The 72,089-nt window shown below is 29.3% G+C and overlaps 3 protein-coding genes across 3 annotated transcripts; 2 read left to right on the top strand and 1 right to left on the bottom strand.

The window, feature by feature from the left end:
* The first annotated feature begins 35,530 nt into the window (after window positions 1-35,530).
* Window positions 35,531-36,498, top strand: LOC127276905 (uncharacterized). Its single transcript, XM_051297604.1, has one exon. It carries the CDS (start codon window positions 35,531-35,533, stop codon window positions 36,491-36,493), a length of 963 nt encoding a protein of 320 aa, XP_051153561.1. The 3' UTR covers window positions 36,494-36,498.
* A 2,123-nt stretch (window positions 36,499-38,621) lies between these two features.
* Window positions 38,622-45,143, top strand: LOC127276877 (kinesin-related protein 4-like). The gene is made up of 9 exons (XM_051297569.1): window positions 38,622-38,986; window positions 42,565-42,785; window positions 43,016-43,411; window positions 43,938-43,982; window positions 44,057-44,101; window positions 44,174-44,400; window positions 44,475-44,640; window positions 44,715-44,823; window positions 44,981-45,143. Exons 1-9 carry the CDS (start codon window positions 38,928-38,930, stop codon window positions 45,048-45,050), a joined length of 1,338 nt encoding a protein of 445 aa, XP_051153526.1. The 5' UTR covers window positions 38,622-38,927; the 3' UTR covers window positions 45,051-45,143.
* Window positions 45,144-48,795: 3,652 nt separating this feature from the next.
* On the bottom strand, window positions 48,796-58,344 carry LOC127276917 (uncharacterized; the record flags this gene model as incomplete). Its single annotated transcript, XM_051297633.1, has 7 exons — window positions 48,796-48,958; window positions 49,116-49,224; window positions 49,299-49,464; window positions 49,539-49,765; window positions 49,838-49,882; window positions 49,957-50,001; window positions 58,017-58,344. Coding segments are annotated over 7 exons (990 nt in total), but the record flags the coding sequence as incomplete, so codon positions are not given.
* Between the last annotated feature and the right edge of the window lie 13,745 nt (window positions 58,345-72,089).

Genomic DNA, 72,089 nt, shown 5'->3' on the forward strand with positions numbered 1-72,089 from the left:
TTTTTTCACAATTTGCATAGTTCGCAAATACTTTTGAAAGCTCAAAAATTCTTCGTACAATTCAATTAGTGAATTGGTTTCAAAGTTAGTCGATTTGTGTAATTTTTTTTTATTTTAGCTAGCTGGTCGGGTATAAAAACTCGTCTAATTTTGAAACCAATTGACCAATTGAATTGTACAAAGGATTCTTGAGCTCTCAAAAGTATTTGCAAAGCCAGAAAATTGTGGAAAAAATTTTGTTTGCAAAACTTTCTAGGTTAAGGAATAATTGCACCTTGTATTCGGTCAACGTTCGACCAGTTAGCTAAACAAAATAATTTAAATTAATTAATTAGAGTGATTAGCCATCTTTGGACGGCCTCTGGGGGTCAGATATTTTTTATTTTTCTACCTGAACAGAATGCAAAAGGTCCGATTCGATTCCATCAAGATGGTAAAAAATTTTTTTCAATCGGTGCCCTCCGAGCCATCGGAGCTCTAATCCCACTGATATGACTGGCAATGATAGGAAGCACCGATTGAAAAATTTTTTTACCATCTTGATGGAATCGAATCGGACCTTTTGCATTCACGGTTTCCATACAGGGAAGAATTTGAACATGAATTGTTTAAAATATTTCGAATTATATAACAAAATATTATTCAAATGGTCCTAAGAATGTTAAAAAATATTAATTTTTTACAGAGAAATTAAGAAATAGTATATACATTAAAAGTTGAGTTTCTCTTAGATATCTACTTAAAAAATTAACATATTCTTTTTGTCATCGTTTTATTTTATTCAGAATTTTATTTGCTTTTAGAAAATAAAAAGGAAAAAATTTTAGTTTTAATATTACACGGTGGGTCGGAACCAACTTCAACCCAAAGGTCGGCGCACTTCCAATTTTTTTGTGGATTTCTTTTCTACTATGTCTCCTGAGTAATTTAAGACCAAAAAGAAAAAAATCGTTAGACTAGTTTTTGAGAAAATCGATTTTTTGTATCTTTAATCCATGAAATACTGCTTCTCAGATACAACTTCAACAAAAAGTTCTGAGAACTTCAAATTTTCTTGTAAATTTTATTTCTACATTATTTGTAGTAATTTTAGATAAGAAAGAGAAAGATTAGTTAACTAAATTTAAAGGATATAATCGATTTTTTACATTAGTTTTTGCTGAAAATTCTATTTTTTAAATGAATTTGTATTCGATCGTAATTTAATTTTTTTAACTATCATTAATTTTTACATAAAGTAAATATACAAATCAAATTTGATTTAAAAAAAAAAAAAATTTATTAACAAAATAACAAAATTTATTATTAACAAAATTTATTAAAAACTTTGCAAAGTTTTTAATACTTCGTTTTAAAAATAATAATTTTTGTTTCGTTGAATCAAAGAAATTAATGGAAAATTTTAACTAATAATTAAAGAAACCATTGAAAAGAATCGTTGACTTTTCAGATATGAAGACTGTTATATTCACATATAGCACGCAGTAATTTTGAAGAATATTCTGGATGACCACGTGATAGTTTATATTTTTGCCAAACACTATTAAAATCGAAGTGGACAGACTCCATCGCTTGTTCACTGTAAACTCCAAGCCCCATTTGTGTTCGGTCGCAAAAATCTTCTACGTGGAAAAACACAGCATGCACTTTTGGTGTAATGGATACGTTTAAACCAATGTAACTTTCTTTGAAGCTTGCAATTTTCTCCTTATAATCTGGACATAGTTGGTTTCCAAAACACGACGTAACAACTGCTTTAAAATCATCAAACACTTTAACGAATTTCAAGCAAGGCAAAGAACACTTTCCGCGTAGAATATCTAGTTTATCAAGCAGAATCTTGCAAGCATTGCCTTTAAATGCTGGACTACCGTGCGTGATTTCCCGCTGAACATTGCAACTTTTTGCCCATTCCAAAGCTTCGATTTCATGTTCAGAAAGGAGGTGATTAAAAGTGCAATTCACGACACCCAACATTAAGTGCAATTCCGGCGGTGGTATGATGTCCAGAATCAGTTTATCAGAAAGAGTAGAAAAAATTGGTGAATTAATGCAACATTTGTAATTCTTCGCTTGTTTTTTTTGAGCTCCAGCATTTTTCCAATCTTCGTAATTTTTTAAAATATTTTCGATTGTTCTGAAACTTCCCCGTTTACCAAGATTGATTTTATCGATATCGCACCAGGTACACGGAAAAGAGCTGCTATGCGTCATTAGACCAGCTAAAATATTCGCAAGTTTCAAATCGGTAGCTATTGTTCCACCAAAATCGTTGACCTTGACTGTCGACCACAACTGACTAACATTTTCATGATTTTCCTGCGTACATTGTGATATTGCTAATATGAACAACTTCTTCACTCCTGAATCTTTAAACTTTTTTTTGCAAATCTTACTGGTTTCCACATCATTAGCGACGCCTTGAATGGAAAGGCATAATTTTAAAAATTTTCCACCACCATCTATACCGAATTTCAATCTCACATCGTCAACCTCACGTATCTCCTTGACATGATTAATAAAACCTTCTAAATTATTGCAATATATAACAGCTTCTTGAGAGTTTGTAGTTTTATCTGCTTTAATGTTAACAAAGTCAAAAACCTGTGAAGTAAAATAATCGTCGATTGAATGAATTTGATCTGACATTTTCTGTTTTAAATTTGGTTCAATAATCTTCTTGTTGTTAGTACACGAACGAATCATTGAAGCAATACCACAGGTAGTATTTTGACTGAGATTGAAACTAGTCTGTATTTGTATCAAGTTTTCAGCGGTGAACATTGATTTATTAGAAATATTCGGTGAAGTTTTATCCGAGCCAATATTAACCGTAAGCGGCTGACCACCAGATGATTGACAAAGCTTCACATGTTTTTCATCCCCTCTTTCAGAACAGGTTTCTTTAATTAGTGCTGAAGCTATCTGTTCTTTTAACTTTGGTTGCGAATTTTTAATAATATCTGCTAAATTTTCAAATCGTGAAGTCAAATTACATTTGTGAGATTTTCCGCGTGCAAGAAGTGTAAAGCAGTTGCTGCAACGTCTGTTCTTACTTAAATTTTTCGAATCATCTGAAATTCCAACGAATATAGGCTACTTTTTAAATTAATCAAAATTAAAAATCAAATAATTAATTATTAATTACTAAATAATAAAACGATTAATAATTAAATTAAATCGAAATAAAATAATAATAAATAGCAATGTAAACAAAATCAAAATCAATTAAAAAATTAAATAATACAATCAATTAATTAAAAGTAAATTAAATTTTAATTGAATTTTTCAAGTAAATTCAATTATATTCTTATGATTTACCTCTTTTTTCAGTATTTGAAACATCTTTTAAAATACTTCTTTTCGGCGGCAATAAGTTTCCTTTAGCGAAATTTCCGCATTTTGGCAATTTAGCAAGGTGACAAACTCGACAATCACAAGGCAGCTTTGAATTTGACCTTGTCACTTTTCTTAAATCCATTTGACAATAATTTGTAATGTTTATACTTATTTGCTCGCCACTTTTTAGACGATACAAAATTCTTCTACAAGTACCGCAGAGAGCACAAGGAAGCCGATCATCTTCAGAATCATATTTAAATACTTTCTCAACATCGGCTTTCAACTTATCTTTGATTGGAAACATCTTGTTAGTTTTACCATAACAAAGTAAACATATTTTGAAACGATTTAAAGCGTGTTTATTATCCATTTTGTTTTTTTCCTAACAACTTAAAAATACGACTTTTTCATAATGAATGACAGAAAGCAGAAAAACTAAAATAAATGAGCATCGCCAAAGAATTTGTTTATAATTACTTAGTAGGTAAGGTAGAAATAAAATTTACAAAAAAATTTGAAGTACCCAGAACTTTTAGTTGAAATTGTATCTGAGTAGCAGTATTTCATGGATTAAAAATACAAAAAATCGATTTTCTCAAAAACTAGTCTAACGATTTTTTTCTTTTTGGTCTTAAATTACTCAGGAGACATAGTAGAAAAGAAATCCACAAAAAAATTGGAAGTGCGCCGACCTTTGGGTTGAAGTTGGTTCCGACCCACCGTGATTATTGAAGTTTTTAAATGTTTTATAGTCATCGAAAAAGCAGAGATCGCACAATTTCCGACGGTAGTGTATGTTACCTTATGAAAAAAGAGTATTGGAACGAGTATTGGAATTAGTATAGCAAAAAGTATTAGAATAAGTATTAGGATAAGTATAAGGGTAAGTATTAGGATAAGTATTGGAACAAGTATTGACATAAGTATTGGCATAAGTATTCGATAAAGTATTCGATAAAGTATTGGAAATCAAATACTAAATTCGCGATTAGAAGGAAAAAAAATTTTAATATTATTTTTTATTTATATTTAAAAATAATTTATAAATTATTAATGAAATAGATAAATCAATATCATTGAAAAAAATAAATTATTTATTTTGACAAGACCAAGAACAAATAATATACATAATATTTATAAAACTGGCAGAAATTTTTCGGATTAACTTTTACAAAATAATTGTTTTTAATTTTGTACATTTTAAATATCATACCTGAGCTTTGTGAGTATTTTATACGTAAATTTTATTGTTCTAATTAATCAGTCTCAAAGTTGTTCACTAGCGGTACAATATAAAGTTCGTTTTCATTATAACGAATGTTAACGCACTTATTTTTAATTGAAAGAATGGAACAGGCAAACATGTTATCAGTTTCCTTTACAATGTGAGAAAAGTCATTAGAAGAAAGGTTACCTACTTTACACAATATTTTATCTTGTTTTTCTAATTCCTTGCCAAGCAAAACGTGTTTATATTCTTCACTTTCAGTTAATTTTACAATTAAAAGATTAGAAATGCTCATAAAACGACCGTCTACTGTCTCAATAGTAAAATTGTTTCTCTTCATTACTCTGGTATCAGCAGACGTGTGGTACAGTATATTTTTACATATAAAACGTGTAAATGATTGAGCTTTAACATCGATTGTTCCTTGAAGTAATTCTTCTATTACAAATTTTTGTGTTAAAGTTAAGTTAACATCTCGCGGAGTTCCAAAAATTCTCAGGAAATCCTCGTAATAAATGCATCTTTTAATTCCACATTCTTTCATCAACTTGCGGAATAATTGTTTCCCCCTCTCGCTACAATTTTCTTTAGAAAATATTTCGGAAGCAGATTTTATATAACTTAAACGGGAATAAAACTTGCAAATTTGCTCGGGTATGTATTGCGTTCCGTGAAATAATTTTTTTAAAATGCCGTTGTAGTGTTCAAAAGGAAAGGTTGACCAAGACCAAAGAGCACCGAAACTGAGAATTGCTTTTGCAATGTGTAACAAAATATGAACATTAAATTTCATATATTCTTTGCCGTAAAGGATTTCAATGTTGCAAACAAACGTCCGAAGTGCTTCTTTAGCTTTAATAAATTCAGCTTCAGTTATTTTTGGTTTACAAAAAATTGTTATCGAGTAAACGAAGAGAAACCAGTGTTCGAAATATCTCGGGAGCATATATTCACGAAAACAAACTGACGAGTAGTAAAGAAGGAAATTTCTAAATTCTGAAGCTTTCCATTTACTTAGATTTTCAAGGGAACGTGGAGTTCTCGTGACTTCACTAGGAGGCTTCATGGATTGCACCTGAGGAAATAAGAGTGATTGCTCATAATGCACTTCCTAAACCTCCAGGAAAACGCAAAGTAAATAACGTGCAATTAATATAGAAAATATTTCGTACTTTTTATAATTCTTAAATATGTTTTTATAATTAATTTATTATTAAATTTATTTCGTCCTTACTATAAACTTATAAATATTTTATATTCGCAGGGAAAAATGATAATGATTGGCGGAAAAGAATACAGCTATAGCAGAGTATCTTCTTGCAATCGAAGCAGTGTGTCAAAATGCACCATGGAGCTTGCAGCTATTGTTTTCGACACAAATGAGTTGTCGACAAGCAGCATTTCTGGCAAGGTTTCAAATTTTCACAAGAAGAATCCAAATATTGTTGCAAAAAAGAAACTTTGTCCTGATAAAGTTCAAGGCATGCTAGGTAAATTCTCTTTTATTTTATATAATTTTGCTTCTTTTCAAATTAAGTTAACATTGTCAATATTGAATGATTATTATAATAATAATTATTATTATTATATTATATATATTATATATTAATAATAATAAAAATAATAATAATTCTATTTGCATAATAAATTATATTCATAATTGATTTTCATTTCCAGATTATATTCTTTCAATATTTGGCGATACAAATGATAATCTGATTTTATTCCACAACCCATTAAGAAAAAAATTAAATAATTCATCTTATCAAGGCAAAAAGCAATCTTCACAATAAATTTAAATTTGTAATCCTAATATCAGTATACTATTTGTTTTTATGGTCTGTTCAAAATAAAGAATTCATTTTTTTCAATTATATTGATTTATCTATTTCATTAATAATACGTATTTAAAGCTTCCTTATTATTTTAAACAGCTTAAAATTTTTTTTCTTCTAATTGCGAATTTAGTATTGGATTTCGAATACTTTATCGAATACTTATGCCAAAACTTATGCCAATACTTGTTCCAATACTTATCCTAATACTTACCCTTATACTTATCCTAATACTTATTCTAATACTTTTTGCTATACTAATTCCAATACTCGTTTCAATACTCTTTTTTCATAAGGGTTTAATTTTTCATTTATAAATTATATATTAATAACAAAGGAAAATAATATATTGTATTACGTAAATGTTATAATAAATTAGGTATTTTAAGTTAAATAGATATACTATTTAGAAAAAGTTTTTTTAAAAAAGAAAATATGTTAAATGCTATTTTGAAAAATGAAAATTCGTTTAAAAAATAATTATATAAAACAGTAGTTCACATGAACAATAATAAATCATGAACTTGATGTGATTTTTGAGTAATTAAAAAATTTCGCTAATTTTTAAAATTCTTGAACAGTTTCATTTTTAAAATTATTTTTTTAAGAAATTAGCATTTACTAATTTTTGGACAAAATTTAATTATTTATTATTTATCAATTAAACGGGCAAGGCAGAGATGGGAACGTATAATAATACGTGACGTATTATTACTAAGGCTTCAGTCCCATGGCAGCGTTTTCCGTTGCGTTTTGTCACAAGACCATGAGTGTAAACGTAGCAAACATATATCTGCATCTCTTTTACACTCATGGTCTAGTGACAAAACGCAACGCAAAACGCTGCCATGGGACTGCAGCCTAACCCAGTTTTCTAAAATTCTCTGTAAAATAAAAAACGGTCTGAATTTTAGTTTAGGTTTTGCAAAAGTCGTTCGCGAACGAGATGCATGCGTTAGAAAAAGGACAGATATATTTGTATCCGTTTCTATCACACGTTTGAAATATCATTGTGATGTAAGCACGTGAACGATTTACTGTACTTCGTATTGTGCCCATTGTAGACTCAGCTTAAAAACAAAATATCTAATACCAAACTCATTCTTCCGGTTACTTTTGCGATTTCATTTCCGTTTCTATTCTGCTTATGCCTTAATTGTAACTCGCGAGTTGCGTAATTCTTTTATCGTGATCAACTTTTGACGTGGTTCTCCAATGGCAGGTTAGAGAAGGACAAAAAATCTATCTATCCTTCTCAAACTCATTCTTCCGGTTGCTTTTGCCTTTTCAGTTACGTTTCTATTATGCTTATGCCTTAATTACAACTCGCGGGTTGCGTTATTCATATAACGTGATCCACTTTTCACGTGGTTCTCCAATGGCAGGTTAGAGAATGACAAAAAATTTACCTATCCTTCTCAAACTCATTCTTCCGGTTGCTTTTGCGATTTCATTTACGTTTCTATTCTGCTTATGCCTTAATTGTAACTCGCGAGTTGCGTAATTCTTTTATCGTGATCAACTTTTGACGTGGTTCTCCAATGGCAGGTTAGAGAAGGACAAAAAATCTATCTATCCTTCTCAAACTCATTCTTCCGGTTGCTTTTGCCTTTTCAGTTACGTTTCTATTCTGCTTATGCCTTAATTACAACTCGCGGGTTGCGTAATTCATATAACGTGATCCACTTTCCACATAGTTCTCCAATGGCAGGTTAGAGAAGGACAAAAAATCTATCTATCCTTTTCAAACTCATTCTGCCTGTTGCTCTTACCTTTTCAGTTACGTTTCCATTCTGCTTATGCGTTAACCGCGAGTCTGCTCGTTTATTTTCTTTTTAAACAGAAACTGGCGAAATGGGTTTGACAAGGACAAATGTATTTTGCGTACAAACAAGGATAGGAACATTAACAGTAATGGTATCCATTTTTGTAGAATAGGCATTAATTATTGTAATTTTGTATTTTATTTTTTTTTATATCAACCTTGGTGACTTTTTTGTTTTATCGAGTTAGCGTGCCTTATTGTTCTTTCTTTCTCTTCTATTCTCTCGAATGAAGCGGCCGTTTACTTTGCCCTCTACTTCATCTGGAAATATGTGTGATGGCAAGAAGGAAATTCCAATTGTAAATAATGAAGCAGTTTTGATTTGTGGAAGTGAGGCCCATACGGAATTCGTTGATTATAACTATTGTCAATTTAAGGACAGGACATTAGTAAGAGAAAACTTAATGGTTTATACAGAAGCACAAAAAAGCAAGTTTTTAATTGCAAATGAATGTTTAAAAAATAAATGTACAAATCCTTGCAGAAACATAAAATTTGAAAAACTAAAGGATAATAATTATGATTATTACACTCAAGAACAAGCAGATTTTATTAAATCCAAAATGTTTGCTCCGCAGTATCCAGATTTTGATGCTTTTTTAGAAATTGACAACTGAGTCAGATACGGGATATTTTTAAATTTTTTGTCGCACTCACTCTCATGCGTTGCTATGGTAACCTGCAGGCAGCCAAGAAGGTGTAAGAGCACCTTTACATATCCTGTATTCGACTTGCGTACTCGACTCTAAGATTCAGTTGTGTTTAGGCATTTATGAAGTGTCTTTGAACTGGACACCATTGAAACGTGACAGTATCAAGAAAAACAGCATAAGAAAATCCAATTGGCAAGGTAATTGTTTTTAATTATTTTTATTATTATAATTATTTATTATTTTTAAAAAAAATTTAATTTTAAAATATGTGATCTGGACAGTTAAAAAGAGATTTTACTTTTAAAAAAATCGATTTTTTTGGACGTAAGATCTCTTTTTGACTGTTCAAGTTATATAATAATATGGAATTTTTTTTCCAAGAAAATTCTGATGTCCTATTATAAGTTGGACATTATATAGCTTATATATTGAGGTTATGTTTTTAGGTAGTTGTCTTTACATTGGAATTTTTTTTCAATTTTATCTTCACATTATGTTTGATTTAGTTTAATAGTGTCATGTTTTTTATTTGATAAAAAAAATAAATGATTTTATAAATATTTTTTTTAATGATGTTATTTACTATGCAATATAATGTAATATGTAGTTATAATATATTTATGTCAATATTAATTATTATTTCTATTTTTTATTAGATGTCTTCAATGAATAGTAAAGAAGCAGTTGCAGTTTATAGTTCTGATTTGACATATGATTCTTCAACATCATTACGACAAAATGAAGAAATTATTATTGCCACATCATGTGACACAACCAATAATAAAGAAATGGAAATTTGCGATTCACTAGGTCATGAAACAGTTGTTGATTTGAATTACTTTGAATATATTGACAATAATACATTGCAAAGAAAAAATGCAATGTTTTATGGTATTGAAAGTAAAAATAAAATTTTAATCAGTCCTTTATGTTAAAAAAATAAATGCAAAAATTAAAAATTTGAACATATAAAAATTCAAGAATATAAACAGTTTAGTGGTGAACAAAAAATGTTTATTGAAAAAAAATGTGTACTAACAAATTTGAAAGTTTTTCTGAATTTATTAAATGTGAAGTGAAAAAATTTGAAAAATACTTTTTCATGCGAAATAATGACAATAGTGACTTTTTTTATGAAGAATGCTTTGAAAAAGTGAATAAAGTGCCGATTACTTCAAGACGTTTTGAAGTCATAAAAAATTTTGCTTTAAGAAGATGTCTGGAGGAGACGTTTTCATATTCATTTAATGTAAACATTAATGAATATTTTATTTTTTTAGTTAATGAAATATTGAATTTTTTTGAATTTCCTGAAATGTACATTTTTTCTCATGAGAAGCGTAATGAGAAACTACTATTACGAAATTTACAACAAATTCATTCATGGGGCAGTGACTCACCCAAAAATAGACTATCGTTATTGACTAGTAATATAGCATTGAATGTATTAATAAATTGCAGTGATTCCATTAAAGCTATAACAAATAAGTATTCACTTTTTGACAAAAATTATCTACCTACTTTAAATTTTATTCAACATTTTCAAAGTCCTATCGAAGTACCGGATTTCTTAGATGATTTTAATTCCAAAAATACCGTCAATGCTAATGAATCAAGAGAGCAATTTAAATTAGCACATGTTCTCATCATTGAACATCGATCCATCATTTTACACAATTCAATATCTTTTTTAAGAGATTTATCATATACAGGAGTAAGTAATATATTATTAATATTATTATTATTATTATTATACTTTAATAGTTATATAATTTAAATTTTAAAAAAATATCTTTTTTTAGTGTTTCAACATTACAGCAGAGAAAATGAAAAAGATCATTGATACGCATTTACCGAAAGTTATGGGAATGGATATTCATATTATCAAAATATTATTTGGAAATGAAATATTTTCAAAATTCAAACATATTCACGATTTTTATTTTTCTAAGTATTTGAGAAGCAGTTAAAAAATTCGGAAATGAGAGAAAAGTGTAAAAAAAGAAAAATAATGGACAAAATTAAAGAGCAATTCGCTTCCGAATCTAATGCAAAGATAGCGTCTTAAGTTTTAAAGAAAACAAATGTTGATAACACTCAAATTATTACGTTTCAAAAAATAGGAATTTCAGCAAGGAAATCAAAGCAATATATTTTTGAAAAAAATATCGTTGATTATAAAAAATAATAAGTTTTTCGTCAAATTTAATTTGAAGTTATTTTATTACGTTTTTTTTGGCGAAATGTTCGATAATTTATTTTTTTATTTTATTCTTTTATATACCTATATTTGAAAATGATTATTATTTTTCTTTCTTTCTTTTTTTTTATTTTAAATTAGGTTATATTTGAAGAATTTTAGTTTCTAATATTATTGTAATTATTTTAAGTTAATAAATCAAAAATATGTTTTATGTCAAAAAAAGTGTGTTTTTGTTATACTTTAAAAGGTAAAAAATAATTTTTTTCTTTTTTAAATAAAAATTTTACCAAATTTTGAACCTTGTTTATATGTATATATATATGTGGGACGTTTCACGTCAACCGGCCCAAAGCTATGTCCAAAATTCTATGCAATAAAAATAAACATATAATAGATGAAAATACTCGTAAACTCATCCCCTTTCAATTGCAAAGTGGCAGAATTGAAAATTCAAAATGGTGTCCTTACTATGTCAAGTGGAAGCGGCTAACTTCAGAAATAAGTAAATATATTTATTAAATTTCTTTTAGAAAATTATGCAAAAATTTTAGGTCACCACATATTTTAATGTTTTCGAGGTCGTTGATTACGAATCTGAAGTCAGTTTTTCAAAATTCAAAATGGCGGATCCAATATGGCCGGATTATTTTTTAAAAATTAATTGAATTTGCTTGAAACTTGTTACTCGGAGGTTTTTGAGGTCGCTGATTACGAATCTGAAGTCAGTTTTTCAAAATTCAAAATGGCGGATCCAATATGACGGATTATTTTTTACAAATTCATTAAATACGATTGAAACTTGATACTCAGGGATTTTCGAGGTCGCTCATTACAAATCTGAAGTCAGTTTTTCAAAATTAAAAATGGCGAATCCAATATGGCGGACGAATTTTTTTTAAATTCATTGAATTTGCTTGAAACTTGTTGCTTGGGGGTTTTCGAGGTCGCTGATTACGAATATGAAATCAGTTTTTCAAAATTGAAAATGGCGGATTTAATCTGACGGACAAATTTTTAAAAATTGATTGAATTTGCTTGAAACTTTTTACTTGGGGGTTTTGGAGGTCGCTGATTATGAATCTTAACTCCTACCGTTCTGAGATGCCTGAGGTCTTCCTTAACCACTTGAGCGTCATGGCGTTCCAACTGACGTCGTGCGTGGCAGTGACAGAAGCGTCAAAAATGCATAAATGGCGTTCCTACTTGAATTCAATTTGTAAAGTCTGTAGACATAATTAACTAACTATAACTTACTTTTTATATTTTTTGAGATTAAGCAAGACGTATGTGACACGAAAAAATTATTTTTTTAAACAATCAAACAGTTTTTTCGAAATTTAAAGTCGACAATTTTTGGTACTTTTTGCGAATGGCGTTCTAACATTTACTCAATAAAATTATATTTCTGCTTCCCAAAACTGTGCAAACCACCCAAATCTTGTTACTCGGGGATTTTCGTGATCGCTGAACACGAATTTGATGCCAAATTGACAATTTGACAGTTGACAGCTGTCAATTCAACTGTCAACTTCTATAAAAAACAATTATTTTTTATGAAAATAACTGTATAAGGCTTTTCGGGGTCTCTGATTACGAATTTGATGCCAAATTGACAATTTGACAGTTGACAGCTGTCAATTCAACTGTCAACTTCTATAAAAAACAATTATTTTTTATGAAAATAACTGTATAAGGGTTTTCGGGGTTTCTGATTACGAATATGAGATCAAATTGACAATTTGACAGTTGACCACATATTCGTATTCAGCGACCTCGACAACCCTTATACTATTATTTTCATTAAAATTAATCACTTTTTATAAATTTGACAGTTAATTTGACAGCTGTCGAATTGTCAATTTGATCTCATATTCGTAATCAGCGACCCCGAAAACCCTTATACAGTTATTTTCATAAAAAATAATTGTTTTTTATAGAAGTTGACAGTTGAATTGACAGCTGTCAACTGTCAAATTGTCAATTTGATCTCATATTCGTAATCATCGACCCCAAAATACCCCTAAAGTATAAATTAATATGTGAATCCAAACATTTTTTTAAACTACGTCCACTATATTAAATCCTACATTTTGAATTTCGGAAAACGAACATCAAATTCTTAATCAGTGATCTCTTTTTCGGTGTCAACGAATTTTTTGAGTTTTACACAAATTCGAACAAATTTTAAATGTTGTCCTCCATATTGGATCCTCCATTTAAAATTTTTAAAAACTAACATCATATTTGTAATCAGCGATCCCAAAAACCCCTGAGTAACGATTTTCAAGCGAATCCGATCAATTTTTAAAAAAGTCATCCGCCATACTGAATCCGCCATTTTGAATTTTCAAAAACTAACATCATAATCGTCATCAGCGACCCCAAAAACCCCCGAGTAACAAGTTTCAATTCATTAAAACGTTCACAAGCATCAAAATTAACTTGCTAAACTTCAAAGTCGTTTTTCTCGAAATCTTTTTTTCGGATCGTAGGTCCCTTTTAACTGTCCGTGTCACATATGGGAATTCACGATAGGGTGGGCCCCTAGTATTTATATACATATGTATATAAAAGCATGTATATAATATATCCTGACGCGTAAGGGGGGATTTTCTTGAAAAATGACATGTTTTCGTAAACTCGATTTTTCTCAAAACAACGTTTTTTAAACCTGGCTGACATCTTTAAAAAAACTATTACACCGATCAAGCTGCAATTTTTATGTCTAATTTTACAGTTATACCGCTATCGTCTAAACTTATATCATGATTTTTTATTAATATTTAATCAATTTTTTAAACAATTTAAATTGCAAAAACAAGGGCAAAAATTTAAAAAGTACGATATTTTGTTTCACACTAATTCCCTTTTTATTTAATTCCTCTTTCAACATGTATCGCAGACATCTTTTGCTTACCCCTATCGCCTTACTTAAAAAGCTATCATGCATCGCTTCCACTCTTTCTTTCTCATTCCAAATCCACACTTCCACATCATAGAATCAAACTGACCACCCTTTCCTCTAGCTCTCTAGACTTTCCTCCAAGTCAGTAATCAACAGGATCGGGCTGAACAGACATCCCTGTCTTAATCCTCTCCCCAACCAGAATTCTTCTCTCAATTTTTAGGGTTCCGTTCACGCAGTGAACCGAAACGGAACCCTTATGGTTTCACTCATGTCCGTCCACAAAATCCTGCTCCCCCCTCTAAAATCTAGCCATTTTAACCGATTGTGCTCAAATTTGGTATACATACGTATTTTCCCGAGAAAATGAAAGGAAAATTATAGCGAACCCGATTGGAATTGAATTTAATATAGTTATAGTACAAACAAAAACACGAAATTGCGGAAAAAAGTGTGCCCCCCCTAATTTTCACAGTTTTGGAGCTACGATGCTCAAATTTGGTATACATACGTATTTTCGCGATTAGATTAAAGGAAAATTATAGCGAACCCGATTGGCATTGAATTTAATATAACTATAGTATAAAAACTCGAAATTTCGGAAAAAAGCGTGTCTCCAATTCACTTTTACAGTTTTGGAGCTAGGATGTTCAAATTTAGTATGCTTACGTAATTTTGCAAGTAGATTACAGGAAAATTATAGAGAACCCGATTGGAATTAAATTGAATATAGTTATATTCCAAAACTCGAAATTTCTGAAAAAAGCTTGTTCTCCCCATTTTAATTTTTACAGTTTTAGAGCTAAGAAGCTGAAACTTGGTACACATATTTAATTTCACGTGGAGATTTCACGAAAAATATAGCCAAATCCTTTAAAATATTATATTTAAATATTTAAATTTAACCCAGTGGGCAAAAAACCATGTTCGTTCTAAAAACGTTTTAAAGACGTTTTTAGAACGTTTCATGTCCGCCAAATAATGTTCTGAAACATTTTAAGAACATGGATGTTCAAATAATGTTCCAGAACATTATTTGGCAGACATGAAACGTTGTAAAAACGTTCTTAATACGTTTTTAGAACGAACATGGTTTTTTGCCCACTGGAAAATAATCGTGAACGAAACCCTAGGTAAGCGAGTCTAACTCGTACTTGACCAATTTTTCTCTTATCTTAACTCTTTCCTTCGTATCTACGTACATATCCTTAATTCTTTCTATTAATTATGACACAATCCCCATTTTCTTTATAACACTTCATAAAATTCCCCTATTAAGCGAAGGGAAGTCACAATATCTCTTATATTACCATTACCCAACACATAGTTAAATACAAAATGCCCTCTGCCTACATATGTAAATTCTTCAAACTCATCCCCTTTATTCAGTCATTAATAATATCCTATTCTTTTTCAATCAATTATTCAAACATTTTCCTCCCTTCCTTATCAATTGCCTTATGTTTCGATCCTCTTACATATTTCTCTATCTCTACAAAACACTCCCTTCTCTCAAGTTCACCTGTCCATGTTTCAAATCTTCTGTTATCATCCTTTTATCTCTGCCGCACTCCATCCAAACCTTTAACGTTTTTCTCCCCTCTTTCTATAAACTCTCACTATAGTAAAAAAAAACTCTTCCCCTCTTTGTATTCTCCTTGGTATACATATCTTCATCTCCGCACAATCATCTGCATTTTTTGTCACGTTTACCTTGAACTCCCAATTCCATACTTTATCCACTACCTGCCCTGACTCAAAATTTACAATCCACTTTTTTTCAATTACCCAAAAACATTGTCTTTTCTAGATCACCCTATTACCTTATTCTCACTGTTCTTCTAACTCTCTTCAAAACAGCTAATCACCAATCCCCCAAGTTTAATATTTTTTAATTTTTTTAATCCTCCTCTGTAACTTCCTTTTGGCCTTCATTATTTCCTAAACTTTCGGACTTTCCTCCTATTCCTCTCACTGTCCTAATGTTAATATCTACTTCAATTTTTCTCATCCACTTTTCCGCCTATTCCTTACCAGTATCTACTCCCGCACTTATACCTTCAACAATAATCTTTTTCCTTCTGTCCTTTACCTTTTCTTCCACCTTTCCGTTAACCTTTGCATCTTTAACCTCCTTATTTAAATTTTCTCTTTAACTCTTTCATCCTTACATGTCTCACATTGTCCTTTTTCCTCCCTTTCTTTCTATCCTTCTCTAAATCTCCAATCACATTCCAAACCTCATCCTTCTCAATCCTCCAACTACTTCCTTATCTCTCCCACATTTCTTTAAACTCTCTCATAAAATACTTTAATTCTCTGTCCATTTTCTATTCCCCTTTTTTAATATTCTCTCAGCTTCCTTCTTATTTTATCTAGCGCCGCATTTGAATCCTTTTTGATACCTTTTAATACTTTATAAATTTCCTCAACGATTTTTTCATTGTCTAGACAATTTCCACTAACCCATCACTATCTGTTCTGCTGTTTAGCACTCTATCAATAACTGGGTCTAAAAACCAAGTAATTACATACACAAGTTTGATCAAATTTATATTTCCTTATAAATATATAAACTCCCTTATAATATAAATTAGAAACTGCCTTGTATCTACATTTACATTTATTTATTAAAAATATTATTTCCTTCATTTATAGTATAATATACGTAAATAGAAATGAAAATTTGTATAGTAAATATTTTTATTAACATTAAAAAGATTAATGTGAAAACTTTTTTTTAGAGTGTCTCAAGTTCAGAGTATCAAGATTCTATTCATGATAATGAAGAAAATGCTTCGAATTTAAATGACTTTCCTGTAGGTGTCGAAAATGTGACAAATAACGAATTACAGAAAAAATTACAATCGCCACAAATATTAGAAAATATTACCACGCCAATAGCTGTGAGCCAAGGAGAACTACTACTAATGCTTCTCAAATACGCAATCGTAAATGAACTATCACATTCTGCCGTCATTCAATTATTTAAAGCAGTAAATTGCATTTTTGTCACTAAAGTACTACCGGATTCTGGTTATTTTATTGACAAATTATTTTTTTCATCAGAATTTGTAAAATACCACGCTATATGTCCTGATTGTAAAAATTACGCTGGTGTATTTGTCCGGTCAAATCGAGAAAAACAATGTTATTTTTGTGAAAAAACTTTTCCGTTAATGGCAAAAATTTCAATAACTTTTTTGCGACATTTAATATTAAAAATAATATTAAAAGTTTATTAGAAAAGTATGATCATTACTACAATTCGGTAATGGAAAGAGTTTACGAAAGAGGAGTGTTTAGTGATATTTATGATGGGATGGCTTACCAAAGGTTTCTTGATAGTTTACTCCCTGAAGATAGAAAACGTTATGTATCATTTACTTTCAATTGTGATGGGGCGCCTACTTTCGAAAGTAGCAATTTCTCAATTTATCCGGTGCAAGTAATGATCAATGAGTTACCTCTGGAAGTTAGAACAACAAATGTCATTGTAAGCGCATTATGGTTTGGTAAATCAAAACCAGATATGAACGTTCTCTTAAAAGGTTTTGTCGATGAAATGAATGAATTATCGAATTTAGGAGTAGAATGTAACATTCAAGGTGATGTACGATTAATTAAACCTTTTGCAATTTGCTGTGCTGTTGATTCCGTTGCACGAGCTCCTATGCAGGGAATTAAACAATACAACGGTTATTATGGATGTAGTTGGTGTTTGCAAAAAGGGGAGTATGTAAGAAATGAATCTGACACTGGAGGTTGTGTAAAATATCCTATTACGGAGAAAGTGCCTAAAAAGAGAAATGAAGAAAATTTTTTTAAATGTCTTGACTACATTATAAATAAGGATACTTTGGCTAAAGCACTGCCACCTACCTCTGAAGAAGTTACTAATAACAATAATATTAATGTAGAACATGCAAATACTTCTGAATCTAATTGTGTTTTAGTAACATCTTCAGAAAACCTTAGTGCACAAAACAAAAAAGAAGAATTTCCATATGGTATCCAACACGTTTCACCACTAAATTTATTAAAAAGTTTTGAGATGATAGATGGATTTGTACCAGAAGACATGCACTTTGTCCGTTTAGGTTTAGGAGAGCAATTTACTGATTACTGGGTTCAAAGATTAACTCCTGCAAATTTAAAAATAGTAGACAAAACATTAGAATCGATTTCAGTTCCTCATCAGTCTATGCGATTAACTAGATCAATAAGTGATCGAACATATTGGAAAGCAAAAGAATGGGAGAATTGGATATTATATTTTAGTATACCGATTATGCGATTATTTATAGGCAGAAATGATAGAAAAAGTATAATGCGCTTGAAACATTGGGCTCTTTTTGAAGAAACATTTTATATATCTCTAAAACCTATCATAACAAGATTAGATTTAGAACGTCATGAATATCTGTCCAAAAGCTTTGTCGTAGATGTTGAAAAAATTTATTCGAAAGAAGCCATGACATACAATGTTCATCAGGTATGGCACTGGCCTAAATCATTAGAAACTTGGGGTCCATCATGGGCACACAATGCTTTTCCATTTGAAACAGGAAATGGAGATTTATTAAAAATGATCAAGGCTGCCAACGGTGTTACTAATCAAATCTGTCGAAAACTTTCTATGCACCAGAGTGATTTGATTCTTACGAATTCTATTTTTCCTATGTCTTCACCACGTGTACAAATGTACTGTTCTCGTTTACAGAGTAGAAATACACAAAAAACATCTAAAATAAATTCATGTAGATATTTTGGAGCTCCAAGAAAACCAAATCCAAATTGGGTTCAAAAACTAGGACTTACATCTGAAGCGTTGTCTTATAAAAAAATGGTGAAAGACAAGTGTCTTTATTCTCCGAATGTCCAACATAATAATCGATCGAACAATAGTTTTGCCGAATTACAAAATGGTCGTTTCGTAAAACTTCGTGAGTTTATTATTGATGAAAAGCTTGAAAGAGAATACGCCGTTGTTCGAAAAATTGTTACAGACGATTTCAACGACGGTTTTTATCCATACCTTCATAAGGTAACTGGGTCAGAAGAAGCTGTTGTAGCAATACCTGTTGAATGTTTAGAAAAAATAGCTATCTTTTTTAAAGTACAAGATGAGGCTTATATTTGCTCTATGCCTAACATGTTTTATTTCTAAGCGCTAAACGAATTGTTTCCGAAACATAAATAGTATTTTCTGAAAAACTATACTATCTGCTATTTATTAGGACTCCTGAAATGTTTCTATCATATTATTCTAATTGTTCTCCATGTTTGATAAACAACAGTAGGAAAAACAGTGATTTTTATTTTGCTAATACTGGCTACATCATTTTCTACTTTTTCCTTTATTATCGTGATTGTATTTTACTTTTAACATCAGTTTTCACATCATTTTCTACTCTGGTGCGTATTACAGAAATTATTTTTCACCCTTGAATTCAATAATCCGCTCATTTTTTCTTCCTGGTTTTTGTCCTTATTGGCTGGACATTTTTCTACGTATTTCTTCTATGATTGGAAAATTTTCATTTCTTGCCTTCATTGATTGGAGTGTTTTCTTCTTTCGCATTGTTACTTTCATTATTTATTACTTTTAGTAGTAGGGCTGTACCAGTTCTAAAACAGTTTGACCTTGAACCCTTTTTTCAGCCCTCTTGGCCCCCCACCACCCCCTAATTTGCATATTAACCCTTTCATTCACCACCCACCACCCCCTAATTTGCATATTAACCCTTTTATTCACCACCCACCACCCCCTAATTTGCATATTAACCCTTTTGATCACCACCCACTTTCAACCCTTTTGGTCACCCACCTTTTGAATTTTAACCCGTTTGATCACCCCCCACCACCCCTTACCACCCACTTTCAACCCTGTTGGCCACCCACCTTTTGAATTTTAACCCTTTTGATTAGCACCCACCACCCCTTACCCCACCTTCTTTCAACCCTCTTGGCCATCTACCCCCTCCCCCCTAATTTTTATATGTATGTTTAAACTTTTACCCTTTTTGATCGCCCATCCACTCTAATTTGCATAACCCTTTTCAGTATAAACATATACGATTCCAAAAATTTAAAAATCATAATTAGAACCTCGAGGAACAAAGGGTTCGCGAGATACCGCGCGGGACTGTGGGTGGTTGGGAGTGGGTGGCTGTGGGTGGCTCACAGTGCATAGCTCAAAAGTGAAAGGTGCGCGGCAGATGTGCGCGTACGGTCACCGGGGCCCGTTGGTAGTCCATGCGTCAAGTGGGGATGGAGTTCAGTGGTGGGATGTTGTGATTTGCATATATCTTTTTTTAAATATTACCACCCACTTTCAACCCTCTTGCCCCCCCCCTAATTTGCATATATATTTTTTAATTTTTTACCCTTTTGGCCGCCACTCTAATTTGCATGGATCTTTTTTAAATGTAATTTGCATTACCCCTTTCAAGAACAGTTTCTTAATACATATCTATACTGCTCGCGGGAATTTTGAAATTTCTTTTACCTACCCTTGATATTACCAATGAAGGATAAGTTTCCACATTACCATAGGTTGATGTTACCGATCTATATTAAAAGAGGGCGCCAATGCTGGTGGGAAATTTTGAATTTTACCCTTTTTTTCATGGAATATTATATTCATTTTACATATAACTATTTTATATATGAATATTTAAAAATCAAAGTTTTTTAAAATAAATATTTTCTTTCACTCAGCATAGATGAAATTATTCTTTTTCCTAACTTTCTATTTTTTTGACATCTGTACCATCTTGCGTCAAGGTTGATGCATACCTGCATGTATCCCATCATAAAAATTTTTGGCTACATTCTATTCTTATTAGCATTTTCATACTTTTTCCACATGTTTTCCCCAGTACTTTTTACCTCCCCTCAATTTACAATGATTTTTTCACCAAAATCTTAAATGAGGGATGTCACTTTTAAAAGTTTCACGACTGAAGTAACATCGTGTGAATTTTTTCTGTGACAAAATAAAAAAAAAAGTTAAAAAATTCTTTTTAATTCTCATATAATTAAAATTTTTTTTTAAAAAATATATAAAAAAATGTGTAATAATAATATTGAAAAGGATCCAAGAATGGAAAATTCTAAAAAAGTTCGTTCATCATCATCATCATCAACATCATCATCATCGGGGCGAGAAGTTCCACCGCCTCCAAAAAAGTCACGCCATGCCGTGGCTGCAGCGGCTGCGGCCGCTTCCTACGATGCTATCCCATTGGGGAGGCGGAATATATTACTTCCATGGGTTCGGAAGAGAACCGAACCCAAAAAAAATTGGGGGAAAAAGTAATTTAAAAAATATATTTTTTATATTATATTATTAACAATTTTCCTATTTTTTAGGGTTCCGTACTCGGTTCGGAACCCTATTAATATCGGTTTTTTTGAAATCGTGTACCCCCCCCCTAGCGGCCACATAAATTTATCTGGAGGGCTGAAAATTAGTACACATATGTATTTTCGCGTGTAGATTACAGGAAAATTATAGCGAACTTGATTGGAATTGATTAACATAGTGTTGTCAAGGAAAAACCATGAATTTTTACGAAAAATGCCTAAAAATGACTATGTACCCCCCCCCCTAGCGGCCACATCTTTTGACATAAAGAGCTCAAATTTGACACACTTACGTATTTTTACGTGAAAATTACAGGAAAATTATAGCGAACTTGATTCGGATCAATTTACATAGCGTTGTCAAGGAAAAATCAAAAATTTCGAAAAAAATAATTTATTCTCCCTAGCGCACACAATATTCAACCCAGACAGATCATATTTAGTATACAAATGTATTTTTACGGGAAAAATGCAGGGGAAAAAAGCGGTCACGATTAGAGTTGATGATTAACTTTTTATCAAGTTTTTCAAGAAAAAATGACAATTTTAGGAAAAAAATGTATTTTTCCACCAAAAACGAACAAAATTTTATTTAAAGGAAATTAAATTTATATATTTTAACGTATTTTTACGTGTAGATTACAAAAAAAATATAGCGAGCATGATTGGAGTTGATTATCATAGCGTTGTCAAGGAAAAACCATGAATTTTTACGAAAAATACCTAAAAATGAGTATGTACCCCCCCTAGCGGCCACATCTTTTGACATAAAGAGCTCAAATTTGACACACTTACGTATTTTTACGTGAAAATTACAGGAAAATTATAGCGAACTTGATTCGGATTAATTTACATAGCGTTGTCAAGGAAAAATCAAAAATTTCGAAAAAAATGATTTATTCTCCCTAGCGCACACAATATTCAATCCAGACTGTTCATACTTGCTGTAAAACTCAATTTTTGCGTGAAAAATACAGGGAAAAAATGTAAGCGCGATTGGAGTTGATGATCAATTTTTATCAAATTTTTGAAGAAAAATGATAAATTTCAGAAAAAAATGTATTTTTCCGCAAAAAACGAAAAAAGTTTTTCTACAGTGATTCAAATTTATATATTTTGACGTATTTTTACGTGTAGATTACAAAAAAAATATAGCGAGGATGATTGGAGTTGATTTTTCTGGAATTAATAAACAAATTTTATTTTTTAGATAACTTTCGATTTTTCCTTGACAAGCAGCTACTAGCCTTATATCAATATCTTAAGTTTTATCTCTTTTTGACTTAGAAAGATAAAATTTAATATTCAATATATTTTTAAAATGTAAATACAATAAAAATATTGCGAGTTGAAATAAAATTATGTTTCTTATATTTTTTTAGTAAAATATTTTTTAAAAAATAAAATCGGACAAGTGCGAGTTACACTCGCACTGAAATCGAGGGTTCCGTACTCGAAGCGAACTTATTTGGTATAAAAACAAATGTTTAAAAAATATGTGTTGTATGACAACTAATATAAGTGATACGAAGAGGAACAATTTTCTTGAATTTTACAAAATTGTTCCTTTTTGTATCACTTATATTAGTTGTCATACAACACATATTTTTTAAACATTTGTTTTTATACCAAATAAGTTCGCTTCGAGTACGGAACCCTCGATTTCAGTGCGAGTGTAACTCGCACTTGTCCGATTTTTATTTTAAAAATAATTTTTAAATAATAATAATAAGTTTTCTCTTTTTCTATATTGTAAAATATAGAAAAAAGAGAAATTGTTTATTTGGAAGAATATATATATATATATATATATAGTTAAATATGGGAAGCGTCATGGAAAAGCGGACCGCTCGCTCAGTTTTAGGTGAGTGTAGAATCAGCAACACTCATGTAGGCCCGTCATACCGTCTGTTCGCAGGCAGGCAGCCGAGATGTGACCGTACCATAATACCATTATCCTATATTTCAAATGGTCGAATAATCAAATTCGACCATCTTCAATGTAGGATAAATGAAAATTCTCAGTTTTAAGATTTCTATTAAATAACATTTTCTGGTAATGAAAGCATATACAATCTTCCTGTATGCCATACAAAGACAAACGCCGGTCACATTTCTGACAGATTTGTATAAACTACTATAGGTAAAATCAAGTTTTCGAGTTTTTCATCTTAAATGGAAAGTATTTCTGGAGATCAAAGTAAATAGTTCAAAATTTATTATTTAATTATGTTTTGTGATTTTATTAGAGATAAATATGTGTACCCTATTGAAAAATCCTGTCCAAGATCTTGTACAAGAAAATGTACATATTCAGCAGCTGAACTTGTACCTGTTCTGTTGAGAACATGTACAAGATATTGTACAATTTCAACACCTAAATGAAGATTTGGTTTAATGAAAATTCTGGCATTTAAAAATTCGACAAAGACGAACTTTTGTTTAATAAGAAGTTTGATAAATAGAAATTCATGTTAAAAAAATTCTGTTGAATATAAAATGTGCTATAAATGGAAATTACATAGGTTGAAAGAAAATTTTGTTAAATAAAAATTTTATCACATAGAAATTCTGTTAAGTATAAATTCTGGTTAATTTAAATTCTAATAAACATCAATTCGAAAAATAGAAATTCGAATAAAATAAAATTCTTTCTGATAAAATTCTATAAAATGAAAATTCTAAATTTATTTATTTATTATTTATTTATTGAAAATTTTTATTATTTTACCTTGTGATTTTATTTTCCTGGTAACGTGAAATAACGTTAGTAATACGCGATATTAAATTTCCGGAGTTTTTTTGGAAGTAAATTCCTTAAAATTTAAATATTTAGTATACTCGCCTATTAATTTTTAAGGGGACATTCCAGTTCAAAATGGGGAAAAAGAAGACTTTTTTAGGATGTACAATTTCTAAAAAAAAACCATGACATTTATTCCGAAATTTTTGTTCAAATGTTATAAATAACTTATTGAAGAATATGAAAAAAAATTGTTTCTCTTGTAGTGATGGCGATGTACAACATTTTCAAAAAATACTCATTTTTTCATGGGGGGATCGATTCCGAGATTTCTACAACAGATAGAGACATAAAATAAAAATCATTTTCTTTGTTAGATATTTCTCTATGAATGGAACCTCAAAAACTGGAAAATTTTTTTTTCCTTTTTTTTCTATAACAGAAATTTTGAATAGAAACATGTGTTTTTTTCAAGTTTTGGGAAAAACGTACCCTGAAAAAAAATAAGGGGACGAAAATTCCACTTTTTTAAGGTTCCATCTATAGAGAAATATCTAACGAAGAAAATGTTTTTTATTTTATGTCTGTATCTGTTGTAGAAATCTCGGAATCGATCCCCCCCATGAAAAATGAACATTTTTGAAATTGTTGTACATCTCCGCCATCTTGGACTACAAGAGAAACAATTTTTTTTCATATTCTTCAATAAGTTATTTATAACATTTGAACAAAAATTTCGGAATAAATGTCATGGTTTTTTAAGAAATACATCCTAAAAAAGCCTTCTTTATCCTCATTTTGAAATGGAATGTCCCCTTAATGGAGTTTGATAAGAAACAAAAAAAACTTATTGATTAATAAAATGGTTAATAAAAAATTTTATCTTTACGCACATCCTGATTTTTGAATTTGAAAATTGAACTTAAATACACAGAGAAGTTAACCACCGTCTCAGAGTAAGAAATCACTGATACTGAGGAACAGTTAACGTTTCAGCAAAGAATACCCAAAGATCAAGAAAAAAGTACCTGATGGAAGGGTAGCTTCTATCCCATCTATCATCTATCCAACACCAGATGACAAATTTAGCAATTCTTGTTGAGTCCTTTTCCTAAAGAAGTCATAAAAGCCATTTTTAACACTTCTCATTTAACAACTTTTCTCAATGGTTGGAAATCCCTAACAGCTCAACCATTTTTTTTGTTGGATCTTTTTTGTGTAAAATCTTTATAATGGATTATTAAAAAAAAGTATAGTGGGCAAATCTAAACAAGGGAAAAAGCTGCTTTTTCTTAAAACTGCAATAATTTCGTTAAAACTTAATATTTTTTAATCGACCAACGATATTTCTCTTCAGGTGTGTTCAGTTTATGAAGTGTAATTACTTAAAAAAATTAAATTAACTATTTTTTACACGGCAGCAAAAAACCCCATGAATATGAATTTTTTTTACTGAGAAAAAAAATTTGTTAAAAAATTGTTTGAATAAATTATTGTTATTTTTTTTCAAAATAAAGATATAAAGTTGCAGTTTTTTCTGAATATTACTACTTACTTTCTTGATTTCACCATACAACCAGTAGAAAGTAATTGTCAAAAATTAACAATTAAATTTGTTTAAACAAATTATTATTGTTATTTATTAATCTTTTAAACATAAACTTATGAACTTGGAAATAAATATTAACCTTGCGCTTGGAGAATTTTTAATCACTAATAACTATAATAACTGAGAGAAAACTCCAAGTTCATAAGTTTATGTTTAAAAGATTAATAAATAACAATAATAATTTCTTTAAACAAATGTTATTGTTAATTTTTGACAATCACTTTCTACTAGTTGTATGGTGAAGTCAACAAAGTAAGTTGTAGTATTCAGAAAAACTGCAACTTTATATCTTTATTTTGAAAAAAAATAACAATAATTTATTCAAAGAATTTTTTAACAAATTTCTTTTTCTCAGTACAAATATAACCTATGCGAAAAATATCGATAAAATCATTTGAAATACTTTTAAACATGTATTTTACCTTTTTTTGCATTCATGGGGTTTTTTGCTGCCTTGTAAATAATAATTAATTTAATTTTTTTAAAATAATTATTAGAACTTCATAATTTGAACACTTCAGTAGAGAAATATCGTTGGCCGATTAAAAAATATTAAGTTTTAACGAAATTATTGCAATTTTACGAAAATTCAATTAAATTTTAATCGGATTATAGCTATAATTTTCGTTTAATCTACTCGCGAAAATACGTATGTATACCAAGTTTGAGCCCAATCGGTTAAAATGGCTAGATTTTAGGGGGGGGGCAGGATTTTGTGGACGGTTTCGGTTCACTGTGTGAACGGAACCCTGAAAATATGGGTCTCTTTTTTTCCATGTGGAACAATTCTAGGGGGCGGCAGCAAGAAAATTTTTAAAAATTAATTTTTTTGTGTATTTTTGGGCCACCCTAATGTTCTTGAAATATAATAAAAGTAGAATAGCAAAATATTCACAGCAATTACTAAGGACAATTTGAGATATACAAATTTATTACTTTGTTTATTTTAAATATAGGGAAAACCATGTTTCCACAATAAATATTAACAGGTTCCCCGCTGTGATACTGCGGGTTTATCTGAAAACATGAAGAAAGAGGATCATCAGGACCATATTTGAACTATTTTTGACACCTCCACTTTGCTTGAATGAGGGATCGGGATGGAGCCCGACCCATTCTCTTATTTGGACATTCTTTACCTAGCTATAAATATTTACAATCTTTTGTCAAGCACAGATGTAGTTTAGGATTATTGTTGCAGATCAGAATTAACCATGCCGCAAAATATTACTATTTAATAACCTATACTAAATACTAATTAAGTTATAATGATTAGTCATTGTTAAATGGCTTTTAATGACTTGCACTTACAAGTAAAATGTAGCCCGAGTGTTTGTGCAAAATGACAAAATCATTCAATGCTCATCTTTCGGGTGTGTCAGATGTATGTTTTAAAATGTTTTAAAAAATATCAATTTTATAAATTATTATTTTTCAAGTGCAAATAGTAAAATCAGTTTACAATTAAAAGAAGAAGTAAGAAGAAAAACAAGAATTTTTGCAGTGAATATTAATACAAAAATTAGTAACACGTAAGTATGCGCAATATTACATAAATTACATAAATATATACGCGATGGGCTAAATTTTTATTAAATATATTAGGAGAAAAGTGTCTAAAACTGAAAACCCAACATTTGCAGTGAGCGTCTTAGATGCTCTAACTGAGGGGCTGATAGTAAAAATGGTTTAAAATAACATTGGGAGCAAAAGTGGGATAAGTGACTTGGGAGCAAAAACGGGTTAAAATGATTCGTGTAATTTATTGATAAATTCATTATATTATCGATTAAAAAATATTAATTATAATAAAATATGCATTTTTTCCTATTGTTAATATTTTTTAATCGATAATATAATGAATTTATCAATAAATTAAACGAATCATTTTAACCCGTTTTTGCTCCCAAGTCACTTATCCCACTTTTGCTCCCAATGTTATTTTAAACCATTTTTACTATCAGCCCCTCAACTGGTACCTGACTACACGGAGAGAAAAATCATACTATATTCACATGGGTTGTGTCACTCATTATTCACATCACCTGTGACGTGTTTTTTTTACACAAAATTCATGTGTTTATTGGGTCGTAGATTTCTATGCAAGAAAAGTTTGGAACATGTACTATATTTGCTTCAAGTCCATGTCGTAAATACTCCCCTCCACTCAATGCGAAATTTGCTTGAAATCCATGCGCTTTTCGGATGGATTTCTTGCAACGGAGATAGAAATGATAGTGCGCATGCGTGACTATATATATATATGACTAGACACGTGAACGGGAGTCACGCATGCGCACTAGCATTTCTATCTCCGTTGTAAGAAATCCATCCGAAAAGCGCATGGATTTCAAGCAAATTTTATATAGAGAGAAGGAAGGCAATTTTATCATGTTTCTTAAGCGTTTATAGTTTACAGATCAATCAGAATTAGTATACATGTCTTTCTAATTTCACACAACGTTTATTCATGCAATAAATACAAGATTTCATGAAAAAATATCTTGCGTGATAAACGATTTTTACATGAAATAGTGTTATGTGAAAAAAGCAACAGTGGCTCATGTGAATATAGGGGACGCATGAAAATGCACCACCTGCCATTTGTCGGAATAGTCATTTAACAGAAAGGCAAATATTAGAAACGCCAATTAACGTAATTGTCATTTGACTGAATTGCCATATAACAGAAATGCCACTTAACGGAGTCGCTACTTAACCGATGTGTCAAATAACAGAAATGTCACATAACCAAAATGACAAGTAACCGAAATGTCAATTAACAGAAATGTTATTTGACAGAAACAACAATCAACGGAAAAGACGCTTAACCGAACTGCCAGCTAATAAGAACGTTAGGTTACGAAAATGACACATAACCAAATTGTCATTTAACGGAACTGCCATTTAACAGTTTTAACATTTAACGAAATTAACAGTTAACAGCACAGTCAGTTAACACAATTGGCATTAAACGAAATTGACATATAACTCAATTGTCAGTTAACAGGATTGTCAACTATCAGTCTTGACATTCAAAAGAATTGACATTTCACGAATTTATCATTTAACGGAATTGTCAGTAAACGAAATTGTCATTTAACATAATTGTCAGTTAACGTAATTGTCATTTACCAGAATTGTCAATTAACGGAATTGTCATTTAATAAAATTAAAATTTAACAGAATAGTTGCCTAATGGAATTACCAGTTAACAGCGATATCAGTTAACAGAAATGCCATCCAACGGAATTATCATTGAACGGAATTGTCAATTAACGAAATTGTCATTGAACGTAATTGTCATTTAACAGAATTGCTAGTTAACATAATTGTCAGTTAACAGTAATGTCAGTTAACGTAATAGTCATTTAACGGAATTAACATTTAACGGAATTGTCATTGACTGGAATTATCAGTTAACAGCAATGTTAGTTATCGGAATTGACATTTAACAAAATTGTCAGTTAACACTATTGTCGCTTAACGGAATTGTCGTTAAACGGAATTGTCGTTAAACGGAATTGTCATTTAACAGAATTGCTAGTTAACTGAATTGCCAGTAAACGGAATAGACATTTAACAGAATTGTCGTTTAACGGAATTGTCATTTAATGGATTTGTCAGTTAACGGAATTATCAACTAACGGAATTATTAATCAACGGAATTGATATTTAACGAAATTGTTTTTTAACGGAAATGTCATTTAACGGAATTGACATTTAACGGATTTATCATTTAACAAAAATGTCTTTTAACGGATTTGAAACTTAACGGATAATATTTTATTATGTGAGTTTACTCTCTATCGAATCTATAGTTTTAGTTTTGTTATAAAATCGCGCGAAATTTAAATGTAACTATAGATTTGATAGAGTGTAAACTCACATACTAAAATAGTGTCTGTTAAGTGACAAATCCGTTAAAAGCCATTTCTGTTAAATGACAAATCCGCTAAATAACAAATCCGTTAAAAGACAATTCCGTTAATGGACAAATCCGTTAACTGTGAAATCCGTTAAATGGCAATTCAGTTAATTGTCAAATCCGTTAAAAGACAATTTCGTTAAATGACAAATCTGTTAAATGTCAAATCCGTTGAAAGACATTTCTGTTAAATGACAAATCCGTTAAATGGCAAATCCGCTAAATGACAAATCCGTTAAAAGACAATTTCGTTAAATGACAAATCTGTTAAATGTCAAATCCGTTAATTGACAATTCCGTTAAATGAGAATCCCGTTAATTGACATATTCGTTAAATGACATTACCGTTAACTGACATTGCTGTTAACTGACACTTGCGTTAAATGTCAAATCCGTTAAATGACAATTCTGTTCAATGACAAGTCCGTTAAATGACAAATTGGTTACATGACTATATTGTTAAATAACGATTTCGTTATATGTAAATTCTGTTAACTGACATTTTTGATAAATGACAATGCCGTTAAATGTCAATTCCGTTAAATGACATTTCCGTTAAAAGAAAATTTCGTTGAATGTCAATTCCGTTAATTGATAATTTCGTTAGTTGATAATTCGGTTAACTGACAATTCCATTAAATGACAATTCCGTTAAACGACAATTCTGTTAAATGTCTATTCCGTTTACTGGCAATTCAGTTAACCGGTAATTCCGTTAAATGACAATTCCGTTTAACTACAATTCCGTTAAACGACAATAGCGTTAACTGTCAATTTTGTTAAATGTCAATTCCGATAACTGACATTGCTGTTAACTGATAATTCCAGTCAATGACAATTTCGTTAAATGTTAAATCCGTTAAATGACTATTCTGTTAACTGACATTACTGTTAACTGACAATTCTGTTAAGTAGCAATTCTGTTAAATGACAATTACGTGCAATGACAATTTCGTTAAATGACAATTCCGTTTATTGACATTTCAGTTACATGTCATTTCGGCTATGTGACATTTCTGTTATTTGACTCGTCGGTTAAGTAGCGACTTCGTTAAGTAGCATTTCTACTATATGGCAATTCAGTCAAATGACAATTCCGTTAATTGGCGTTTCTGATATTTGCCTTTCTGTTAAATGACAATTCCGACAAATGACAGGTGGTGCATTTTCATGCGTCCCGAATATAGTATGATATTTCTCTCCGTGTATGGTACTATCCCTTTAAACCAAGCTTTTCGTAAATATTTTTTAATATTTAATCTCTAAATCTAAATAAATGAAGTTTCACTTATAGTATAAGTTATAAGCAAAAGTCAATTTTTGACCAATTATACACTGAGAAAAATATGCTATTGAATCAACAGCATTTCTGCGAAAGGTATATAAAAAATATATATAAATATATATAATATATAATATATATATATATATATATAAAAATATTTTAAAATTTTATTTGTAAAAAATTTATTGGTAGCTCAAAAAAAATATCACGATGATAAAATAATTTTTTGTCAAATTTTCTCTGTAAATAAATTAATTAACTAAATAACGTACCGTAAAACGGGGTTATTTCGCTCATTGCGGGTAAATTCGCTCACCCACTTTTATGCTTTATTTTAGCTTTAAAATAAAGTTTAATACATTTATTACCAGGTTAAATTTTCGTAGTAAAAAAATTAATTAACTAATTATTAAGCTAACTAGCAAAATTAAACGCGCGCAAGCGCGCCAAATTGAGGTTTTAATTGTTTGTTATAAAGAAATTAAAGATTAATATTAATAATAATAATTTAATTTATTAGAATATTATAACATATTAAATGATAATAATGAAAATTATATGTTTACAGGCCTCGGATTATACGACTTTTTTTTGTATAAAATGTAGATCTTCTTCAGATCTTCTTCAATTCAATTATTTAACAAATGAACTAAAATGATTCTTCACTTAATTAATTATTTTTAATAATTTTAATTAAATACATCACAAATTCAATTATATCAACATTATTTTTCAATTAAAATTTTTATGAAATTTAACAATTGTTTATAATTTAAAAAAAAATATCACAATAAAATTGAATTATTTTTTAAAAATTTCAATTCAAAATAAACTAAAATTCAATTATTACCCGAAATTTTAATTCAAAATCAATTAAAATTCAATAATTATCCAAAATTTTCAATTTAAAATTTAATTATTTACCAAGTTTTCAATTTAAAATGAAATAAAATTCAATTATTTTCTAAAATTTCTATTCAAAATTAATTATCCAAATTTTCAATCAAAAATGAACTTAAATTAAATTATTATCCAAAATTTCAATTAAAATTCAATTATTTCCCAAAATTTTCAATTCAAAATGAACTGAAATTCAATTATTTTCCAAATTTAAAATCAAATAAAATTTCATTATTCTCAAAAATTTGAATTCAAAATTAATTGAATTTTCAATAATTTGAATTTAAAAGCATCTAAAATTTCTAAAATTTTCCATCGAAATTTTTTTTTTTGAAATTTAATAATTTCAATAATTATAACTCTAAGGAAATTCAATTATTTTTAATTATTTTAATAATATTCTTTGAAAATTCAACTATGTGAAACCATTTTTCAATTAAAAATGATTTTCATATTGTATTTTGTCCGCATTTTCTAATAAATTTTTAGTGAAATCATCTAAAATTTTAATTACAAAACACTTAAAGTTTCAATTAATTTCAAAAATCTCAATTTTAAATCTTTGAAAATTCAATTAAATTAAAAAAATGTTTTCCAAAAATTGTTTGATAAATTATTTTTAGTTCTGTAAAATTTAATAATTGTTTGAAAATTAACAATATCTTTTGAAATTTAATTATTTCTAAAAATTTCAACTTTAACCCTTCGAAAAGGATTATTATTAAAAAAAAAATTTTATTTAAAAATCTGTAAAATATTTTTGTTAAAATGAAAAACAAATCCACTTTTTTTGGAATATAAATCGACTAAAACGACTGTTTTGTGTCTTTAAGTTGATTCGAGGCCTGTGTTTTTATAATTAATATTTAATAGGAAATCGTTGGCCCCTGGTACCTTAAAAATAAATTTTTTTCAAATTACTATCTTGTACGAAATTTCCTGGCGCATCTTTTTTCTCATCATAAATTTTTTGTATTTGTATACAATTTTTGAATCAATATACAATTTTTAAATTAATATACAACTTTAAAAAAAATTTCGTTGGTAAACGTTGTGTACTTCAGCTTCGTGAATTGAATTTTCGAATTTGGAATTTTAAAGAAACTTATTTTATTATTTTATTTTAAAGAAATTTGGAAACACAATTATACAACTTTGGCAAAAATGAGAAAAAGAATTGTCAAAATTTGACACGTCATAAGATTACTATTCAAAAAAACACGTGAAATCAGAAAAGGCCAACTTCAAGTTAGGACAGAAAGACAGACCAAACATTTTATTATTATATAATTATTTAATTAATTTTTTTTACAGAGAAATTTTGACAAAAAAAATTATTTTCTCATCGTGATATTTTATTTGGGCCACAAATAATTTTTTTACTGAGAAAACTTTAAAATAAGTAAATTTCTCATCGTAATATTTTTTTGTGATACGTACAATTTTTTTACAGACAAATTTTTACAACAAAATTATTTTTCATCGTGATTTTTTTTAAAAACACGAATTTTTTTTTGAAAGAAAATTTGAAAAAAAATTATTATTTTATCATTGTGACCATTTTTTTATTTTAATTTAAATATTAAAAATAAAATAATAATAATAACTATTAAAAAATAATAAAAATAAATTTTTTTTAAATCATTGATTTTTTAAATTATTATTAAAATTTTTAATATTGGATATTGGACTTACTAAATTACTAAATAAATAATATTAAAATAATTTTTGCAACATCGTAAACGACGTAGTAAACGACGTAGTTTGCTATCCCGAATTCCGCTTTCATTTACGACGTCGTTTACTATGTCGTTTTCTACGTTGTTTACTACGTCGTTTACTACGTCGCAAACTACTTAGAATACGACGTCGTAAACGATGTCGGAATTTTCAACTGGGTTTTGTATTATAATAGCTCCGGTTGTCTGTATTCAGTTTTAGCACTTTTAATGCGCTGAATTTAAGACAACATGTGACAGGGACAGTTAAAAAGGACATTACATTCAAAAAAATCGATTTTAATTTTTTCAACGATTTAATATTAATAAAGTATATTCTTTTAAATGCAATACACTGAGAAAAAAAATTTAGTGTTTGCAACAAAATTGTTTGGTTAGGCAATTTTGGTTCTTGTAACCAAATTTTGGTTGGCTGAAACAAAGTCGTAGAGTTATCTCAACCAAACATTTGGTTAGGCCAACAAAATTATTTGGTTGAACATTTTTAAATTCCAACCAAAATTTGGTTACAACAAAATAATTTGGTTAACACAACAAAATAGTTTGGTCTAAAAAACCAAATGATCGTTTGTTGTCCTAACCAAAATTTGGTTGCGACAACCAAATAATTTGATTCGCTCTCAGCGGTTAGAGCTCCCGACCTTCAGTTTTAGAACAGAGGTTCGATCCCAGGCGGAGACGAGACTTTTCAAAGTCCACAAATATTTCAATTGAATAAATATAAATTCAATGTTAAATTGATAATAAATAAATAATGAAATATATAAAAAAGATAAAAAGAAAAGAAATAAGGTAGAATAAAAATTTCAATTTTACAAAAAAACTGTTTGTTTGATCAATCAAACATTTTTGTTCACCAAACAAAAAAAAATTGGTTGGGCTAACCAAACATTTTTGTTAAGCCAACAAAAAACACTCAACCAAATTTTTTGGTTGACCTAAACAAATAGTTTGTTTGCTTAATAACCAACAAAATTTTTTTGTTGGTCCAACCAAATTTTGGTTGCTCTGACTAAACATTTTTCTCAGTGTAAGTTGCAAAAAAAACTTTTTTCGGATGTAAGGTCTCTTTTAACTGTCCAAGTCACATACTTGTTATAAATCATAAATTTCATTTTGAATTTGAGACAAACCTACTTTTCTTTCAAGAATAATATAATTTGAGACCTATTTATACATAAGCTATTCGTTTTGCATATTGCCCAAGTAACACGTAATATTACAGTAATATTACAGTAATATTATAGTAATATTGCAGTAATATTATAGTAATACTATAGTAATATTGTAGTAATATTATTACAGTAATATTAAAACATTTAAATTAAACGGAATTTGGGCTGTGGACGTTAAGCCAAGTAATTTACAGGTCATTACCCATCTCTGCAGACATTCTAATAAGACTGCAATATTTACCATGTATTATTGCTGTAATATTACTGTAATATAACATACTACTTGGCTGTCATATATTATACATACAACAAACTTTATTTTGATAAAATAAATTTATTATTTACAATAACTACAATCAATTTTACATAAAAATATGATATTAAAATACCCAAGTAATACGTAATATTCCAGTAATATTACCGGTAGTATTACTATGATATTAAAATGTCCGCCTCATGGTAATATTACCGGTTAATATTACTGTAATATTACAAAAAATTTCAAAAATCACTCAAAAATATTTAACTGATTAATTCTTATCTTTTTGTGTTTTATCATAAAAAACTTTGAAATTTTTACGTATTTCAAATAAACGTGTAATATTACAGTCATATTAAAATGTTCGCCTGATGGAAATATTGCCTGGCAATAGTATCCGGCATTACTTTACAGTAAAGTTACTGCAAAAATATAAATCAGATACAAGTTTTAACAATTTTTAAATATAAAGATTTTATGTACCTATCGTATATAATTATTTTTTTACCTCTTTTAGGTCTATCTAAAAAATGAAAAAGTTTGAAGGACTTTTGGGTATTAGCCATCGCCGAATTAGACAAAAAGTACAACAAGGAGTAGCTGCTCAAATGTTTAAAACGTTTTCACATAAAGGTGCATCATGTACTGACGAATATTCTAATATACAAGATATTTTAAACTCCATTGACGAAATTGACCCAATGCCCATGGATTTGAATGAAAACGTAAGAATGGATACATGTATCAACGACACAGCAGCTGTTCCAGTAAATTATCAAGAAGAAATTTCAACAAAAACAGCAGAACCAATAAACAGTGAAAGTGATTGTTCTACTGATTATGATGATTCAATAGATGATATAGAAATAAGTGATGAAGAAATAAATGATGAGAGTTTTCCTTACTTTGAAATTAAATCTGAACACGAATTACCATTTAGAAATATTTCAGCAGATGACAATTTGTTTTTTAACGACAATTTAGAAGATGCTGAATATGTACGTGATAAAAAATCAGAAAAATTCAATACATCGATTACTTTATGGGCACTTGCTTTCGGGATACCACACATAGCACTGACTGCTCTGCTAATTATTTTACGAACACATACGGATCTAATTATACCCCGTGATAGTCGATCGTTATTGCACACTCCCAGAAATGTAGATATTATTAACATGGATGGCGATGGCAAGTATTGTCATTTCGGATCAACGAAGATTGTTGAAAAAATTGCAAATGAATATTTAAAACGCAACTTGAAAAATCGCGAGATACGGCTTATTTTTAATATTGATGGGTTACCGATTTATAAGTCATCACAAAAATCATTATGGCTTATTTTATGTTCCGATGAATTATTAAAGAAAGTTTTTGTTGTCGGAATTTTTGCTGGTACATCGAAACCTGCAGATTCAAATGAGTTTCTCAAACCTTTTGTCGATGAAGCTGCACAACTTTGTGGTTCTTCAATAACAGTTAAAGAACAATAATTTCAAGTACTATTTCACGCGTTAGTATGTGATGCTCCTGCCAAAAGTATGGTTCTTGGTACTGTTGGTCACACTGCTTATTACAGTTGTTCTAAATGTAAATGCAAGGGAAGTTGGCAAGAGCCTCGAGGTAAAGAGGGACAACACAAAGGAAGAGTGGCCTTTCCAATTGAAAAAAATGTTAAAATTTTTTTGCGAGAAGATGACAAATTTTCAAGAAATAAGTATAAAAGATATCAAAATAAGAGAACAAATTTATTAGATATTTCTGGATTTTTAGGAATTACGAGAGTTCCATTGGACTACATGCACTTGGTTCTATTGGGTGTGACCAAACGTTTAATTTGGCTTTGGTTAAAAGGTCCAAGAGCTTAGGCAAAGGAGATACTAAAATAATTTCAAACAGATTGCTTTCTTTGATTAATACAACTCCTAGAGAATTTTCTAGAAAATCTCGTTGTATCAGTGCATTTCATTTCTGGAAAGCAACAGAATTTCGAACATTTTTATTATACACCGGCCCTTTAGTATTGAAAGGAATTCTTCCAGAAATACTGTACAATAATTTTTTGGAACTGCACATTGCAATAACAATTTTAGTAAGTAGAAATATGGTAAATGACGTACAACAAGTAAATCGTGCTGAGAAGTTTTTGTTATCGTTTGTTAAAAATTTCCAAACTATATATGGCAAAGAGTATATTTCACATAATATTCATAATTTGTTACATTTAGCAGCAGATGTTAGATTATTTGGACCTTTGGATAATTTTAGTGCCTTCCGTTTTGAAAATTATATGACAGTCATTAAAAGACTAATACGGAAATTCGATAAACCTGTGGAGCAAATAATGAAACGTTATCAGGAGATAGCAGCTATTGAAATGTTAAATGAATCAATAGAAGATAATTTATCATTAACAAAATTACATTTTTCCAATCCGATTTGTTCGATGCCATTTGACATCTCAGCGCAGTACAAGTATTTTGCTAACAAGAATGTGACAATAGATTGCAATAAAGATGCGGACAATAAGGTTTTCTTAAAAGATGGAAGTATTGTCAAGGTTTATAACATTGTGAGAAGTAAAAATAATGAAATATTTATTATTGGTAAGAAATATGTTAACCGAACTGATTTTTATTGTCATACACTTATTGATTCATCGACACTTTCAATAACTAAACACTCATTCTCAAATAACACTGCATATTTTGAATGGTGGCCTGTAACTGAAATTATGTATAAAGGGTGGTACATGTTTTTAAACGACGAATTATCAGTGTCTTTTCCACTGAGACATAATATACAAATAAATGTCGAAAATGATGTATCCTAATAAGGTTTATGTTATACCTACTAATATAGAAATAAACTGCAAAATTTTCTGAAACAATGTTCTAAAATTTTTTTAATAACACATGGGTAAAAAAAGAGTAATTTTTAAAGGCATTTATCAGGTAAAAACGTAACACCGGCATAGTCCTGACCCAGTATTGACTCCCAGTAATGTAGTATTAAGTCAGTACTGGGCCAACACTGGCTGGCAACGCTTTCAACTACTGATCTTTTACCGGCAGTCAGTTCTGAGTTTACCGAATTAACATAAGTAAGCAGGAATTATTATTATTATTATATATTACTAGGGGGTTGTGCCCCCCTGCGCGCATCGCGCAACAACCCCCCTGATTTTCCACTTTAATGGTTAATTAAAAAGCCTAACCTAACCTTGCTAAAAACATAGGATTCGAGGCTATGTCTAACAGACATAACCTCAAATATCCCTAACCTTAAAAATTACATAACCTAACCTAAAATTGTCAAAAACATAAGTTGGTTACAGTTGATATGGAATGAGCCATACTGGAGACAGCGGCAAAATTTTTTTATAATATAGAGAGATATTATTACTATTATAATTAATATTATTTAAATAATTTAAATTTAATTTCATTGATGATTTAAATAAAAAATAAATAATTATCTGATAAATTTCTTTATGTAAATTTTGTAAGCATGTATATGATGAACTCGTTCGAGCGGACCTAGGCTTTTTTTAAATTTGAAACATTATTTATTGTTAGAATTTTTGAATTGGTAGTGGAGTTTGCAATTTTATTGAAATCTTAAATAGAAAAGTTTTTACTACTTTCTGCTTAGTAGTATAAGTCTAGCAATAGGCAGCCCAAACTGAGCGTTACTCACTTTGCGTGGTTTCCAGACACTTCAGTTTCCGCAGTTCTATAGAATACCTTCTTCAGGAGACACTGTTCCTATCTAATTCATAATAATCCGTATTTTAGTGTTTTATAAATTTGTTTTGTGTATTTTCTTTTGTTAAACACCGTTTTTCTTTCTAGTTTCTTAAATTTTTTTTGATATTTCCTGATTCTTTTATATTTTTGGGTTTTTGGAGCGTTTGTGCTGTTCATTATGAATCAATTAAGTTCCGATATGAATTCAAGAAAGCCAGTGAATAGTTCAAATCAAATGTAAGTACAAGACATTTATATTAATATTTATATAAATTAAGTTATATCTATTGTATAATTTGCATTTATTGTAACTTTCCTGTTAAACTAAAAATATGTAATTCTCACATCTAAAATGAATTATTGAAAAGGGGCTCCATTGAAAATCTTTTACCAAAAAAATTTTTAACGCAAAAACAAAAATCGGACAAGTGCGAGTTACACTCGCACTGAAATCGAGGGTTCCGTACTCGAAGCGAACTTATTTGGTATAAAAACAAATGTTTAAAAAATATGTGCCGTATGTTAAATAATATATGTGATACAAAAAAGAACAATTTAAAAAAAAATATTTAAGAAAATTGTTCCTCCTTTGGTATAAAAACAAAAAAAATTTTTAAATATGTTTTGTATTTCAAATAATATAAGTGATACAAAAAGACAAAAAAGATACCAAAAATAATAGTTTATGATCTATGATTTTTAAAGAAATATTTATTTTCTTATTTATATTTTTTTATGTACTTGAGACCAAAATTCATTGAATTCATTATTCAAAAAAATATTTCTTTAAAAATCGTTCATCATAAACTATTATTTTTGGTAGCTTTTTTATCGGAGAATACATTAGATAAATTAAACGAAAATTATATAACTTTTAAATATTAACATTTTTAATTGTAACAACATATGCTCGTAATCGTGAAATTCTGAAGAATACGAATATGTTAAAAAAAATTAACAAATGTTTATATTTAAAAATTTTATAATTTTGGTGAAAAACTCATTAAGAGTCATAAAATATAAATTTCCTTAATTCCGAGAACGACGCTCAGGTCCCCCGGGGTGCCTCACTCTCTCGAGGTCGAAGCTCGGGCCTGACCGGTAGAGTAGGGGTACAACATTTCCCCTTCTGACCATAAATATGATTGTAAATAAGTGTAATAAAGTTTATTGGGTTTTAAGGCACTGCTAACGCCCCGATTGCTTACTTTTATTATTTTATTAGTAATGAATAAAATATTTTACAACTAAATAAATATTGCAATTCTGAAGCTACTAATCAAAAGCTGACGTAATTCCCCATCCAATGATCCAAATATAAACTATTTTAAATTAGTGGATATTTATAAACAATTGATTAGCATTACAATTGTTTATAAAAAACGTATTAAACATAAATACATCATATTGGGCTCGTTTGATGCTGAATTACGTTAACTTTCGATTGGTAAGTTAAGAATCAAAACTAATTAATTAATATCTTGAAAACAAAACAGCACATTTGCATATTTTTTGTGATGAAAATATTCATTTTAAACTTTTTAACAAAAATTTGAAACAGAAAAAAATAACCGATTTTGAAAAAAAGTCAAAAAAAATGTTCAAAATTAAATATTAATTAAATTAGTCAACTAACTAATTAATATTATATTATATAAAATCGAAAACACCAAGAATTTTTATTCTTTATTATAATATATATTGCAAATTATTATTTGAAAAAATCAAAAAATAAGTATAAAAATATGTTTATTATAAAACCAAAGTTTTTATAATATATAAAAACAGTTCAGTAAAAATAAAAATGTTTATAAAATAATTATATAATTAGCTATTTAATTATTTTATTATTCACTTCAATTATTTCCATCAAAATGAATTTTTGAAAAACTTTTTGAAGAAAATAAAAGTTGTTTATTGATTTTTATCAAGTGTTGTCAAGAAAATTTTTTAAAATTTTTATTTCAAAAAATATTAATTTTTTATAAACAAATTTATTTATTTTTAGTTTGATCGTTTAAAATTTTTTTTTGGTTTATTGCCTATCTGAAAACAATAAGAAAATCTTGCAAAATGTTTTGGAATTGGTCTCAGGAAACTTTTTGTTTAAATAATTTTACACACAAAAAAGCAAAATAGAATACATTCTAATTTTGAAAAATAAAATAAAGGTGACAAAATTTTTATAAACAAAATATTTAAACAAAAAGATTCATCAGGTTCCCGGACAACACCGAAACTTCCCTGAACCTTGACTGAACCTCGCTTGACGAGGTTCGGGAACTTGAGTCGCGAGGTCCAAACGAGGTTGAGTTGATGTTTAAATGTCCGCGCATAATAAAGGTCAGTCACAGAGATTGGCTGAATATTAGATTTGAATTTCTGTTAAATATTAAAATGAAAGATTCTTGGCATATTGTGAGGGGATATTTAAGGAAATTAAAAATTCAAGATTTGTTAAATGTAATCGTTAAATATTCTGGAAATTTAGAAGGAGCATAAATAATTTATTACTAATAAATATAACTGTATTTATGATTGTCTATTAATTTCTGTTTTATTTACTCTTTCCCATGTCATAGAAAATGCAATTTTCAATAGTTTTTTAAATTCATTTGCTTTCTTTTTATTTTTCCGTATTTATGCTCCTTCTAAATTTCCAGAATATTTAACGATTACATTTAACAAATCTTGAATTTTTAATTTCCTTAAATATCCCCTCACAATATGCCAAGAATCTTTAATTTTAATATTTAACAGAAATTCAAATCCAATATTCAGCCAACCTCTGTGACTGACCTTTATTATGCGCGGACATTTAAACATCAACTCAACCCCGTTTGGATCTAGCGACTCAAGTTCCCGAACCTCGTCAAGCGAGGTTCAGTCAAGGTTCAGGGAAGTTTCGGTGCTGTCCGGGTTCACTCTAGAACTTTTAATATACTAGTATTAATCAAAAGGAAAATCTATTTGAGCCAGTACCGGCTCAATATCGGCTCAGTACTGGTTTGCCAGTACTGGGACGGTGGTACTGCAACAGTACTGATACAATGAAAATACGAGTACTGGTTCAGTACAGACTGCCCAGCCTCGGCAGCCAATACTGAACCAGTACTGCGCCAGTAGTGAACTCTGGTATAGTACTGAAATTTTTGGTTGGGGTGTCAAATTTTGACATTTTACAGGTAAATTTGAATATTAAGTTTCACGTAGTATTTTGGAGTTTTTTACACAATTATCAATTAACATTGGTAAATTAGACTATTTTCAATAAATATCATTGAAAAAATATTTACTAACTAAATTATTTCTGTTCTTTTTTATTAAATATTTAAAGCTGTCAAACTAACCTATTTTCCGTGCAATTCAACTTAAAAACTAAATTTCAACGTAAATAAAAAAGAATTTCATATTATAATTGTCAAAAATAAATTTTACGGATATTAAAAGTCATTTATATGAAATATAAAATTTTTCTAAAAATAGGCCGCAACGACTATAGGTGAAATAAAATGGAATGACCCAAATTTATAATCAAATATGTACATTTCATAAACGCTGTACACAAATTTAGTTTCGGTGCTGTGGGGTGGTATTATCTCTTGCGAATATTATTTGATCCAACTTCTCATATTTAATCGTCAAAGGTAGAGAAAAATAATTTTTTCATAACCGTTGTTATTCACCTCCTTTTTGGCGAAAATAATCAGATAATAAAATGCAACATATTAAAGATTATATTAAAGGATAGGTCAAAAGTTAAGATTTTATAATAATTTTTATTCACGCAAAATAATTCAAATTACCTTTTCTAGAAGTCAAAGAAAACGAAAACTGTCGAAAACTTATGTTCTCTTGGAATTCGCAACGAAGGAGATATATGTTGTCCACAGATCGTGGATAACAAATAACGAGTTTTCATTTTTTCCTCCACTGAATTGGCAGAAAAATAAAATTCACAGAGCAATAGAAAGAGGCGATATCCCGACATCTAACTATCGCCAATACAAAATAAAAAGATGTATTAGTGATTTTGGTAAGATGATGTTTAATAATTATTTAAATATTGTCAATAATGTGATATTACTGTAATATTACACTGTAATATTGCCATCAGGCGGACATTTTAATATGACTGTAATATTATGTGCTATACTGGGAACTAATGTTTCTCGACATAAAGCAATATACAGTTAAAAACATTGATTTTAATTTAAATAAAATTAAATAGAAAATAAGCAAGTATTAATAATCATTTTGTTTTAGATTCAATGGTAGATGCGCTTGCTGGCTTAAAAACGGTGGAAGGATTGAATAGCTCAGAATTGGAAGACAATATGGACTTTCAGGTTTTATCGCTCAAAACGCGAGCTTTAAGACACAAAAAGAAAGTAGATGACATGGTGCCTTCCGAAAATAAAAGATCGAGAATTGACGATGAAGATGAAGATGATGGTGATGATGAGAATGAAGATGATCAAGAAGAGCTTGATGAAGATGAGGATGATGAAGATGACAATGATGAAGATAAAGATGGTGAAGATGATATTAAAAAAAATAGAGAAATGTCTGTGAACGTTAGGAACAGGACTTTTTCAGAAGCCTCAACAACTCATTGTCCTGAAGATTTGTATATTAATGAACTGAGGGTTGAGATGTTAAGTAAGTAAAGTGGGACGCATGTATAAGCTCTAAAACAAATTTGTTAGAATTTTAATCACCAGAATATTAATTTGCCAGAAAGTCAATTTAATTGAATTTTAATTTGGTAGAAATTCAATTTGTTCGAATATTAATTTCCCAAAAAGATAATTTGACCGAAAATTAATTTTAATATACATTCTGGTAAAGTAGATTTCTGTCAAATTGTTTTTCTACACTATTAGTATTCTATAAAACAACGCTTCGGGAAAATTTAAATTCGGTGAAATTTAATTTCTGGCAAATTTAAATTCGACCAAATTGAATTTCTGTCAAATTAAAATTCGATCAAATTGATTTTCTACCAAATTAAAATTCGATTAAATTGACTTTCTAGCAAATTAATATTCTGCTGATTAAAATTCTATCAAATGTAACTTCTAACAAATTTGTTTTAGAGCTTATTCATGCGTCCCAGTAAAGTAAATATTTTTTATATTACTTGAATATATTTGATATTGAATTTTAATATTTTGTTTATTTTTAGAAATTCAAAAAGAACAGTATAATGAATTGAGGACTGAGGTACTAGGTAAATAATGTGAATATTATTAATATTACTAAAAATTAATAAAATCTGAAATTCAATATTTTTTCTATTTTTAGATAAACAAGAAGAGCAACATAATATAATAAAAAATATTTTACAAAGTGAGTAATTTCAATTAATATGACTTAACATTATTGTACACCTACATAAGTTTAATATTTTTCTTTTTTTAGACGGGTTCAAAGAAATGTTAAAAAACCATCATGAGCAGAGGTTAATATTAGAGGCTATTGCCAAGAAAGAGCAAAACACCAGTGCTGACATGCAAAATCAACATCATCTAATGTTAAACGACATTTTTGAACATGACGAAATCCTTTCAAAAATGCCATTTTCGTCTGACGACGAAATAAATACTTTTGATGAGAAATTGACTGATAAAGAATTCAAAGTTTTGACTGTAAGATCCAAATATTATAAAATATTGTAATAACTTTATATAAAATAATATACATATAAAAATATATATTGTAGGCAAGAGCGTACAGCAGCTTGGGATCTACCACACCTAAAGATTGTGTGGTTGCTATGATGACAAAAACATTCAAAAACTCTGTAGCTGCTGGATGGAGTTGGACTGGGAGGGTGAAAGGAAAGAATGATTTTAAAGTAAAAAAAAATATTGTCTGTATCCTTAGAAGTAAGTCCAACATTTTGTTAAATAAGGTCTAATATCATTTATACAATTACCTGTATGAGTATTGTAATTTTCAGGTGTTGCAAGGAGAAAGTATGGTTTGAACACTGTCACAGAGAATGATGTAAAACAATGGTGCTCCGAGTGGCTTAAACATGCCCCTAAACGCAGAAACCGTGAGAATGAGTATGTTTATATATTTTAAATAATAGTACTGGGTACTGGAAGAAGCAAAATTAAAAAATTAGTGGATAGTTTTGATTTGTTAGCCATTGTCTGATTCTACTTTCTAACATTAATAAATTATTGAAAATAATTTTTTAAAACTCTTAATTGTTTTTAGGAAAATATTACGAACGATTCAAGAGAATGAGGCATTGGAAGATTTATTGAACACAGAAACGGAAATGTAATACTAAGATTGTTAAAAATGTTTGTACATATTAAATATATTTAAAATATTATAATGAATAAAAAACATTAAGTTTAAGAAAATATAATTTAAATTGTAATAATATGCCTCATTGTGGTAACATTAAAATACAAATGTATTAACCTAAGTTATTCGTTTTTCTTGTAAGCCCTTATAAAAGCACTATTTTTTGAAGGAAAATATCTCAAAAAATAATAAATATTTTTTCAAAATTTTTTTTACTTAATTAGACCCATAACCACTCCCTAAAAACCTAGTATAGAAGAATTCGGAGGTCAGACCCCTCAATTTGACATATGAAGGGTAGAATGACAAAAGGGGTCAAGCGCCAATTTATCGAAAATGAGGTTTTTGCATAAAAAAATCAAGAAAATTCATTTACACATTTCTGTAGAAGGATTTCCTTTTTTATTGCGTATTTAAATCAGTTTTTAATAAAAATTAAATTAATAAAATAGCCTCAAATTTACTTTATTGCAACCTGATTGAAAAACAAAAGAAAGTGGTGAGTCAATAATATTATCCATAACTTAACAAATTTAAAAACATTGCTTTTTACAAATCGAAAATGCCTCGCAGATGCGGAAAAAAATCTATTAATAAAAAAGATATTGTTAAAAATAAACGATATGAAGGTGAAATGTTTTTATGAATTTTATTCTTCACATTTTTATCAATCTGTTCAATTTTTATCAAAAATATTATTTTTTTAGGTTTTATTTTAATATTTTATTTTAATTTTATTTTAATAATATTTTAATTAATAAAATTAATAATAATAATAATAATAATATATTTTCAATTTCAAACAATTTTAAAATAAAAATAAAATTTTTATTATTTTTCATTGCTGATTTTCTATACACTTTTTTCAAGATTCTGAACAATCATTCGTATGGATTTTAAAAAAATTCAATTTTTGAAAAATAAAAAAAAATGCAAAATTTGTTAAAAATAACTTTTTTTAATTTTTCATAGTGATTTCAGGTTTTCAAAAAATTTGTAAAAAAAATTATTACCCCTAAACCAAATCAATTATGATTGTTTCAATTTGATCAATTATTCCTTAAAAATTCAACTTCTTCTACAATTTTTATTATTTTTTATCGGTAATTTTTTTGTAGACTTTTTTCATAATTCTGAACAATCAATCGTAAGAATTTTTAAAAATTTTAATATTTTCAAAACATAAAATTTTGAAAATAGTCAAAAAAAAAATTTTTTAGTTTGATAATTCACAATAATTTTAAATCCAAAATAATGCCAGAAAAAAATTGACAATTAAAATCTAATTGATTAACAACATTAATTTCGATGAGTTGAAATTTCACCTATCCCTCCCCTTACAATTATGGTTTAAATCATTTTTGCTTTAAAATAAAACTTTGGAAGTATAATTTTTGGTACCATTTAATGTAAATTATAAGATATGTTCTCGAGTTTTTTAAATCAATTTTTGTTTATATTTTATAAATTAAGAAAAGATAGAAAAAATAAATAAAAATATAATAAAAAAGATATTATAAAAAAGAAATATCTTCTTAATAATAATGTAATTAGTAATTTAATTTATAATGTTTATAAAAGCATGCAGTGAAGAGCCATCTGGCGATAGAAACTTAAAGTGAAACAAATTAGCACGAATGATAACAAAAAAAAATTTTCTCGGGACTAGTAGAAGCGAGTAGTGTCGCCCTCTGTCCGTTACAGAAAAAAATATAAAGGTTCCCTAAAGAAGACAAATAAACGTTGCCGGAACGTTTCGGTGGGACCGTTCCATTTACGTCCCACCAACCATAAACAGGGACGTTGCTGGCAACGTGCCTGTCCTACTGAAACCCGGAACGGTCTTGTCCGCTGTAAGGGAACGATCCAGTGGAACCGACCGAAGGGTCCACCGGGCCGTTCCCGTGACAGCTCTTTGGATCGTTCCCTTACAGCGGACAAGACCGTTCCGGGTTTCAGTAGGACAGGCACGTTGCCAGGCAACGTCCCTGTTTATGGTTGGTGGGACGTAAATGGAACGGTCCCACCGAAACGTTCCGGCAACGTTTATTTGTCTTCTTTAGGGAACCTTTATATTTTTTTCTGTAACGGACAGAGGGCGACACTACTCGCTTCTACTAGTCCCGAGAAAATTTTTTTTTGTTATCATTCGTGCTAATTTGTTTCACTTTAAGTTTCTATCGCCAGATGGCTCTTCACTGCATGCTTTTATAAACATTATAAATTAAATTACTAATTACATTATTATTAAGAAGATATTTCTTTTTTATAATATCTTTTTTATTATATTTTTATTTATTTTTTCTATCTTTTCTTAATTTATAAAATATAAACAAAAATTGATTTAAAAAACTCGAGAACATATCTTATAATTTACATTAAATGGTACCAAAAATTATACTTCCAAAGTTTTATTTTAAAGCAAAAATGATTTAAACCATAATTGTAAGGGGAGGGATAGGTGAAATTTCAACTCATCGAAATTAATGTTGTTAATCAATTAGATTTTAATTGTCAATTTTTTTCTGGCATTATTTTGGATTTAAAATTATTGTGAATTATCAAACTAAAAAATTTTTTTTTTGACTATTTTCAAAATTTTATGTTTTGAAAATATTAAAATTTTTAAAAATTCTTACGATTGATTGTTCAGAATTATGAAAAAAGTCTACAAAAAAATTACCGATAAAAAATAATAAAAATTGTAGAAGAAGTTGAATTTTTAAGGAATAATTGATCAAATTGAAACAATCATAATTGATTTGGTTTAGGGGTAATAATTTTTTTTACAAATTTTTTGAAAACCTGAAATCACTATGAAAAATTAAAAAAAGTTATTTTTAACAAATTTTGCATTTTTTTTTATTTTTCAAAAATTGAATTTTTTTAAAATCCATACGAATGATTGTTCAGAATCTTGAAAAAAGTGTATAGAAAATCAGCAATGAAAAATAATAAAAATTTTATTTTTATTTTAAAATTGTTTGAAATTGAAAATATATTATTATTATTATTATTATTAATTTTATTAATTAAAATATTATTAAAATAAAATTAAAATAAAATATTAAAATAAAACCTAAAAAAATAATATTTTTGATAAAAATTGAACAGATTGATAAAAATGTGAAGAATAAAATTCATAAAAACATTTCACCTTCATATCGTTTATTTTTAACAATATCTTTTTTATTAATAGATTTTTTTCCGCATCTGCGAGGCATTTTCGATTTGTAAAAAGCAATGTTTTTAAATTTGTTAAGTTATGGATAATATTATTGACTCACCACTTTCTTTTGTTTTTCAATCAGGTTGCAATAAAGTAAATTTGAGGCTATTTTATTAATTTAATTTTTATTAAAAACTGATTTAAATACGCAATAAAAAAGGAAATCCTTCTACAGAAATGTGTAAATGAATTTTCTTGATTTTTTTATGCAAAAACCTCATTTTCGATAAATTGGCGCTTGACCCCTTTTGTCATTCTACCCTTCATATGTCAAATTGAGGGGTCTGACCTCCGAATTCTTCTATACTAGGTTTTTAGGGAGTGGTTATGGGTCTAATTAAGTAAAAAAAATTTTGAAAAAATATTTATTATTTTTTGAGATATTTTCCTTCAAAAAATAGTGCTTTTATAAGGGCTTACAAGAAAAACGAATAACTTAGGTTAATACATTTGTATTTTAATGTTACCACAATGAGGCATATTATTACAATTTAAATTATATTTTCTTAAACTTAATGTTTTTTATTCATTATAATATTTTAAATATATTTAATATGTACAAACATTTTTAACAATCTTAGTATTACATTTCCGTTTCTGTGTTCAATAAATCTTCCAATGCCTCATTCTCTTGAATCGTTCGTAATATTTTCCTAAAAACAATTAAGAGTTTTAAAAAATTATTTTCAATAATTTATTAATGTTAGAAAGTAGAATCAGACAATGGCTAACAAATCAAAACTATCCACTAATTTTTTAATTTTGCTTCTTCCAGTACCCAGTACTATTATTTAAAATATATAAACATACTCATTCTCACGGTTTCTGCGTTTAGGGGCATGTTTAAGCCACTCGGAGCACCATTGTTTTACATCATTCTCTGTGACAGTGTTCAAACCATACTTTCTCCTTGCAACACCTGAAAATTACAATACTCATACAGGTAATTGTATAAATGATATTAGACCTTATTTAACAAAATGTTGGACTTACTTCTAAGGATACAGACAATATTTTTTTTTACTTTAAAATCATTCTTTCCTTTCACCCTCCCAGTCCAACTCCATCCAGCAGCTACAGAGTTTTTGAATGTTTTTGTCATCATAGCAACCACACAATCTTTAGGTGTGGTAGATCCCAAGCTGCTGTACGCTCTTGCCTACAATATATATTTTTATATGTATATTATTTTATATAAAGTTATTACAATATTTTATAATATTTGGATCTTACAGTCAAAACTTTGAATTCTTTATCAGTCAATTTCTCATCAAAAGTATTTATTTCGTCGTCAGACGAAAATGGCATTTTTGAAAGGATTTCGTCATGTTCAAAAATGTCGTTTAACATTAGATGATGTTGATTTTGCATGTCAGCACTGGTGTTTTGCTCTTTCTTGGCAATAGCCTCTAATATTAACCTCTGCTCATGATGGTTTTTTAACATTTCTTTGAACCCGTCTAAAAAAAGAAAAATATTAAACTTATGTAGGTGTACAATAATGTTAAGTCATATTAATTGAAATTACTCACTTTGTAAAATATTTTTTATTATATTATGTTGCTCTTCTTGTTTATCTAAAAATAGAAAAAATATTGAATTTCAGATTTTATTAATTTTTAGTAATATTAATAATATTCACATTATTTACCTAGTACCTCAGTCCTCAATTCATTATACTGTTCTTTTTGAATTTCTAAAAATAAACAAAATATTAAAATTCAATATCAAATATATTCAAGTAATATAAAAAATATTTACTTTACTGGGACGCATGAATAAGCTCTAAAACAAATTTGTTAGAAGTTACATTTGATAGAATTTTAATCAGCAGAATATTAATTTGCTAGAAAGTCAATTTAATCGAATTTTAATTTGGTAGAAAATCAATTTGATCGAATTTTAATTTGACAGAAATTCAATTTGGTCGAATTTAAATTTGCCAGAAATTAAATTTCACCGAATTTAAATTTTCCCGAAGCGTTGTTTTATGCTATTATGTATGTCGAGAACTATTAAAAAAAATATGCGATCTTTGAAAATAGTAGTAGGTATCTTCTTTCTACAGAGGTCGCTTTGTCAATTGGTCACAATTACATTCATTTACGGTAACCACTGCAGCTCATCACAGAATCAACTAAAATAAATAATTCAAATAGCATTTAAAAATATAAGGTCTAACACAGCTCTTAAACCTTGAGATACTCAAAAATAGAAAAAATGGTAAGCTTGTGAATCCAAAAATCTGAAAAAAAAATTTTATGGCCTTTAATCAATCCCAAAAACCATAATATTAAATATTATTAATATATTAGAGGTTTAATACCTGCAAAAACTTCCACAGAATCAAAAGCAACCAGAATTTTTGAAATCGGTCAAACGGTTTCTGAGTTCTTGTGGTTACCATTTTTAAAAATAGTATTTTGAGAAAAACGCGTTTAAAATTTTGATTTCAGGTTACAATTTGTCACACAGAAAGAACTAAATCAGCTTAAGACTTTAAAAATTCAAAATGACGGACGAAAAAGGTAAAAATTAACTGAATTTGATTGAAATTCATTTCATGTGGTTTTTTTGGAGTCGCTGAATTTGAATTTGATGTCAGATTTTAAACACTCAAAATCATATTCGCAATCAGCGACCCCAAAAACCGCTATGAAACGAGTTTCATACAAATTTAATTTATTTGTAAATTTTTGGTCCGCAATTTTAAAATTTAAGAAACAGCACTTTGCTTACAAAGTAACCAGAAGAAGCTAAGTATGATAAGTCGTATCACAATTTTTTAACTAAATTCAAGTCTGAAGACCGGATGTCTGTTTTTATATACAATGATCTGTAGACATATATATGTACTTTGTTAAATGACTTAATTTTATGAGCGAATTACGATACATATTTTCCTATTAAAAAATGAAGAAAAAACTACTTTTGTACCCAAAAAAGTTATGAAACCCTTTAAATTGATTTTTAAAAAAAGTTTTTTGTATTTTTACGTATTGGGTACTTTTTTATCAATATGTGTTTATTTTAATATATACATTTATCTTGAAATAACATTTTTACGTAATAATTTTATTGTTAATTTTTAGATAATCTGAACAATGTAATATTAGATGAGGAGATAAGATTGGATCGTTTATTGAATGGAGAGAATGTGAGCGGCTTGATGAGAAAAAAAGACATACTCAGAAATGAAAAGATTAGAAACGCTGAACAAAAATTAAGAAACGGAGGGTAAAATAATTTTATACTAGAATACATACGAGAGATTGGATATAAATGTTAAATTTTCAAAAAACGATTTCTATGCACTAAATTCTCTATTCGACACATGATATTTTTATTATGGCTTCACGCAAATTACTACACTCGTTCATGTCGTAAATTACATGTCATATTTTTTCGTAAGGGCTGAAACGTACCTGTGTAGGTTTTCGTCAAGGATTCCTAAAGAAAATTGTATATAAGAACTTTCAAGGATTGTAGACGGGGTGTAATTAGCTGAGCGTGATGATTTGTAGAAAAAATAGCGCCAAAGCTTTTAAATTTTTTAACATTAGGGGGGAGGGAGTAAAAAAGTGCAAAATAGCGTGACGTAGTTTATGAATGACCCCATCCTATACAAGAATTTTTAATGGGAATGTGCCTAACAAATAAAAAAAATTGAGTTAATTAAATATAAAGCTTAAAATACTTTTCAGGTCAATTGAACAATTTTTAAAAGAGTGTGCTGCATAATAAAATAAAGCATTGAAATGGGTTTTCAAAAAGTGTTGAATTGAATATAAAAATGACACACTCGACAATTGTATAAAACGAAATTTTCTAACCAGGTTATGGTAAATCACAGCAAAGAGTTATGATTCAATTACATATTATAAATTATAATCAATCTATTACTTGCACGATATGTAATTTTACTAGTTATTTAAATTTTGTTACTTTTAAATAAAATAAAATGTTTCATAGTAAAATTAATTACCCAACAATTTAGTTTCCATTCATATCTATTTTGAAAAAACCAATGATTAAACATTATTTTACGTATGATATTGAAGCATTTTATAAAATCATTTTCTCCAAAAACTATTATTCAGAGAGAAATTTCTTCTTTGTACAATTTTTCGATGTCTATTTCTAAGAAAATAACTTATTTACATAACGAATAAACAATCTTTCCTGTGAAATATCTAAATTGATCACATTTAAAACGTCCTTTTCTATAAAGTTATTCAAAAAATTTTAAATAATTCTTTCTTGTAATTAATATTAAGTTCATTGAATGCATAATTTTACATTCATGATTATGACATTAAGGTCAACGAAAATGTCGTTATATCTATTATACCTGCTCTATGAACTCCCTCTTTTAAGGCAGATTTTTCCATAATTCAATTTTGAAAATAATAAAATTTTCCATATTTTACAGTATGCAATTAATTGATTGTATATTGCAAAAATATAAAAAAATTCTATCAAAATTTCGTTTTGGATAAAAGGATCAAAATTTTAATTGAATTCAATTTAAATGAGACCAATTTAGACATTTCACAGGTATTATTTTCTACCACTTCACTGAAAAAATTATATGTATTCTAAAATTGAAAATTTCTTCTTAAATATGCGTACAGAATATTCCCCGCTTAAAGAAAGTGGGAAATATTCTTACAATAAGTAATACATTATCTTATTGTAAGAATATATCCCTCTTAATTTAAGAGAGAAATATTCTAGGCGCCTATTTAAGAAGAAATTCTTAAATCTAGAATATAATTTTTTCAGTGTGTACCCACTCAAAAAACGATATTCTAAATTTAAGAATATAATCTTAGCTTCTATTTAAGTATATTTTCCATCCAGTTTATTCATAATGTTAAAATAAAATAGTATTAAAATAGGAAAATGTTTCTTAAAATAAGAACATTTCTAAATTTAAAAACTGTTTCTTATTTAAGGAATATTATATTCCAACTTTAAGATGAAATACATGGAATATAAGCTTATATAGGATCCAAGATTATATTCTTAAATTTAAAATATGGTTATTTCAGTGCCGAAACTTTCCTGAACATTTATTAAATTTTTACTTGAAATGTTTGAAATATTCAAATGCAAAATGTTATGAAAATTATGTAAAGGTTTAAATGTTTCCATTAAATAATTGCTAAGCGTAAAACTTTTCTGAATACTTAAATTTAATTTTCGCAAGTAAATATTTAATAAATGTTCAGGAAAGTTTCGGTGATGTGGGGGTTTACTATCACTTTTTCTAATTATTTTGTATACTTTATGCACCATGATCTATTAATATGGAAAAAAGTAAATAAGTTATTTTTAACAATTCATTCTCAGCAGAAAAAGTATTCTTTATTTTATGTGTTCTACTGTTAACCCTTTCATAGTTGTCAAAAAAACTTATGTAGCTTTTTTCATAACCAATTAGTGGTACAAAGCTGCAAATTCTTGGAGTTAAATAAAACCTTTTTTGGAAATTGTTCCAATAAGTTAATTATGTACATGCATAATTTCAGTGAAATAAAAACTTTAAAATCCTAAATTAAAAACAAAAATTTTATGAATATATAATTATCAAAAATTCATTACATACATTTATTAAGAGTAATTACTTATTCATTATTTACCCATAATGAATACATATTTTTAATTTTCATCAACTTCACTTTTTTCATGAGTCTTTTTTCAAATTTTGCTTCTTTAAATTTTTTAATAAATAATTATAATTTTTAGATTGGAAAAATGTTGAAAGCCAACTTAATAAATGTCACTTTTATTAGGTAGTTTAAGTTGGGTGTGGAAAATTTAAAGATGAACGAAACCTGGTTCTCAAAAATAATCAAATTACCAATTCGCTTCGAATTTTAAACATTTTTCGGCAAATAATTGTTTATTTAGTACAAACGTTTAATAATTATTATTTTGTGTTGTATTTTTAAGCTACCTCAACAACGGGAAGTTGTTTTGTTGTTAAGAATTTAAGTTTGAGGTTGGGAACATTTGTTTACAAAGTGCATACCTTGTGCTGATGATGTGATTTCAAATTTAAATTTTTTAAATAGATTTCACATACATTACAGGATTATTCAAAACTATTTGATTATTAATAAATGAAGGTAAGTTATTAATTTAAATATTTGATTTTCTTAATTAAATAAAACAACTCTTTCCATTACACTGACATATTATAGGCAATACACAGAAAACCTACACATAACACATTTTTCAACACATTATTATTTCCGTTGTAAACGCGGACTAAAAATAAAAAAGATTTAATGTACATTTATAGTAAATAAACATTTGTTTGAATATATTAAAATAAAAGGGAATATTCTGTACGCATATTTAAGAAGAAATTTTCAATTTTAGAATATAATTTTTTCAGTGAAGTGGTAGAAAATAATACCTGTGAAATGTCTAAATTGGTCTCATTTAAATTGAATTCAATTAAAATTTTGATCCTTTTATCCAAAACGAAATTTTGATAGAATTTTTTTATATTTTTGCAATATACAATCAATTAATTGCATACTGTAAAATATGGAAAATTTTATTATTTTCAAAATTGAATTATGGAAAAATCTGCCTTAAAAGAGGGAGTTCATAGAGCAGGTATAATAGATATAACGACATTTTCGTTGACCTTAATGTCATAATCATGAATGTAAAATTATGCATTCAATGAACTTAATATTAATTACAAGAAAGAATTATTTAAAATTTTTTGAATAACTTTATAGAAAAGGACGTTTTAAATGTGATCAATTTAGATATTTCACAGGAAAGATTGTTTATTCGTTATGTAAATAAGTTATTTTCTTAGAAATAGACATCGAAAAATTGTACAAAGAAGAAATTTCTCTCTGAATAATAGTTTTTGGAGAAAATGATTTTATAAAATGCTTCAATATCATACGTAAAATAATGTTTAATCATTGGTTTTTTCAAAATAGATATGAATGGAAACTAAATTGTTGGGTAATTAATTTTACTATGAAACATTTTATTTTATTTAAAAGTAACAAAATTTAAATAACTAGTAAAATTACATATCGTGCAAGTAATAGATTGATTATAATTTATAATATGTAATTGAATCATAACTCTTTGCTGTGATTTACCATAACCTGGTTAGAAAATTTCGTTTTATACAATTGTCGAGTGTGTCATTTTTATATTCAATTCAACACTTTTTGAAAACCCATTTCAATGCTTTATTTTATTATGCAGCACACTCTTTTAAAAATTGTTCAATTGACCTGAAAAGTATTTTAAGCTTTATATTTAATTAACTCAATTTTTTTTATTTGTTAGGCACATTCCCATTAAAAATTCTTGTATAGGATGGGGTCATTCATAAACTACGTCACGCTATTTTGCACTTTTTTACTCCCTCCCCCCTAATGTTAAAAAATTTAAAAGCTTTGGCGCTATTTTTTCTACAAATCATCACGCTCAGCTAATTACACCCCGTCTACAATCCTTGAAAGTTCTTATATACAATTTTCTTTAGGAATCCTTGACGAAAACCTACACAGGTACGTTTCAGCCCTTACGAAAAAATATGACATGTAATTTACGACATGAACGAGTGTAGTAATTTGCGTGAAGCCATAATAAAAATATCATGTGTCGAATAGAGAATTTAGTGCATAGAAATCGTTTTTTGAAAATTTAACATTTATATCCAATCTCTCGTATGTATTCTAGTATAAAATTATTTTACCCTCCGTTTCTTAATTTTTGTTCAGCGTTTCTAATCTTTTCATTTCTGAGTATGTCTTTTTTTCTCATCAAGCCGCTCACATTCTCTCCATTCAATAAACGATCCAATCTTATCTCCTCATCTAATATTACATTGTTCAGATTATCTAAAAATTAACAATAAAATTATTACGTAAAAATGTTATTTCAAGATAAATGTATATATTAAAATAAACACATATTGATAAAAAAGTACCCAATACGTAAAAATACAAAAAACTTTTTTTAAAAATCAATTTAAAGGGTTTCATAACTTTTTTGGGTACAAAAGTAGTTTTTTCTTCATTTTTTAATAGGAAAATATGTATCGTAATTCGCTCATAAAATTAAGTCATTTAACAAAGTACATATATATGTCTACAGATCATTGTATATAAAAACAGACATCCGGTCTTCAGACTTGAATTTAGTTAAAAAATTGTGATACGACTTATCATACTTAGCTTCTTCTGGTTACTTTGTAAGCAAAGTGCTGTTTCTTAAATTTTAAAATTGCGGACCAAAAATTTACAAATAAATTAAATTTGTATGAAACTCGTTTCATAGCGGTTTTTGGGGTCGCTGATTGCGAATATGATTTTGAGTGTTTAAAATCTGACATCAAATTCAAATTCAGCGACTCCAAAAAAACCACATGAAATGAATTTCAATCAAATTCAGTTAATTTTTACCTTTTTCGTCCGTCATTTTGAATTTTTAAAGTCTTAAGCTGATTTAGTTCTTTCTGTGTGACAAATTGTAACCTGAAATCAAAATTTTAAACGCGTTTTTCTCAAAATACTATTTTTAAAAATGGTAACCACAAGAACTCAGAAACCGTTTGACCGATTTCAAAAATTCTGGTTGCTTTTGATTCTGTGGAAGTTTTTGCAGGTATTAAACCTCTAATATATTAATAATATTTAATATTATGGTTTTTGGGATTGATTAAAGGCCATAAAATTTTTTTTTCAGATTTTTGGATTCACAAGCTTACCATTTTTTCTATTTTTGAGGATCTCAAGGTTTAAGAGCTGTGTTAGACCTTATATTTTTAAATGCTATTTGAATTATTTATTTTAGTTGATTCTGTGATGAGCTGCAGTGGTTACCGTAAATGAATGTAATTGTGACCAATTGACAAAGCGACCTCTGTAGAAAGAAGATACCTACTACTATTTTCAAAGATCGCATATTTTTTTTAATAGTTCTCGACATACATAATAGCATGTAAAAACATTTGATTAATTATATTGAGCGAGTTTGAAGGCTCAAGTGATGATTGTAAAAGGATATCAACTTCATCTATTGATGACGACCTATAATTGCTGATGCCTCTTTGTTGATAACCAATCATTAATAGATAGTTATTTTCCAAAAACACGGAGAATAATCTCATAGAACAAATTTATAAATTAAAATTTGTGTCGTTGTGAATATTTATATAAAAGTTAAAAATGTATCCATATTCGTTGAAACAGTATCATTCATGATTACGTGGTCTAAAGATAAATATACTAAAGAAAAAACTATCCGAGTCGAATATTGAAAGTTCAAGTGAAATTTAAAGATCATTGGAAATGATGTGAAAATTCTGATGGAGCTTCTACAATGGGTTCGAAAGCCAAGTCTCCAAATACGAGCTCCTCGGACTTTGTTGATTTTTATTTTTTAAGATACTTGATAGTAATTATTCATTATTAGTTAATTAATTGTTAAATTATTAATCGAATAATATTTACTATCAATTATCTTAAAAAAATAAAACTTAACACCTATAGTAGAAGGGCCATGAAAAGACCCATATACACATACATATAAAGCATGTGCGGATTCTTCGAAGAAACATTGACATAATGTATCGGAGATAACTCACATTCCTTATCGTAAATTAGAATATAATTTTTTTCTTTAAAATAAAGAAGTATATAAATATATGAAAATTACCTAAAAATGTCCAAATATTCGGATGAATCCCTCCGAAACGAGCAGTAGCTCTACTATTGAACGACTCGCTGATATTATTCGTTCGTTGTTCTAAATTCGTAACGGACAAAGCATCTGCAACTTTTACCCAGGTTCTGCAGATGTATTTCATGAACATTTCTAATTTCCGTTTGTAAATTACATCGTACTCTTTAATTTTACTCTTCAGTATTTTAACTGCATTTTCAATTTTTCCAGCTGGTAATAACGGCAATGCAAGTACTAATTCCAGAAAATCTTGTGGACCGTTTACAAGAAGTTTTAACCGTTTCCAACGTTTACGTACATCCTATATTAATAAATTTTTATTAACTAATGTTTAAGGAACTACAAATTTTGAACATAATGTTGAAGATTGAAGAATATTTGTGAATATTAGAATTGTAAAGAGAAAATTTTGACACTATTGAAAATTCAAATAAAAAAGTAAATCTCAGACCTCCTGTAATAATCTACATGACATTCGATTAAAAAACATATCTAAGTAGTATGCAACATTAATGTAATATTACTGTAATGTTACATATAATGTTAGTAATTTTTGAATATAACATTACAGAGAAATTACAGTAATATTAAAATACTCGCCTCAAAGTAATATTACAAGTAATGCCACAGTGAAATTACATGTTTTAATATTACTCTGCTATACGAAATAAAAACTTAGGTAACTCACTGTCTTGCTAAGGTTGGTTTTCGATGATCCAATGGTGTGAATGACGCCCCTAACAACAAAGCGAATTAACTAAGTTCTTATTTCGTACGACAGTACTGTGACTTTGTAGTAGTGTTACAGTAATGCCACAGTTATATTACAGTAATATGTCAGTAATATTATTACTATTATTAATAATTATTAATTTTTTATTATAAATTGATTAAAAAAGGTGATATAGCTGTTAAATTCGATGAATTTTTTTCAGTGTAATAATACATAATCGCTGATTATGGGTCAGTAACCATTCACTAATTATTAGTAGCATATTTGTAACTATTTTAATTAGCAACTACTCGATGAAAATTAGTGAAGTTTCTATGATTCTGATTTAGAAAGTACTGTATAATATCACTGTGACTTTACTTTAGTACTAGTGCAACATAATTGAAAGAAAATTTTACAATATTGGACCCCAATCAGCATACATAAGCTTGCAGCAAACTTGCACCAAGTTTTCTGCAAGTAACAAAGTGCCTTTTTGCGGCAAGATAGTGCGGAAGTTTGCTGCAAACTTGCAGAATATTAATAAAAATTTTGTTTAGGTATGAACTTTTTTCTGTTTATATTTCCACACCATTTCCTGGGAGCTCAAAAAAATGATCTGCGCAGCCGTAAATGCTTGTGATAGCAACGGCGCATAATGATAATTTTCATAAATTTGCACCAAACTTGCAATAAGTTTGCCATTCCATTCACATATTATATGAAATGTTTAGTACCGGGAGGGGGCTAAGTAATATCCTCTAATCTTTGCTACACTAAACTATAGAAAAAGTTTCACTCGGGGGAAGGGGGTCTAAAATACCTAAAATATTTATCACATAATATGTGAGCGACCCACAAGCTTGCTGCAACTTGGTTGCAAGCTTCCGTGCTGATTGGGACTATGCATAACCCAAGAAAACAAGATTGCAGGAGTATATTTTACACAGTAATTTTTTTCTCTATTCTATAATGTATTCAAACATTTTCATTATTGTTGAATAAATTTTCAGATTCAATTCTAATTCTTGTTCATGTTGTAGTTTTTTTGTTATCTTCTATTAAAAGTCCCAGTATCAAACTCCAACACAAATTATACGCTTCACGCTGTCAAAAATTGGACTACGCGACTTTTTACCAAAAAGGTAAAAATTGATTTGACAAAAAAAATGTAAACCAGTGAAATGCAAGCATTGAACTTTTTGACTTCAATTTCGGTCATTCTGGTATAAAGATGTTTTCACTCAACTATTTAAACATTTAAAGTACTTTTAATAATTAAATATGAAACATTACTTTTTTATAATGAAACCAACAAATATGGTATTGACAGCATGGGAAATATCTTCTGACAGAATTCATTGTTGCTGCCTCAAAATCCCCCACAATATGCTTAATATTTTCTCGTAATTGAGGACAGCATTCAATTAATTTATTAAAAATTGCATCATACGTTTTTATGGTTCTCCTAGTACTTAAAACGAAAACTGCCCCAACACCCTAATAAATAAATAAAATTTATTATTTATATATGATTTTGATATTACTATACTACATCTGTCTCGCTAAACTGACAAAAAGGCGAAAATTTCTCATCTTTTGGAACTCAGAAAGCCCCCACTCACTCAATTTCAGGACCGCCTCCATGTACATTTAATATGGGAGTAAAAAAGATTTACATACATGCGGCTCAATACGGCACTGAAACATGATCAACTTCAGTGTCGCCATTCCTGAGTATGGCGGTAGTAGGAACTAATCACATTCCTCAATTTGGAGATTTTCCTCAGTTTCAAATTCGTCAGTTTGGCGACTGAACTGTACTACATATGGGTGATTCTCATGAATAGGTTTCTTTAGATCTCCGGCTTTTGATTAAATTTTTTTGACTGTATTTTGAAATCAATTTAATATAAAAAATAGTTCTCAAAGCATTATTGATTTTCTTTTGTTTTAAAACTTTGACAATTATATTTTCCATATTCTAAATGAAAATAATTTATTAAAACTATTTAGATATACTTGTATATGAAATAGAAAAAACATTGTAGTTTCTGAAACTATTTTTTTCAAATTTTAAAGAGTTGAAAAAATCCTATAAAAAATTAATGTAGTGACAGAAGTCGGCTTGAAGACACTGTAAACAAGTTGTAAATTCAGATGTTCATTACATGAACATTTTGCTTCCTCTTTACGATAAGCAAAAAAATTTGCTTTCTCGTGGAGAAAGCAAAATTTTATTGCCAAAATGTGAATTTTTAATTTTTTAACTTTCATTAATTCTTTAAATTTACCTCAAATGTATACTTTATATACAGGGTGATTCAGAATAAGTGTCCCCCACTATATGTACGGAAAGTTTGTTGGATTGTGGAAAAAACGTACAATTTACTTTTTTGATTGACCCAATAGATTTTAAATGGGATGAAATTAAAAATTTAACTTTTTGGTCCAATGAGAGAGCCGCCATTTCGCGGCCGGATGTGTTGACGATTAAAAAAATAATAGCTGAAAAAAAATTTCATAACTTCTCCTGAAGCCAACTTCGCATGCGAAAGTTTGTATGTAATGTCAAAACAAACTCGCGTGTCAGTTTGAAATGTAAACAACACATTTAATAACCTAATTAAATGTGTAGTTTTTTGAAAAATTATTCTGTGCCTAAATTAAAAAAAAATCTTTTACGGATATTTATGAAGTGTGAAAAATTGATCAACAAAAAAAGTAAGTACAAAATTATTAATATGATTTAAAGAAAAAAAAATTTAAAGATAAATAGGGTTAACTTGTTTACATTTTTTTCCTTTTAAAAATATTTGTTGATATTAAATTATTTTCGTAATTTTTTTTTTTAAAGTAATAAATGAACTAATATTTTTTAATTAAGAATTGATTCTGGAATCAATCTCTGAATTGATTTCAAATCAATTTATTTTCCATTAAAAAATTTTTCTTAATTATTATTATCTGTAAAAAAAATTTATTTCAAAAAAAAAAAAAAATTAATGGGTAAAAAATTCAATAAAAAAAATTTTTGCAGGTTTTTCGATCATTAAAAAAAACGAAAAAAAATAATTTTTTTCCCTCTTTTTCATGAAATTTCAATTTTTGAAAAAAACGACCGTCATAACCTGCCATCTGGTGTCTGTTTTCATTAAACAACACAAATTATATTATCTTTTTTTAAAGAAAATTTGACAATATTTTAATTTTTTCAGGAAATCTAATAAATTCTTTCATTTTATTCAATTAAAAAAAATTGATTCTGGAATCAACCTTTGGGTTGATTTCAGAATCAATTTTTTTTTGGAACGAAAAATTTTTCGTTCCTTAAATATCATCTACTTGAAGATAACCAATACAAGGTCTAATAGACAAGTGGATAGTGCACTCAACAGCTAACCCAAAAATCGTGGGTTCGATTCCTCGTTGTTTCAAATTTTTTTTTTTACGAAAATTATTATCTGTAAAAAAATGTCATTACAAAATAAAATTTTCTAAGTATGAAAATAAGTAGATAAAATACTTTTTTGCTATAGTTCGCAATCTTCCAGCCCGGGTTCAAATCTTAAAATTGGAAATTGTTTTTTTTGCTACAGTTGGCAAGCCTATTTTGTAATGACTTTTTTTTACAGATAATAATTTTAGAAAAAAAAAACTTGAAGCGACGAGGAATCGAACCCACGATTTTCGGGTTAGCAGTTGAGTGCACTATCCTCTTGTCCATTAGACCTTGTATTGGTTATTTTCGAGCAGATGATATTTAAGGAACGAAAAATTTTTCGATCCAAAAAAAAATTGATTCTGAAATTAACCCCAAGGTTGATTTCAGAATCAATTTCTGTTAATTGAATAAAATGAAAGAATTTATTAGATATCCTGAAAAAATTAAAATATTGTCAAATTTTCTTTAAAAAAAGATAATATAATTTGTGTTGTTTAATGAAAAGAGACACCAGATGGCAGGTTATGACGGTCGTTTTTTTCAAAAATTGAAATTTCATGAAAAAGAGGGAAAAAATTTTTTTAGGTTTTTTTCGTTTATTTGGAAAATCAAAAACTATAAAAAAATGTTATCTACTTAATATCATACTAAGAAAAATTTTATTTTTTAAAGACATTTTTCTGCAGATAAGAATTTTAGAAAAAAAAAATTTGAAGCGACGAGGAATCGAACCCGCGATTTTCGGGTTAGCAGTTGAGTGCACTATCCACTTGTCCATTAGACCTTGTATTGGTTATTTTCGAGCAGATGATATTTAAGGAACGAAAAATTTTTCGTTCCAAAAAAAAATTGATTCTGAAATCAACCCCAAGGTTGATTCCAGAATCAATTTCTGTTAATTGAATAAAATGAAAGAATTTATTAGATTTCCTGAAAAAATTAAAATATTGTCAAACTTTCTTTAAAAAAAGATAATATAATTTGTGTTGTTTAATGAAAACAGACACCAGATGGCAGGTTATGACGGTCGTTTTTTTCAAAAATTGAAATTTCATGATGTAGAGAAAAAAAAATTTTTAGGATTTTTTCGTTTATTTGGAAAATCAAAAACTATAAAAAAAATTTATCTACTTAATATCATACTAAGAAAAATTTTATTTTTTAAAGACATTTTTCTACAGATAAGAATTTTAGAAAAAAAAAAAATTTGAAGCGACGAGGAATCGAACCCACGATTTTCGGGTTAGCAGTTGAGTGCACTATCCACTTGTCCATTAGACCTTGTATTGGTTATTTTCGAGAAGATGATATTTAAGGAACGAAAAATTTTTCGTTCCAAAAAAAAATTGATTCTGAAATCAGCCCCAAGGTTGATTCCAGAATCAATTTCATTTAATTGAATAAAATGAAAGAATTTATTAGATTTCCTGAAAAAATTAAAATATTGTCAAATTTTCTTTAAAAAAAGATAATATAATTTGTGTTGTTTAATGAAAACAGACACCAGATGGCACCCCATTTTACATTTAGTATTATTAATTATAATTATTTTGTATTATTTATTAATAATAATAATTATTTTTTATCATTTATTACTATTTATTATTTATTAATAATTATTGTTTTTTTATTATTTATGAATAATTATTATTTTTTTATTATTTATTAATAATTATTGTTTTTTTATTATTTATTAATAGTTATTGTTTTTTATTATTTATTAATAATTATTATTATTTAATAATAATTATTTTTTATAAATTACTAATATTTTTTTTATTATTTATTAATAATATTAAGTCTTTTATGTACAAGAGACGCATATTTAAGTAACTTAAAAATAATAAAAATATAAAATTGAAATATGTGCGAAAATAAAATTTTTCTTAATAAATTTAAATTAATCTATCTTCGATATCTCGCAATTTTTATTATCAAAATTCGATTGTTTGTTCATTTGTTTTTTATATGTTACTAACTTCCCATAATTTAGTGTCATTTCTAAAGTGCGGCTGCTTATATATTTTCTCTTTTATTCTTCTTTTTATATTATTTAATTGTAAAATTGTTTATTATTATTGTTTGTTTGGTTTATTGTTGTTCGTTATTTTATAGTGTTTACAATTTTATATGTTTCTTGTTGTTCGGTATTTTATGGTTTTTTAAAATTTTATATGTTCAATTTTTATATTTTTTAAAAATGCCGCAAAACGAGTATACGGCTGCGGACTATACAGATATGATAATTTTTTATGGAAGGGCAAATAATGATTGCCAACAAGCCGCAGTCTTATTTCGGGAATTCCATCCAAATCGCGAGTTTTATCCGAATAGAAAAACAATAAATAGATTGGTAGCAAGAGCGCGAGAGAACGGCAATTTAATGCCTAATCATAAAACTTCGGGACGGCCCAGAAATGTAAGAACTCCGCAAAACGAGGAGCGCATAATTCAATTTGCGGAAGAGAACCCTGAGGAGGGAATCAGGACAATGGCAGCCAGGTTAGATTTGTCGTATGGTACAGTGCAAAGAACTCTTAAAGCTGAAAAATACCATGCATACAGGTACCAAAAAGTGCAAAATTTACTTCCGCGCGATTTTGAACAACGCTTGCAGTTTTGTCGGTGGGTCGTGCGTTCTTGTGAAAGAGATAGAACATTCCTGAGACGCGTCATTTTTACGGACGAATCACATTTTCGAAGAAGCGATATGTGGAACACCCACAATTTCCATTTTTGGGCTGATGAAAACCCTCATCTGACAACACCAAGAAGTTTTCAACAGCGCATTTCAGTCAACGTTTGGGCTGCAATGATTGGAAATCGCTTGGTAAAAAAATATAATTTTAACATAACCTCAATTATCAAAATTTTTATTCACGAAAAGAGTTCGAATCATTTCTCAAGGCTTGATTCAAACTTGAAGTCATGGCTTCAGGAATGATCAATGCTCGAGTCCAGATTCAGACATTGGATCATTTCTCAAGGCTTGATTCCATCTTGGAGTCAGAGCTTCAGGAATGATCAATGCTTGAGTCCAGATTCAGACTTTGGATCATTTCACAAGGCTTGATTCAAACTTGGAGTAAGAGCTTCAGGAATGATCAATGCTTGAGTCCAGATTCAGACTTTGGATCATTTCACAAGGCTTGATTTAAACTTAAAGTCATGGCTTCAGGAATGATCAATGCTCGAGTCCAGATTCAGACATTGGATCATTTCTCAAGGCTTGATTCAAACTTGGAATCAGAGCTTCAGGAATCATCAATGCTCGAGTCCAGATTCAGACATTGGATCATTTCTCAAGGCTTGATTCAAACTTGGAGTCAGAGCTTCAGGAATGATCAATGCTTGAGTCCAGATTCAGACTTTGGATCATTTCACAAGGCTTGATTCAAACTTGGAGTAAGAGCTTCAGGAATGATCAATGCTTGAGTCCAGATTCAGACTTTGGATCATTTCACAAGGCTTGATTTAAACTTAAAGTCATGGCTTCAGGAATGATAAATGCTCGAGTCCAGATTCAGACTTTAGATCATTTCTCAAAGCTTGATTCAAACTTGGAGTCAGAGCTTCAGGAATGATCAATGCTCGAGTCCAGATTCAGACATTGGATCATTTCTCAAGTCTTGATTCAAACTTGGAGTCAGAGCTTCAGGAATGATCAATGATCGAATCCAGATTCAGACTTTAAGTCATTTCTCAAGCCTTGATTCAACCTTTGAGTCATGGCTTCAGGAATGATCAATGCTTCAGTCCAGATTAAGACTTTGGATCATTTCTCAAGGCTTGATTCAAACTTGAAGTCATGGCTTCAGGAATGATCAATGCTCGAGTCCAGATTCAGACATTGGATCATTTCTCAAGGCTTGATTCCATCTTGGAGTCAGAGCTTCAGGAATGATCAATGCTTGAGTCCAGATTCAGACTTTGGTCATTTCACAAGGCTTGATTCAAACTTGGAGTAAGAGCTTCAGGAATGATCAATGCTTGAGTCCAGATTCAGACTTTGGATCATTTCACAAGGCTTGATTTAAACTTAAAGTCATGGCTTCAGGAATGATCAATGCTCGAGTCCAGATTCAGACATTGGATCATTTCTCAAGGCTTGATTCAAACTTGGAATCAGAGCTTCAGGAATGATCAATGCTCGAGTCCAGATTCAGACATTGGATCATTTCTCAAGGCTTGATTCAAACTTGGAGTCAGAGCTTCAGGAATGATCAATGCTTGAGTCCAGATTCAGACTTTGGATCATTTCACAAGGCTTGATTCAAACTTGGAGTAAGAGCTTCAGGAATGATCAATGCTTGAGTCCAGATTCAGACTTTGGATCATTTCACAAGGCTTGATTTAAACTTAAAGTCATGGCTTCAGGAATGATAAATGCTCGAGTCCAGATTCAGACTTTAGATCATTTCTCAAAGCTTGATTCAAACTTGGAGTCAGAGCTTCAGGAATGATCAATGCTCGAGTCCAGATTCAGACATTGGATCATTTCTCAAGTCTTGATTCAAACTTGGAGTCAGAGCTTCAGGAATGATCAATGATCGAATCCAGATTCAGACTTTAAGTCATTTCTCAAGCCTTGATTCAACCTTTGAGTCATGGCTTCAGGAATGATCAATGCTTCAGTCCAGATTAAGACTTTGGATCATTTCTCAAGGCTTGATTCAAACTTGAAGTCATGGCTTCAGGAATGATCAATGCTCGAGTCCAGATTCAGACATTGGATCATTTCTCAAGGCTTGATTCAAACTTGGAATCAGAGCTTCAGGAATGATCAATGCTCGAGTCCAGATTCAGACATTGGATCATTTCTCAAGGCTTGATTCAAACTTGGAGTCAGAGCTTCAGGAATGATCAATGATCGAGTCCAGATTCAGACATTGGATCATTTCTCAAGGCTTGATTCAAACTTGGAATCAGAGCTTCAGGAATGATCAATGCTCGAGTCCAGATGAAGACATTGGATCATTTCTCAAGGCTTGATTCAAACTTGGAGTCAGAGCTTCAGGAATGATCAATGCTTGAGTCCAGATTCAGACTTTGGATCATTTCACAAGGCTTGATTCAAACTTGGAGTCAGAGCTTCAGGAATGATCAATGATCGAATCCAGATTCAGACTTTAAGTCATTTCTCAAGCCTTGATTCAACCTTTGAGTCATGGCTTCAGGAATGACCAATGCTTGAGTCCAGATTAAGACTTTGGATCATTTCTCAAGGCTTGATTCAAACTTGAAGTCATGGCTCCAGGAATGGTCAATGCTCGAGTCCAGATTCAGACATTGGATCATTTCTCAAGGCTTGATTCAAACTTGGAATCAGAGCTTCAGGAATGATCAATGCTCGAGTCCAGATTCAGTCATTGGATCATTTCTCAAGGCTTGATTCAAACTTGGAGTCAGAGCTTCAGGAATGATCAATGCTTGAAACCAGATTCAGACATTGGATCATTTCTCAAGGCTTGATTGAAACTTGGAATCAGAGCTTCAGGAATGATCAATACTCGAGTCCAGATTCAGACATTGGATCATTTCTCAAGGCTTGATTCCATCTTGGAGTCAGAGCTTCAGGAATGATCAATGCTTGAGTCCAGATTCAGACTTTGGATCATTTCACAAGGCTTGATTCAAACTTGGAGTAAGAGCTTCAGGAATGATCAATGCTTGAGTCCAGATTAAGACTTTGGATCATTTCTCAAGGCTTGATTCAAACTTGAAGTCATGGCTCCAGGAATGGTCAATGCTCGAGTCCAGATTCAGACATTGGATCATTTCTCAAGGCTTGATTCAAACTTGGAATCAGAGCTTCAGGAATGATCAATGCTCGAGTCCAGATTCAGTCATTGGATCATTTCTCAAGGCTTGATTCAAACTTGGAGTCAGAGCTTCAGGAATGATCAATGCTTGAAACCAGATTCAGACATTGGATCATTTCTCAAGGCTTGATTGAAACTTGGAATCAGAGCTTCAGGAATGATCAATGCTCGAGTCCAGATTCAGACTTTAAGTCATTTCTCAAGCCTTGATTCAACCTTTGAGTCATGGCTTCAGGAATGATCAATGCTTGAGTCCAGATTAAGACTTTGGATCATTTCTCAAGGCTTGATTCAAACTTGAAGTCATGGCTTCAGGAATGATCAATGCTCGAGTCCAGATTCAGACATTGGATCATTTCTCAAGGCTTGATTCAAACTTGGAATCAGAGCTTCAGGAATGATCAATGCTCGAGTCCAGATTAAGACATTGGATCATTTCTCAAGGCTTGATTCAAACTTGGAGTCAGAGCTTCAGGAATGATCAATGCTTGAGTCCAGATTCAGACTTTGGATCATTTCACAAGGCTTGATTTAAACTTGGAGTAAGAGCTTCAGGAATGATCAATGCTTGAGTCCAGATTCAGACTTTGGATCATTTCACAAGGCTTGATTTAAACTTAAAGTCATGGCTTCAGGAATGATCAATGCTCGAGTCCAGATTCAGACTTTAGATCATTTTTCAAAGCTTGATTCAAACTTGGAGTCAGAGCTTCAGGAATGATCAATGATCGAGTCCAGATTCAGACATTGGATCATTTCTCAAGGCTTGATTCAAACTTGGAGTCAGAGCTTCAGGAATGATCAATGATCGAATCCAGATTCAGACTTTAAGTCATTTCTCAAGCCTTGATTCAACCTTTGAGTCATGGCTTCAGGAATGATCAATGCTTGAGTCCAGATTAAGACTTTGTATCATTTCTCAAGGCTTGATTCAAACTTGAAGTCATGGCTTCAGGAATGATCATTGCTCGAGTCCAGATTCAGACATTGGATCATTTCTCAAGGCTTGATTCAAACTTGGAATCAGAGCTTCAGGAATGATCAATGCTCGAGACCAGATTCAGACATTGGATCATTTCTCAAGGCTTGATTCAAACTTGGAGTCAGAGCTTCAGGAATGATCAATGATCGAATCCAGATTCAGACTTTAAGTCATTTCTCAAGCCTTGATTCAACCTTTGAGTCATGGCTTCAGGAATGATCAATGCTTGAGTCCAGATTAATACTTTGGATCATTTCTCAAGGCTTTATTCAAACTTGAAGTCATGGCTCCAGGAATGGTCAATGCTCGAGTCCAGATTCAGACATTGGATCATTTCTCAAGGCTTGATTCAAACTTGGAGTCAGAGCTTCAGGAATGATCAATGCTTGAGTCCAGATTCTGACTTTGGATCATTTCACAAGGCTAGATTTAAACTTAAAGTCATGGCTTCAGGAATGATCAATGCTTGAGTCCAGATTCAGACTTTGGATCATTTCACAAGGCTTGATTTAAACTTAAAGTCATGGCTTCAGGAATGATCAATGCTCGAGTCCAGATTCAGACTTTAGATCATTTCTCAAAGCTTGATTCAAACTTGGAGTCAGAGCTTCAGGAATGATCAATGATCGAGTCCAGATTCAGACATTGGATCATTTCACAAGGCTAGATTTAAACTTAAAGTCATGGCTTCAGGAATGATCAATGCTTGAGTCCAGATTCAGATTTTGGATCATTTCTCAAGGCTTGATTCAAACTTGGAGTCAGAGCTTCAGGAATGATCAATGCTCGAGTCCAGATTCAGACATTGGATCATTTCACAAGGCTTGATTTAAACTTAAAGTCATGGCTTTAGGAATGATCAATTCTTGAGTCCAGATTCAGACTTTGGATCATTTCACAAGGCTTGATTTAAACTTAAAGTCATGGCTTTAGGAATGATCAATGCTTGAGTCCAGATTCAGACTTTCGATAATTTCACAAGGCTTGATTCAAACTTAGAGTCAGAGCTTCAAGAATGATCAATGATCGAGTCTAAATTCAGACTTTAAGTCATTTCTCAAGCCTTGATTCAACCTTGGATTCATGGCTTCAGGAATGATCAATGCTCGAGTCCAGATTCAGACTTTAAGTCATTTCTCAAGCCTTGATTCAACCTTGGAGTCATGGCTGCAGGAATGATCAATGCTCGAGTCCAGATTCAGATTTTGGATTATTTCTCAAGGCTTGATTCAAACTTGGAGTCAGAGCTTCAGGAATGATCAATGATCGAGTCCAGATTCAGACTTTAAGTCATTTTTCAAGCCTTGATTCAAACTTGAAGTCAAGGTTTCAGGATTGATCAATGCTCGAGTCTAGATTTAGACTTTTAATCAAGGCTCAAGGCTTGATTCAAACTAGGAATCACAGCTTTAGGATTTGATCAATGCTCGAGTCTAGATTCAAACTTTTGATCAAGGCTCAAGGCTTCATTCAAACTAGGAATCATGGCTTGATTCACACTCGGAATCATGGCTCGTTGTTTAATCATGGGTTGTGTCAAGATTTAGAATCTTTATCTTGGCTCAAGAGATGATCATTGCTCTGGAATTGATTTAGTCACTTCATGATGGTTTAAAACTGGATCATGGGTTAAGTCTTGACTTACATATTTCCTAAAAATTGAAACTCTTTTTGAGATTAGGGTTTTTGTGTGCATTCTAATGTGAGGTAATACTTATATAATTCAAATTGGCGAATTCAAAAAAAGTTTTTCTTTATTAATTTCTTTCCAGATTGGACCCTATTTTTATAATGGAAATTTAACTGGTGCCCGATATGAAGCATTTTTGCGGCAAGTAAGACGTCGGCTAAGAGCTGCTGGATTTACCGAGCAAGAAATTGATGACATGTGGTACCAGCATGATAATGCACCCTGTCATACTGCTGGAAATTGTCAGATCTGTTTACAATTGCTTTTTCCCAATCGTTTTATTGGACGAGGGGGCCCAGTTAATTGGCCACCCCGCTCCCCTGATTTGAATCCGTTAGATTATTTTTTGTGGGGACACATAAAATCAATTGTTTATCGGCATCCTGTCGAAAATAATATAGAGCTTTTAAAACAAAGGATTCGTGAGGCTTGTGCTACTATCACCGAAGAGATGATAGAAAGTAGTATAGATTCACTTTTGCACAGAGCACGATTGTGCATACAAATGGGGGGTGGCTTATTTGAGCACTTATTAAGTTAAAAATGTTTATTTGTATTTGTATAATTTATTTGTAGTTCTAATGCTGTTTAATAACTTTTGACGGATAAATTTCACGTGAACTCGACTAAATATTAATATTTTTGATTCAACTCTGAAAAATTCTTTTTTTTGGAAAAAAACTACGTGGAAAAGGTGGAAAAAATATTAATTGACAACGTGTATTAATTTACTTGTAGCTCTAATATTGTTTCATAACTTTTAACGGATAAAGTTCACTTGAACTCGGACAAATATTAATATTTTCGTTTCATTTTTGAGAAATTCTGTTCTGTCTGATGAAAACTACGTGGAAAAGGTGGAAAAATATTTATTGTCTTCATGTACTAATTTATTTGTAGTTCTAATGCTATTTAATAACTTTTGAAGGATAAAGTTCACTTGAACTTGGTTAAATATTAATTTTTTTGTTTCAACTTTAAAAAATTCTGTTCTTTTCAATAAAAACTATGTGGAAAACGTGGAAAAAATGTTAATTGACTTCATGTACTAATTTATTTGTAGTTCTAATGCTATTTAATAACTTTTGAAGGATAAAGATCACTTGAACTCGGCTAAATATTAATTTTTTTGTTTCAACTTTGAAAAATTCTGTTCTTTTCAATAAAAACTATGTGGAATAGGAGGAAAAAATATTAATTGACTGCATATACTAATTTATTTGTAGTTCTAATGCTGTTTAATAACTTTTGACGGATAAATTTCACTTGAATTCGGCTAAATATTAATATTTTTGTTTCAACTTTGAGAAATTCTTTATTTTTTGATAAAAACTACTTGGAAAAGATGGAAAAATTATTAATTGACTACACGTACCAATTTATTTGTAGCTCTAA

The sequence above is a fragment of the Leptopilina boulardi genome, unplaced genomic scaffold (assembly GCF_019393585.1).
Source record: "Leptopilina boulardi isolate dan_hultmark-lab unplaced genomic scaffold, ZJU_Lbou_2.1 LbouV2_106, whole genome shotgun sequence".
Classification (NCBI taxonomy): Eukaryota; Metazoa; Arthropoda; class Insecta; order Hymenoptera; family Figitidae; genus Leptopilina; species Leptopilina boulardi.

Bases quoted from the DNA above. Each gene is read 5' to 3' on its own strand.
- LOC127276877 (XM_051297569.1), top strand. From the start codon at position 38,928: ATGAATCAATTAAGTTCCGATATGAATTCAAGAAAGCCAGTGAATAGT. The intron at 38,987-42,564 runs GTAAGTACAAGA...TACCTTTTCTAG, and splicing joins GTGAATAGTTCAAATCAAAT to AAGTCAAAGAAAACGAAAAC. The intron at 44,824-44,980 runs GTATGTTTATAT...AATTGTTTTTAG, and splicing joins CGCAGAAACCGTGAGAATGA to GAAAATATTACGAACGATTC.
- LOC127276905 (XM_051297604.1), top strand. From the start codon at position 35,531: ATGAAAAAGTTTGAAGGACTTTTGGGTATTAGCCATCGCCGAATTAGA.